Below are 72,089 nucleotides of genomic sequence, written 5' to 3'. Positions count from 1 at the left end.
CGTGTGCAAGGGATGTAACTTCACGAAATTCGCGTTTACTACATCAACCCTTGTCGTTCTCTCATATCTTACGCAGGTCCCATATTACTTAATATTGCTACGGACCAGTAGTTACGATGATGAAGAGGCCAGTGTTGTAAAGATGACGACGTCGATTAGAGGCTAGCGCGGGCTGTTGCTTTTTAGCCAAGCGCAGCGCATTCACTTGTAAATATACTTGTATATAGCTTGTCGTCTGCGTCTTCCCACGTAACTATATCTATAGTTAATAAGCATTTGATAAACGTTTATTCACATGCATTGTGCCGGAAAATGCTTCGCATTAACATAACCTCCCGCATTGCGTGGGATTTTCAAACTTTTTTTTTCCTCACAATATTATTCCTATCTAAGATAGCAAACCTCAAGTGGATGGGGTTGACCTCCCTGTCCTTTTTTTTTCTATCTCCAGATAGTTATATAAAATTTGAACGCCCAACTATTTTCTGAAACTTGAAGGTTCTGTCAGCGGCATAAGGCGTTATGCCGTTCACAGTAATACGGGCCTTAAGCAGGCCCGTATTATTGAGAACTTGTACATACTATATGCATTTTTTTAGATTTTGGCGAATGGCGCTTTATAAGAAATCTGATGGCGAAACTCTTATTTTCACCATTGAAGCTGCGGTTTATGGCTTGGTTTTCCACAGACGTCTGGTATCAGGATGAAATGGAAGCAACGACTTTGGCTTCATGCCAAAGCATAGCAATTTCTGACCCGTGGGCCCCTTTCGCGAAAGCTGAATGCTTTTGAAGACTTGCGCTTCACTTCTTTCCATCTCGTCAGCTAGGCTCGGGCTTATTTGGTTGTCTTAGTAAGATTGCTTCTCGATATCGAAGGATGAAAGCATATTTATGGTAACCCACAAGCGGCTCGCCACGTCAGTGGCTTGGACTGGTGTGGCTTCAGGCAGCATACGCTCTCTTACTCATGGCAGTTCGCACTTTTAAACCACTGAATCATTCATTGGCGCACACAAACGCACAAACGCGTGAGAACACTTAAATATGCTGGCATGGAACGCATACGCTATTATCCCCTTTTCGGTTCACCTTCGCTCGTTGGAGCCTTGAGACGATTTAAACGCACATTGTCTGTGTTGACATGAACACGAAAAAGTAAGATAAGTCGGCATATCCGGCCGAAATCGGGTCTTTAGGTTCATGAAAACGCCAACCAGTCGCGTAGAGGGATCGTCGGGATGGGTTGGGTCATCCGTAAACTGCGGGCGGTGGGTTGATTTGCTCGCCGTCTTGCCGAAATGCATGTAAACCTGGTCCAGTTGCTCTGTGTCACTCGACATCTGAGTCGACTTGCTCCCGTCGGGTTTATAAAAACGCGGCTACTGACTCTCACAAACAGTTGAATTCGTCTAAACTCTTCTATATATATTTTGCTAGACTCAGCGGGCAGAGTTAGGTCGCACCGGCAGTGGAAGCGCCAGGTGGACAGCTTCCTAGGGCGTTCGAAACGAACAAGGAATGATGTGACCATGCTAGTCGCGTAGACCGAAGCCATCGCCGACTACGTGTTAGTTAACAAAATATTTCACTGTCGCCGTGATGTTCCGTATAAGGTCAAAGGGTGATAAAATCGTCGCCGCGCGCCGTATGCTTTATGTGCGAGTGAAAGCGTGCTAGGGTGAGTCCGCGATCGCGGCTTAATCTCGCGCACGCAAGGGAGGAAAGCGGGAAGGAAGCGCGCCGTCTTCCGCCGCGCGCAACACTCCGGGGGCAGTGTGTGTGTGTGTGTGTGTGTGTGTGCGGGGGGGGAGGGGATCGTTCTACTCCAGGCCACTGTATCTTGAAAGTCATCTGTGACGGGGACACAGGCCGCCGTGCGCTGTGCTTTCGCGGCTTAGTTCGCGTTGTTGCGAGACGCAGCGCGAAGGTCAATTCGCTCGCTGCCGTTTCCGCGCTTCCTCACTAAATCGTTTTGGCAGCGAGTTTCCGCAGTCATCGAGTGAGATGTGTTCATGTCTGCCTGTGCGCGCGTGACACCATGCTTGTTTCTTTAGTTTGTATGCCTACGTTTACAGGTTTATACGGCCAATAAAACTACTATCCTTACTTCGTATTGCTGTCCACTAATTTGCTATCGCAATCGATGCTTCGCATTTCGGGCTAAACTGCTACTTTTCTTTTTGCCTACTTTCGCAGTTAGAGCAGCCCTCAGCAGCCTCAGATTCTGCGGTCCCCTTCTTCGGTTCAAAAATCAGATAGCCCTGAAATTTACTTGCGTTGCTGTGTTGAATAGTCCTGTTTGTATTTTATTTGTTCACAACTGAACGTAGCTCTAGGGGAAATCTGTAACACTTACTAAGCACAAGCTGAAAAGGCAAGGAAGGCGAAAATTTGCAAAATGTTACCACTTTTATGAAAATCACAAATCGCGCGAAATCTTTCCTCTTCCCACTACCTTTATTGCCTAATAAAATAAACGAAAAAAAAAAAAACGTGACAGACAGTTGCTAAATGCTGCAAGTTACTGGAAATCTTTCTATTTGACCGTGCACGTTCCATGCATCTGAGGTGCGGTCCTCTCTATTCCCCCTTTCCTGTCCCCCAGTGTAGGGTAGCCAACCAGACGCATTTCTCGTTAACGTGACTGCCTTCTCTCTTTCTTTCCTCCTCCTCCTCATTCGTATGAAACTGACCTCGTATTGTACATAACAAAAAAAAAAGAAGAAAAGAGTCTGACGGCGCGTTCACATACGCATCGCGCGTGCAAAATAGCACAGAAAGCCACTTTATATTTTTACCTCTTGCCTGGGGCGATGCGCTGCATCGCAGTCGCTACCGAAAATAGTCATATGAGCTTTGAAATTGCCTTCCCTGGCCCAGAGAGAAGCAAGAGACGAAACAAAGTTGGTGCCTCAATGCAGCAGTGCTTTTGCAGTCAGCATGCGCACGGCCGCTGGATCAAAAAAAAAAAAAAGGTCTTTTTTTTATCCAGCGGCCGTGGCATGCGCGCCTGCCCATTGAAGGCATAAGGCAAAGTACTGAATGACCGCAATATGTGAGTGGTATAGGTTTATCTTTTGTTCTGTGCGCACTTTCTGGCGGCTTCAATTTAAGATATAACGGCAGGTGGCACATTACGACACGGGGCTTTTGTATTATTATTATTTTTTATTTTATTGCAAACCTTAGTCTATTAGAACCATTCCGCATCCTGAAGTTTGCTTGAGAGTTTGTCATGCCCTCTCCTTCTCTATATTCGGTCTTTGAATGCTATTTTCAAAAAAAGGTGCTAGAGCTGATCTTTTGTTTGCTGAATAGTATTTCGATGCGCGTGACCTGGATACCGAAATTATTGGTTTGTGAGTCTACTTTCCAGCTGGCAGAAGGCAAGTGAGTGCGTTAGATAATGTTTCCCTTTTTTTTGTACATCCTTGTTTTCTGAGTTAGTGCGCAAGCGAAAGCCAAGTTGATCCAACGAAAAAGAAATTGAGTGGTTTCTTCGAAAGGACCGAAGCAGTGACAGTGGGGAATTTGCGCTTGAAATTCTCGATTTCATATCTTCAGCCTCACTACGTGATTCGAACGGCAGTATTTCTTATTTTTTTTATCCTGCTTGATGTGGCAGGAGGGAGATTGAAACATGCCGTTGTTTTGTTCATTTCCTCTAAGATTTCCACCGCTGCAGTCCTCTTTTCCTTCGCCTTTCTTTTTTAAAAAGATCTTTCGACATATTCGGATAAAAATTCAATAGATAACTTTTTATTACATTATATATACCACTTTTTTTCTGAAGGAGCTCGCAAGCTGACAGTCATTGTTGATCTGAGAGGGCGCAGCAACCCCTTTCGTTACATGTCTTACGACTTTATATAACCTTCCTTATATGACAGAAACCTAGAATTTTATGCCCGAGTTATCTCGTTGGCGCGGTCTAGCGGTTTAGAAACTGTCATTTTGATACGGACCATCTTAGTTCGAATCGAAAGGTCTGTGTTATTGCTTGTCGCTTTCTTGAGCGCGGCGCGATGCTAGGGAACGCAGCTGCAACGTGCCGTTCGATTTCGGAGCGGTTTGCGCAGCTGGCGTTGCTCAGCGGTGAGTGCACGTTATTGCATGCACCGGACCCACAATCGCTTACGTAAAAGCAAGATGGCATCTTTCAAGGCGGGAAACACATCTCGTAGAGAAGTTTATATACATATATACGTGAGAAGGAAAACTGAGGGGTCCGAGTTTAGTTTTTTATTTTGTTTTTTTAGTTTAGTTCAGTTATGATCATATACAGACAACAGACAATGAAGCCAAGGAAAGCATCGGGAAAATTACTTTTGTTGTTGAAATGGAAATGTAGAAAATCATAAAGAAAAGGGAAATGAAAGTGGACGAAAAGATAACTTGTCGCCGGCGGGAGCCGAACCCGCAACCTCCGCATTACGCGTGCGTTGCATTACCAATTGAGCTACGGCGACGGCCATCTTCACTAACTTGGGTATTCAAGTTTCCTTGAGCTAGCCCTGGGAGTGTTAGCCAGCGCCACTCAGAGCCGTGGCGGGCGGATGTGGAACATCCATTTTTGACCGGTGGCGTCACGTAACGCGTGAACTTAGGAGAGCAGGCACGTGGCTAAAGAGCGCTCGTATGCTACCTAATCACATCAAGGCTGCCAGATTCGAGACCCTCGCCACGAATGAACGCGAGGAGAAGGAAAACTGATCGGGCTTGATTTTTGTTAATGATCCTAAACAGCCAACAGACAATGAAGCCAAGGAAGGCATCGGGGAAGTTAGCTGTGGTTGAAATAGAAATGTAGAAAATAATTAATAAAAGGGAAATCAAAGTGCACGAAAAGATAACTTTTTGCCGGTGGGAGCCGAACCCATATCCTCCGCATAACGCGTGCGCAACGCACGCGTAATGCGGAGGTTGTGGGTTCGACCACTTGTTCGAGAGAGCTTTGCTTACCCCGATTCCCACAGTGCGTGAGATCTGCATAACTTTTTAAAGCTTGCATACCGTTGTATTTCATTCATGCAGCCTTCGCGTCACCGGTAAAAAAAGAGAAAAACAAGGAAAGAAAGAAATGAAATGTAATTTTACGAGGCCAAAGCGACGATCCGATTATGAGGCACCCCGTAGAGGGGGCTTACGGGCTAATTTTGACCACCTTAGGTTCTTTATTGTGCACCTAAATCCAAGTACAGGAGCGTTCTTGCATTTCCCCACCATCAAAATGCCGCCACCGCTGCCGGCGCCGAACCCGGGACATCGATCTTGCCAGCGCAACGTCACAGCCACTAAGCTACCGCGGTGGGTGCGTCGCTGTCACAGCCGCTGTGTATGTTTTAATTGAAGATAATAGGACGGCTGTCACCGTTCCAGCAAGCAAGGCATCCAGCGAGATAAATTTCATGTGTTTCGGGGACATGGTCGTATGGACGCCGAAATCGCGTCAGTGGATCGATGGAGCAAGGAAAAAGGATAGAGAGAGAGAGAGAGAGAAGAGAGAGAGAGAAAGGCACTGTCTTAACCAACGACGTTACGATATGACTGCACAGGATGGAAGGAATAATAAAGATGATGGGGAACCTAATGCGAATATACGCGAGAGGAAATGCACGAATCAATCATGAGTTAGCGTAGCAAACCACATCACCTTAAAAGCACATCAGTGTCTTGCAAGCCTTCACCCTTGACGTCAGCTGGTACAAGGGCCCAACGACCCCGTGCTCCCGTACATAGCGCTTGGTTGTCAAGTCTCTGAGGCGTGATGGGGAACTGTCTTCGCGTCCATATAAGAAAAAGCGGAGGCCATTGCATAGTAGATGCGCGTACCGTAGCGGCGTATGGCTCCACGAATATATATTCTCGCAATTTATGACCATTATACGACCTAGGCTGAAGGCTACGATTGCGCATTACTCTCAGAAGAGGCGAAGTCATCGCATTCATTACGCAAATTACATAGCCGCATACATTTTACGAGGCGACCAACAGTCAGTAGGCCGCCACGGGACGTTCCTTATTACGATTATTTTTCTGCGCACGGCGCTCTCATGGCTGAAGGGAAGTTCCTAGCCATTCTCCTCACCTAGCAAGAAGAGCAGGAACAATAACTTGTCATGGTTTAAGCTGCATAGTTATGTGTCAGAATGATAGATGTAAAGCGCCACACAAAATTAACAATAAAAGAACTGCACCTAATATGCTAATTCGCAGACCACGCTTTCTGCTGTGCTACGGTTTAGACTGAGCTGGGCACATTAGGTTTGGCGCCTTTTAAAATGCATGGGCACTGTAAAATGGGCTGGCATTTATGATCTTTTACGTCGAGAAGGCAGTAACCTATGGCTTCCCTGCATTACATCACAATTTACAACGCAATTTCTGTCCCGCTGTGTATTCTCTATAGTTACTGCGTGGTAGAAAAGCGCCTCGTGTATTCAGCGAGTTGTACGGCATAAATGCCCTTCTTTTTTTTTAAAGACGTACCATTAAAACCGTCCGACTGAACGACTTTCCTCACAACTTTGCCAAGCTTTGTCGTTCCGGTTTACGGCGCTATGAGCGATTGCAACGGCCTGCGTGTTAGGCTTGTGGAGTGGTATAAATTCAGGACGTGCTGACACAATAATCAAGCACTGTATGCCAGGGCTGCGTTCGTTGCTTAGAGACTACGTCTATTGCTGTCGTGTCGGATGTGGCAAATTCGACAGGCATTTCATTTTCACTAAGTACAAGTACACGTTTCAGGCGTGTGTCTGGTCTGCTCCGGGATTTTTCCGACCAGAATGCGCACTGGAAACATTGCTTTTATCGCCCAGATTGCGACAACACCGGCCCACCGGTCTTGACACTTGGGCCGGCAAAATGTAACTATTCTAGTCCATTGTTATTACTTTTCGCGCTTCGTCAGCGGAGTAAGAGATGCTCTGCCCGTGTTATCACCGATATCGGTGGACGACAAGGATTATGAATGGTAGATGATAAGAAATAATAATGGAATCGAGCGAAAGGAAGGCTTACATTGTACCAGCCCCGGGTTCGTAAGGGAAGTAGTGGTGTAGGAGTAGCGACCATACAGTAACAAGCTGCACTCTTATTTTCATTTGCAGGTGATGCATTTGAATGGGCGCCACAGCTGTTTTGATCTCAGGTACGCCAAAGCGTAAGCAGAAGAAAGAAGACATTGGGGCAATTATAATATAAATGGGATGCGATCGAACCAACTGTTGTCAGTTTAAAGCAGAGTATTCTAAGCAATACAACATGGCCAAATTGTCCAAGCGAGCAGGTAATACTGCGGTTGTTAAATCGACCTTTCACATTGAAAAATGTGCAGAAAGAAATAGTTTCCGGAACATGCATTCGCGCCGCCTCGGTGACTCAGGCTCGTTGTTGGTTGATGCTGTGGTCGCCCTTACAAAGACCATATAGTCTCCAAGCCTTGTAACCACGTCATTTGTAACAACGCCCCTCGTAACAACCGAAGTAATTTGTGATTTAATGGATGCAGAATTGAGAAATCCAGAATAAGTCTGCGATGTCGATGCAGAATGAAACGAAGTACGTGAGTCCGCTGAGGGGTAGCGATCTTTTGAGGGAATTTATTTATTCTGTTTACTTCACTTGTGGGTAAATGGAAATAACATGTAGAAATAAAAATCCATTGATGTCCCATTGAACGTCGCCGAGCGGTCTTTCGAGTTATGAACTGCTCGCGGGCCAGCGATCACATTGAGACGCTTGGCGCGCTTTACTTGGCCTTACCGAGGCGCATTGAGAACGCAGGCGAGAGCTTGCGCGGACAAGGAACGCGCGGATAACACAGGCTTCCGAGATCCAGGTTGACGTGGCGTCGAGGCGATGCCCTCTCCCGTTACGCAACACCTGGCGCGCTATCGCGCCAGGAGATGTTCCCTTTCATCCGCTCTGCTCCGTCGAGGCGCGCTCGTGACGTGGCGTCGCAGCCAATGACAATGGGAGCTTAAGTGCCCTTCTGCTGCTAATGACGACAAACGCGAGGCTTTTTCACTCAATGGGCCACTTGATGCTTTCGCATAAAAAAGCAATGTGCTTTTGTTGCGGAGACTTGGATGCACTGGCGCTTCGTCTCATTAGGTAAAAAAAAATTCCCAGTTTCGCCCGAAAGGCGAAGCATCAATTGCAATAGCAAATTAGTAGAGAGTTATTCGGAGTAGAGATAGTAGTTTTATCGGCTGCATGAACTTGGACACATTCGCTTACTAACTGAATTAACAAGCGTGGTGTCAGCGCGCACAAGCAAACATGAATAGATCACACTGAATGACCGCAGACAACGACTGTCAAAACGCTGGCAGCAAGCGCAGCCGCCGCAGCGGGCGAAGGTTCGCGCGGTCTATCGCTTCAACGGAAAATGAGCGGCGAATGCACAGCGCATACAAAGGGCGACCGCCACCGCCGGGAAAAGTGCAGAGGAGTTGGCAGAGGAGAAGTTGTTGGGAGAGGAGAAGCTGCCCCCCCCCCTCCTCCCGCGATGACTTCCCGCTTTCTTGCTTTCGCGTGGGAGATTGAGTGGCCAGTGCCCCTTGCGCCTGGTTGCAAGATAAGCATTTGGTGAAGGAGAACAGCGTCGCCCCGCCGCCCTCCCTCCCTCCAATACCCCCATGGCCTTTCGCGCGACGGTCACATTTGCTTCCCGCCATGCGTTCGCTCTCCGTGACAGTGCGCGTTCCCCGCGCGCTTTCACTCGCGCATACGGCGCGCGGCGACGATTTTATCACCCTTGGACTTTATACGAAACCTCACGGCGACGGCGACGCCGACGGCAGAAATCCGGTTGAAGTGTCCATATAATTGCTATCGCAATAAAAATAAGCTCGACGCATACTTTAATCTCTGCCAACTTATGTATCATAAGACAAATTTGTTTTCAGGCTGTCAGAAAAGTTCAAAAATGTCAAATGGTATCCAAGGACAGCCGACACTTTCCCCCACGCATGCCTTACAAGCACTCCTGAAATTTAGGGAATGAACTGTTATGAGTAGGGGCGTACTCCCTGGAAATAATAAATTACAGTTGCGTTACTTGGGGAAGCGTTGCAGCTTTTGCAGAAATCGGCGTACATGCCGGAGATTTCAATGTTCTTCACTAATTTTCTGCGACAGCATTTACTCACCAGACTGCCTACGATATCCGTAATTCTACGCGAATTACACTCCCAACTGTGTGCAACGACGACGATCACACGACAACAACACAACGACAACACCACCGAGACAACGAGAACACTTTGAAGAATAGGAACTTATTGTTCTTATTATTTTTGTGCTGTTTTGTCCCCTATTGATGAACTTGCTCTTTAGCCAGGTATGTTGAACACTGCATGTTATATACATATGCAGTATAGTATACCGGGTGTTTCAGCGAACACTTTCAAAAATGTCTAAAGGTTGTCTGTGGCAGATAGCACAATTGTAGTTAATGAGCTGGTCTACTCGAAGAGGCGGACATGACTTGCACAAAACATTGAAATTCAATATTGATTAATTAAAATAACTAATTAAGTTTTGTGTAAATAACCTCTTCTGTCCGTGCCTTTCCACACGTAACATTATAATTAGTCTTCATTAACTTTTAGAATATTATAATTAGATGAAAGGTGTCAATGAGAAAATTGTAGAGCAACATGAAAAAAATACAGAATCAGTTTCCTCTTGCTCAATACGTGATACATAAAAGTGTTCTTCCGAGAGTGAAAGAAACCCGCGAACACACGCAAAGTGCTTCAAGCGGCCAGTCGCGCGGCAATTTTGCGAGTATTTGTGGGCTTCCTTCACGTTCGGAAAAACAGTTGTAATAACGCAAAAAAAAGAACAAGGAAAAAAAAAACAACGCAAGAACGACTTGTACTACCTTTGATCTATATCTCTTATTTAGCTTTATTACGACGACTTCTACACTCTCATTAATGCTGTTAAATTAATCAACGTTGCTCGCTATGTCCTTATGAATTAGAAATCCTACGTATAGCCGAGGACTTGGCCGTTAGTGAGCACTATATAAGACTGACCAGTTCTTCTAAACTCGCTAAGACCAATAATACCCCAGGGAATGTCTGATAATTCCTCAAAGAGCCCTGCTAAGCTAGCCTCACTCGAGAGGGTTTACGTGATAAACGTTGCCAAGTTCAGTTTCCAGTGACGCCCTGACCGGATCCTTGCAGAGATTCTTAGCACCCTCTGCCGCGTCGCAGGTCTGACCACCGCCTTGGTCAGGTGCTCCGTAGCCGCTGGGGACTGAGGGCCATGGGTTAATTGCAAGAGTCATGGGGGAAGCAGTCACCGAATACTGCACAAGGGAGGCCATTTCATTCTCTGGTGAGGGATTGTCTTCGTTCAGGCTTAGTGGGTCTTCCCAATTTTATTGCACCTGGTCATGTATAGCTCCACTGGCTCTCGGTAGAGCGCTGCATGGGCTCGGGCTTACACGAAAGCCCGGGCCCGGCCTGGCCCGTGGGCCGGGCCGTGCCGGGTAGGTCAGTTTTTTCATGGGTTCGGGCCGGGCTCGGGCACGGCATGTGCTTTTTGACCCGCGCACGGACCGGGCTCGGGTATTTTGACGCGGGCCCGGGCCAGGCTCGGACTTTCTGGTGGTGTGCATGTAACGTGCTGCGAGTTATCCTCGCGCGTCTCGACTCTGAAAAACCTGTTGCCCCGGCGCAGCTGGAAGCTAGTAGTGCTACTACTGTGTAATTCCCTGTTCTTCTTCCGTCGTATTTTGCGCGGTTTGAACAGAATTTAGAAGTCGAGAAAGACCGAAGTCGCCTGAAACCAAAGGACGAAACCAAACGAAACCGTCGGTTGTGATTGGAAGTGAATCATGGCTAGATGGTGAGGTCATGGATAGCGAAGTTTTTCCCAGTAACTACATCAGCTATCGAAATGATCGCAACATTCACGGGGGAGGTGTCTTTATTCTTATAGGCCACATGGTTAGCTCTTGTAAGATCGAAATTGATGTAGGGATAAGTGAGGCTATACGGGCTCAAATTAGACTTCTAAAGGTAAATTCTTATCTGTGTGCTCGTTTTACAGGCCACCTGGAAGCCGGCTTCATGTTCTGAGCGACCTAACTGACATGATTGAAACTGTTAAAACTGACTGTTTAGTTATAGGGGGTGATTTTAACATTCCTGAAATAAACTGGTGCTCAGAGAGTGTTTCATCTCGAGCCACTACTGCATTAGGCAAAGAAATGCTAACTCTCTGCAATTCGTTTAGTTTATCCCAGTTAGTGCTGCAGCTAACGCGTGGCAATAATATTTTGGATTTATTATTGACTAATCAACAACCATCGGTAGTTCAGTCCACCCTTATATTGCCTGGTATCAGTGATCACAATTGTGTTCTGGCGGAAATGAATTTTCAGTATGTTAAACTTGAGCACTGTGGCAATCGGCGCATTTACAGTTATCGAAAGGCACGGCACGTACCCTTGAGATAACACGTGCATTAGAATCTTATATTGATGTGTTCGAAACTTTGTCTGAATTGCTCAGCGTAGATGAACTGTGGAACACGCTGAAAGACAAACTTTTCGATCTACGTGAACGATATGTACCGTCGTGGGTTATGACGAAACGTCGCAGCAAAAGCAAGCCATGGCGTACAAAAGAGGTGCGTAGAGTCGTTGAAAAGAGACACCAGTTATACGCACGTTTCAAAAGAAACCCATCGCACGAAAATAAGAATCAGTTACGAAAGATTACAAATGATATTAGTGCTTCGGTTAAAATAGCCAAATTTGCCTATTTTCAGTCCTTCGACTTGCGCATCCAAGATCGCCCTAAAGAATTTTGGCAGTATATAAAAAGAAATAGAAAGGATGACTTGTCCTTCCCACCACTCGATCATGACGGAATTATCGTGCACGATAATCTGGAGAAAGCCAAGTGCTTTAACAACACCGAAGTCGGACCCTCGGACCCTTTTAGTTAATTTACCTTCCAATAAAGTTACAAGTAGATCGAAACACAAGTAAACGAATCCTTTTCTACCCTTCCACTCTAAAAGGATACGAAAGAGATGTCTGTGGCAAACGGATATATGAGACTCACCTGTAGAAATAGATAGAGAGAAAAAAAAAGAAAGAAAAAGAAGGGGTAGAGCAGGAGATACAGGTGCTGAATTGGCAAATTTTGCTCTTGTGCGAATTGCTTGCAGCACTGACAGCTTTCACTATCAATAATGCTCATTATGACGACTGCCTTGCGTCTCGTCTTACGAATCGCTGGAGCGCACTACCTGCTTTGTGATTACGGTTCCTGTTTTTTTTAAAGTTCTCGATAGAGGGAAATCCACAGTTTACTCACCTGCGTTCGCAAAGTGCTGGTCTCTAGGTTCTCCAGTACACGGGAAGCTCTGAGGTATCAGTCGGAGCACTCTCTCCAGTGACTCCTCCAAAAGCAAACGGAAGCAACGGATGAAATCCTTCTCGCGCACAACGACGCAACCAACTTGGCGAATAAGCGAACGGCCTCACTCCTCCACGCCGAACTGTTCCCGACCGCCGTTCATTCACATCCGAGGGAGCGAGTGGCACGACACGGCGGTGAGCGGCGGCGTCTGATGCGGAGCTCGGAGCAGCGCGTTTCGCGCGGCCTGGCCGGCAACTACGTCACTAAGTTCTCGCTTCTCTCCTCTCCCAGCTTTCCTTCTCCCTTAGCGGAGTGTGGGAACACCACGTGACGCAGGGATCGTTTGATGGTTGGGCGCGGGTCTCCGGGGAGCTCTGGCTCTGCCTCCGGCGGGACGCGGCGAATAGCTGTGCTCGGGTGTTGTGTGTTGCGAGGCCGCGCATTACGAATCAATTATTAATTAATAGATTATGAATTGAATCAAGAATTAGCTTAATAACTAACTGAAAGCTGGACATGTACGTGAGTTTCACGAAAACGCGCTCGCGCTTTGGCTGTGCGCTAAGGCGGTACGCGCTTAGCGGAGCGCAGCTGTGATCATAATGAGAGACGATTAATTCGTTGCTTGGCTAAATTATTGACCGTATAAGTTTCGAAATATTTCAAAGGGAAAAAAGGTTTAGCCATGAATTCTTAAGGTTGAATGATTGCAGTTACAACAGTCCGTTTCCCTTCTTTTTTCTTTTTCTCAAAGGTGTTCTGCCTTCAAATTCATTCGATTAAGTAACGCTTGTTTTATTGCCTTGCTCTTGTCGCAATACATCCTTGAATGGGTTTTGGAATTGTGTACGTAATTTTCCTCTATTCTATTCGGAGGCTTTTGTTCTGCGTCAGTAAATTCACTGCACTGCATCCGCAGCAATATTAGTCGTTGTGCAGACTATTAAAATTAGGCTTCCAATTTGCACTGGGGTGGTGGCACTGGGGGGCTGGCAGCACAGGTCTTGCAATTTTATAGAATGTTTTTCTCAATAGAATGTTTTTCTCAACGGATCTCATGAAGTTACAACTGAATATCTTCAAAATATTTGCAAAAATAATTTCGAATAGAATCAGGGCAAGAATAAAGCATTCTGGGTTTAGAAAAATGATATTCAACGGTCGCTTATGTCAACGTCATCAATCAGGCAATTGATAAGTCTGTGGAATGTAGCCCGCCTCTCTTATAACGTTCATGGTCTGCAAAAAAAAAAAAAAAAAGGCGTTCACTTCAACATAGATGGCAGCAGTGATGCAAGAATTGCGTAGTCAAGATGTAGAAGATGCAGATAGGGTGATATTTGGAGAATATCTGGAGATTCAAGAGCTCAATTTTTCTCCCCAAGAAAAGCGTAAACCGATTAAGAATGGTGTCAGGCAAGGAGACACAATCATCCCAATGTTCTTCACTGCACGAGTGGAAAAATTATACAAAATGTTAGATTGGGAAAGATTAGGTGCGATGATCAATGGAGAGTATATTTGCAACACGTGATTCACAGATGGCCCTGAGTTCTTCAGGCACTGCGGAGAGCGGTAGCACGAAGCAAGATAACTGGACGACGATACAAACAAGGACGAATGCTACTTCCAACTGAGGTTTATTGTGGGAAAACACGAAAATCAGTAGTCTAAAAATAAAAAGGAAAGAAAGCAACAGTGGCCCTGCAATCATGACATCCCCAATAATCATGACAAACCAACTAGGTCAAACCACTAGCCTTATAAGTTATATTTTTTCAGACATGCTGAGGATGACTTTCAATGAGTGATTAAAGAACCTAACTTGGAAATTTTAAGGGTAAGGTTGAAAATTAGAATGCAAGTGACCAATTTAATTTTCAATAGCCTGGCAAGTGGAAAAAGAGTTCTTGGTTAGTAGTGCGCTTCTTGAAGCTGTGCAAGATTACGTTTATCCAGGCGAAGTAATCACATGAGGACCACGATCGCGAGAAACAAGTTTTCAAGCGAATACATATAGGTTGGAACGCACATGGCAGGCATCGCAAAATCGTGACCGTCAACTTACCGACATCCGTAAAAAAGAAAATACGGGATAATACAGAAACGTAAGGAGTTTAGGGCAGCGAAAGGAGCAATGTAACGAAAATAATGGGCGAAACGTAAAGAACAGACCACCCGGGGGTGGTAGGAATGCGGCGACGACCAGGCGAGAATACGAAGACATCAGACTACGCACAAGCAACGGAGCAACAATCCCAATAGTCCAGAGAATAAGGGTCCTGGGCATGATAATACAGGCCAACGGCGTCAATGGCGAAACAATAACTAAACTCAAGCACAAGACAACCAACGCCATGAGACTCCTCAAGAGGGTAACTAGCAGAGAAAACGGAATGAGGGAGGCGAGTCTCACACGGCTCATACACTCTTTCGTCATGTGCCACATTGCGTACGTCGCGGCATTCCACAACTGGTACAAGGGAGAAGAAGCCAAGATTAACGTCCTCATCCGCAGGGTGTACAAGATAGCACTAGGTCTACCCCAGTCCACCAGCACTCACCGCTTGCTCCAGCTCGGGCTTCACAACACGCTGAGCGAAATCGCCGAGGCGCCGCGCACTTCACAACTCGAAAGATTAGCGGGCACGAGAGCGGGACGCCAGATCATGGAAAGTCTCGGCATCCGTTACCACACACAACAGGGACAGAAAGTCGCCGTTCCGGACGCGATAAGACAAACGCTAAGAGCCGACCCGATTCCACGGAACGTCCACCCGGAACACAATCGGGGCAGAAGGGTGGCCAGAGCCAGAGCTCTCCTCCACACCCACGGAGACGAACCGGGGACACGATTCGTTGACGCCGCGGAATACGCAGAACGCTCGCGATTCGCGGTGACGGTCGTTGATTCGAAAGGCACAATGCGCATATCGGCAAGTGTAGCGTGCGCGCGCGCAGAAGAAGCGGAGGAAGCGGCGGTGGCACTCGCCCTCACGGATCAGACGTGCACGACGGTTCTCTGCGACTCACGACAAGCGGTCAGAAACTTCGCCAAAGGATGGATCTCACGGACAGCGGCCCGAGTCCTGAGCAATCGCCATATCCAGCGGGAGGTAGAATTTCAAACCAGAATCCAATGGTTCCCAGCGCACATGGGAGAAGTATCGGACACGCATCGCAACCGAAACGAGACGACACACGCCAAGGCGCGCGAGCTCACGAACCGCGCTGGCGACCGTCGTCCATGGGTTAGCACTAAAGACCGCTTGGCGAGCTACAACGAAATTACCAAGGCCCTCTGCCTGGCCCGCCGAACCTTCCCTCCGCCCAGCGACAAGCTGGGCAGGGCGCAGGCGGTGGCCTTCAGACAACTGCAGACACTCACGTACCCTAATCCGGCACAATACCACATACTCTACCCTGGTACATACCCGACAAATATATGTAAGGTCTGTCATACTGAGATAGCCACTTTAAGTCACATGCTCTGGGACTGCAACGAAAACCCACATGCTGCTAAGTCCGGAACCCTTCCGCCGCGGTTGGCCGCTGCCTTGCGCAGCCCCAGCCTCGGCGATCAACTCTGGGCCGTCCAGCAGGCCCGCGAGGCGGCGGCTGAGGCAACACCTCGACGTCCCCACGTGGGAGACTTAAGGCCCCGTCGGCGAAAGCTCTGCAGGACTATCAATAAAGTTGTTACCAACCAACCAAAACGTAAAGAAACGGCAAGACGATGATGCCGATCAGAGAGCAAACGAGTGTCTCAATACTACATAGACGAGATTACGTGAGCGGCACGGGATACTGTGCCATGGTAGCATGCGGTGATCGCAACCGACGCAGTGGACGTGTATCTGTGCTCTCTGCCTGTCTCTCTTTCTCTACCTTATTCTTACCTTCGTACCTGCCCTTCATATCAGCTGCGTTGGCGGCACTTGTTTTGATCGAGCGACCGCCGTTGCGAGCTGCGTATATGCCCTCGAAGTGCGCCTCATTATCCGAGGAAGTATCCACTAGTCGGTCGTAAATGAACGAGTTTCTGAAACAGTGCGTACACGTGGTGGGTGGCGTAAGCAGACTGGTGGTGGTGGTGGCTGCCGGAAGTACCGCATGCCCAACGAATCCCGTAGGCCGCCGAACCGAATACGGCGAAGGCGCTATGTATAGAGCGCTTCTTATGTAGAGGCACTCTGCATAAGGGACAGGCGAAAGACGAACGACCACCGGTGAGGCAATGCTCGAGCGAGATGCTAAAAGCGCCGGCTTACCTGTCGGCAGCACTCACTGGTTGCTTGATCGAGAGATGCACTTTCGAAGGGATGTGCTGCGGAGGCGAGCATCAAGCGCTCTTCTCCGAACTCGCAACAGGGTGGAGGTTGTGGGAAAACGACTCGTCCGGCGGTAAATGATTACGCACACCTGTAGGCGTCGTACCGAACCGCAAGAGGAGCTTCCACGGATAAAGGCAGTCGCTCTTCTAATTTGGTTTGGTAATGAACGCATATTTCTTTCTAAAACTTTTCATACAACTAGCGGGCAGCTTCGTTGGCGCTACTTGTTGTTAGTGTAGTGCAATGTTTCTATATTTGGAGCCCATGCCACCCGTACTTGCAAATAATGACCAGCCTTAAGCGAGCAATTTGTCTATGTGCGTTTAGCGCGGAGAAAGTGTACAAAAGCGCTATGTTCTTTTCATATATTCTTTTTGCAGCACGGGTTGCTGTACGGTATATCAAATTAACTAAATGTGGGCAGGCCTTCTTCCTGAAGAAGCTGCATAAGCGGCTTCTGAAACTTAATCTTCATAATGAATCGTTCGTAGTTTGTGGGCTTGTCTGTCCGTATTTTATAACCTGTAGGTTTTCGCATAAATTGTCTGTGACCTCATAGCGTTTGTTTTGCTCTCCGCCAACCGCCACTGGGATTCTAGCTCATGCCACGTACTGCACCGATGTAGACGGAGACCACGGGTGCGTTAGCCATTGCAGCTTTGGCGCTTGGTAATTTGTGTGAGATTCTGCCCATAACGCATATTCAGAGAGCGGTGGCAACTGTGCACGAGTACTGGAGGCCACAGCGGGCAGTGTGGTAGCGGACGCGGGCATCGAGTTGTTCCCGAGTTGTCGGTGGTATCCTCTGACAGAGTTTGCCACTGGTCGCGGTAAATCAGTTCACGGCCTCAGAAATCGTGGAGGTCAACATAAAAAAGCATGTCGGTTTTTCAACATGATTCCATAACTACTCCACTGGCTCTCTTTGCTGGTTATAGCCACTTGAAATGTAGCAGCTGGCAATAAAAAGTGTGTGGAAGCTGCACGCCTCTCACCGAAGGTCGTTTGCCGTCTGAGGAATAAAACGTGCATTCATTTATTTGCTCGATATACTCAACAACAAGGACTGAAAAGGAAATCGGTTGCAGGGAATAAACGAAACCATGCGAAACGTAAGCACGCAACTCATGAAAGTAAGGTACAGAACCAATCACGTAAAAAAAAAATGAAAGAAAAAATGTTTCTTCTTGCTAGTATTAAAGCTTGTTTTTCTTTTACTGTTTAACGCGTTACATAAAATTTGTTGCAGATATTTCTAGTCTCTTTTTGCTGTCGACTATGGGAATGGATAATTTTTCAACCCAGGCAAGGACATCGCATCACTGGATGCTGCTTTTTCGTGGCAAGAACCGAACGCTTCCAAGACGGAGCATTAGTGCTGGAGCGTAATAATTATCAGCCCGGTCTTCCTACACGAGCACCCCTCTCATATTGGTTTACAGTGTTCCAACGTAGCCGCTTGGGTAAGGAAATGAAATAAATAAATAAATAAATAAATAAATAAATAAATAAATAAATAAATAAATAAATAAATAAATAAATAAAAGAAAGAAAGAAAGAAAGAAAAAAAGAAAAAAAGAAAGAAAGAAAGAAAGAAAGAAAGAAATCATTCGCCGACTATGCCAAGAAGATATGAAACATTTCTGTCAGCGGGCCGTGCTGCAATGCTACACTACGGGCGGCTTCGGACACTACCCCGGACCTGTAGGAGAGGTTCTCCCGGTTATGACCACTACCACCACTTTTCGAAATTGGTTTCGTTACGGAGCCCATATTTCTTTCAACATATAGCGTCGAGCCACGGCGGTGTAGAAGCCATTTACATCACACTGACGAGCGCTTGCGTTATACTATACACCACCTGCAACTGAAGCGGCGAGTTTAGTTTAGCTTAACGCTTGTGCAGGTGGAGGGCAATGAAGTTCAGAATGCACGAACGGGGAGACATCTCTCAATTGGAATTATAAATTTACCGAATACGTAAGGAGGAAGACTACAACACGCACTTCAATTTCATGCTGCCTCACACATCCGGCTAAAGGAAGGATCTGACCTCACTACATATCTGTCTGTTCATTTCGAACAACCACAAGTTTGTGAAGAACCGCAGATGTATTAAATAATGGCGGATGTGCGGACTCAGTATATCTAATCGAACGACCATTGGTAGTCTACAGTTGCTACAGTGCCATGAAAGACTATATACGTGGCCTATTCCTCATATGGCCGTGCACATCGTAGTGAAATGAAGAGCTTAACTCATAGGCTTGCACTTTCAATATATGCAGTGAGCTACGAGGCATACGGTTATTTATGGCTGCGGGAACCGTATTTTGTATGAATCCTTTTTCTGCAATTTATTAATTTCTGATCATCCTTCAAGCTGAGTGACCAATCACGGTCATAGCGGGGTTGTGGCTTTCTGCGAGTTAATGACGAATGACAAACGGAAACAAAAAGAAAATTAGTTTTGAGAAAATGCGACACCAGATTAAATGTCCATTCATTTCCATTCCATTCTAAATTTTCTATTCAGCTCCCATCAGACTGCGGCTTCTGGAGCAGGGTATCGAAACCCCGGTTTGTAGTTCAGCAGAATGATGCCTTAGTCGCAGAGCCACCACAGCGCTTGTAACCAAGACATCGTCCACGACACAGTAAAATGCAGGATTAAAAAGTCTGCTGGAACGTAATTAGTTAAGAGAATTCTTTACTGACACTGGTGGCTTGGCTGTCACGTCAATGCCTATCTTGACGGGTAAGCGCACGAACCATGTACGCTTATTAAAGATCTATTGAGGTGGCACATTTTATAAACTACTTTCTGTCCCATACGATATCACATTTGTTCACTCATAGCTTATACAGGGTGTCCCAACTATCATGCACCAAGATTTAAAAATATGCACATGCCACGTAGCTGGACAGAACCAAGGCAATGTTGTTTGCCGTCGCTTGGAGATATAAACTCAGATTATTTTTGGCATTCCGGCTAATTACATAATTAGTCTTAATTAAGTAATCAAATTCTCAAATATTATAATTAAATGAAAAATGTCAGCGAGCAAATTGCAGAGCAGCATGAAAAACTCCCGTAAAGCTTTCTGTTGCTCAATACGTGCTGCATGAAGTGTTTTTTCTGAGCATGAAAACCCGCGTATACGCGGAAAATTGCCGCGCGACTGGCTGTTGAGCCGCGCGCGCGGCCGCTCGCAGCGCAGAAGCCCCCCCCCCCCTCCCCCTTCCTTCCTCGATGCCTACCGGCCAGGCGGGCGCACGCGGCTTACGTGCGGCCGCAGTATAGCCCGACCCTCCAGCTGCCCACCCTCCCCCGGGGGCCTTCCGGCCCGGCGGGAGCGCGCGGCTTACATGCGGCCGCAGTAAAGCGTGGCCCCTCTACCTGCCCGCTCTCCCCCGGAGCCTTCCGGCCCGGTGGCAGCGCGCGGCTTAAGGGCGGCTGCAGTAAAGCGCGGCCCCTCCACTTGCCCCCTTCCCCCGGAGCCTTCCGGCCCGGCAGCAGCGCGCGGCTTACGTGCGGCCGCAGTAAAGCGCGGCCCCTCTACCTGTCCCCCTCCCTCCGGAGCCTTCCGACCCGGTGGGAGCAGGCGGCTTACGTGCGGCCGCAGTAAAGCGCGGCCCCTCCACCTGCCCCCTTCCCCCCGGAGTCTTCCGGCCCGGTGGCTTACGTGCGGCCGCAGTAAAGCGCGGCCCCTCTACCTGCCCCCCTCCCTCCGGAGCCTTCCGACCTGGTGGGAGCAGGCGGCTTACGTGCGGCCGCAGTATAGCGCGGACCCTCCACCTGCCCCTTCCCCCTGGAGTCTTCCGGCCCGGCGGCTTACGTGCGGTCGCAGTAAAGCACGGCCCCTCTACCTGCCCCCTCCCTCCGGAGCCTTCCGACCCGGTGGGAGCAGGCGTCTTACGTGCGGCCGCAGTAAAGCGCGGACCCTCCACCTGCCCCCTTCCCCCCGGAGTCTTCCGGTCCGGCGGCTTACGTGCGGCCGCAGTAAAGCGCGGCCCCTCTACCTGCCCCCTCCCTCCGGAGCCTTCCGACCCGGTGGGAGCAGGCGGCTTACGTGCGGCTGCAGTAAAGCGCGGACCCTCCATCTGCCCCCTTCCCCCCGGAGTCTTCCGGCCCGGCGGCTTACGTGCAGCGAAGCAAAGCGCGGCCCCTCTACCTGCCCCCCTCCCTCCGGAGCCTTCAGACCCGGTGGGAGCAGGCGGCTTACGTGCGGCCGCAGTAAAGCGCGGACCCTCAACCTGCCCCCTTCCCGCCAGAGTCTTCCGGCCCGGCGGCTTACGTGCGGCCGCAGTAAAGCGCGGACCCTCCACCTGTCCCATTCCCCCTGGAGTCTTCCGGCCCGGCGGCTTACGTGCGGCCGCAGTAAAGCGCGGACCCTCCACCTGCCCCATTCCCCCCGGAGTCTTCCGGCCCGGCGGCTTACGTGCGGCCGCAGTAAAGCGCGGACCCTCCACCTGCCCCCTTCCCCCCAGAGTCTTCCGGCCCGGCGGCTTACATGCGGCCGCAGTAAAGCGCGGACCCTCCACCTGCCCCATTCCCCCCGGAGTCTTCCGGCCCGGCGGCTTACGTGCGGCCGCAGTAAAGCGCGGCCCCTCTACCTACCCCCCTCCCTCCGGAGCCTTCCGACCCGGTGGGAGCAGGCGTCTTACGTGCGGCCGCAGTAAAGCGCGGACCCTCCACCTGCCCCATTCCCCCCGGAGTCTTCCGGCCCGGCGGCTTACGTGCGGCCGCAGTAAAGCGCGGCCCCTCTACCTGCCCCCCTCCCTCCGGAGCCTTCCGACCCGGTGGGAGCAGGCGGCTTACGTGCGGCCGCAGTAAAGCGTGGACCCTCCACCTGCCCCCTTCCCCCGGAGTCTTCCGGCCCAGCGGCTTACGTGCGGCCGCAGTAAAGCGCGGCCCCTCTACCTGCCCCCTTCCCCCCGGAGTGTTCCGGCCCGGCGACTTACGTGCGGCCGCAGTAAAGCGCGGCCCCTCTACCTGCCCCCCTCCCTCCGGAGCCTTCCGACCCGGTGGGAGCAGGCGTCTTACGTGCGGCCGCAGTAAAGTGCGGACCCTCCACCTGCCCCCTTCCCCCGGAGTGTTCCGGCCCGGCGACTTACGTGCGGCCGCAGTAAAGCGCGGCCCCTCTACCTGCCCCCTCCCTCCGGAGCCTTCCGACCCGGTGGGAGCAGGCGTCTTACGTGCGGCCGCAGTAAAGCGCGGACCCTCCACCTGCCCCCTTCCCCCCGGAGCCTTCCAGCCCGGCGGGAGCGCGCGGCTTACATGCGGCCGCAGTAAAGCGCGGCCCCTCTACCTGCCCGCCCTCCCCCCGGAGCCTTCCGGCCCGGTGGCAGCGCGCTTCTTACGTGCGGCCGCAGTAAAGCGCGGCCCCTCCACCTGCCCCCTTCCCAATCGCGCGAGCCGCGATTGCCGGCTCACCGTCGCATGCTTTCACTCGCACATACAGCGTACAGCGCGCGGCGGCGATCTTAACGCCCGTTGACGTTAACAGAACCTCACGGTGACGCCGACGACAGAAATGCGCCTGGAGTGTCCATATAATTGCTATCGAAATATTATTTTACCACACTCTAGTGAATCTTAGGTCTGGCTTTGGCAAAATAGGCTGTCTTTTGGCGGAATGGTAACAATAATTTTCACTACCTTTCATTGATAACGTCGGCGCTGCCATGAAATGATCATTCGCACAGCCTTTCTGGCTCACTTAGTGTATTAAAACATATTACATGCGTCGAAGGCCAGAAACTGAGTTGCCTACCCCTGACGCATTGGGTATAATGCGGTGACGCCTCGCGTCACCTCCAGTCCGCTTTACTTTTGCTAATGGAGGTGTCTGCCGCCTGTGAATGCAAACATCACAAGCTGAACTACTGTAGTTGCCCATTTTCTTCAATGCCCTTTTATGAATGGGATGCGCCCTTTGAAAAAAAAAAAAAAAACGTGACATACACATAAAAGTATAAAAGTATCTCAATGCTAGTGCCAACATCGCAAGCTGTACTACGGTTGTCGCGTTGATTGCGTCCTTTCTTCAAAGTCATTTTATGAATGGGATGAATCTCGAAAGAAAACGAAAACACATAAAAGTCGCTCAATGCTACACACTTACGAGCTTCCACCTCTCCCTAGATAAAAAACAACAACAACAGAAGAATCTGCAGAACTTGTGGGTTGGTGGTAAACACTGCTCCTTTCCGGACAGGCGCTGTACCGACTGGGCTAACCAGGAGGTTAGCAGAAGGCAGGGGTCAGCTGGTTAGCTTTATTCCCTTCTTTATCAGAATATTTTCTATCATTTTGACATCCCCCAGCACAGTGTGGCCAAGCTGAATTTATCCTAGTCACTCCCCATGTCTTTCATCTTCTATTTCTCCCTCTCGCTCCCCCCTCTCCGCCATTCAATATTAACATTTTTCTCTCTCCTAAGAAGAGACTCGCGATTAAATGACTCGTATAATCCCAAGTTTCACACTTGCGATTGTGGTCGAGTTTACCCGTACGTGAGTCGTACTCAAGTTTCATACTCGAGGTGCATTCTTGCCGGGCGACCCAGCTGTCGGTTACGGCGTTGCTCAAAGTTGAAACGAAGCCGCGAACGGGCCGCGCCACTTACCTGCATTAGCGCGAACGGGCTGTTAACCACAGCACTCGGAACGCTCGGAGGCCGCACCTGAGGTACTTCGCTGCTTCGAGGGACGAACTTTTGCAAGGGCGCACATGCGCTTAGCAACAACGTGACGCAGTTACTCTCTGCCTTTTCTGTTGTTTCTCTCTCTCTGGCGCAGTTTCCAGGCGTTTGTTAGAAGCAGACGAAAACGTGAAAAATGTAATTACTTCAAAAACAGGCAACGCGATGCGCTAAACATCATTCGCTAAGTCTTTGGCATCTTTCACGTTTACAAAGTTTCTTTTGATGATATTACAATCATTGTGATTATTCATAGTAGTAGAACTGAAGACTACAAAAGTGAGTGCAGTGTCAGAGTTAATTCTTTCAGGGCTTTAAAGTTTGGATACAATTCTGCACACCCACAAACAAAGGGGGTTTCAGGCCAATCTAAGGTTTTCATTGTTACTGAGGGACTATTCGTAAATAAATTTGCTTCTTAAATTTTCGTGAGCCGCGCAGACGAGGCTGCTTAATTATTGGTTTTACAAGCCACCTGTTTATTTACTATCGGACATTCTGCAACCCATGTATTAAACTGTTGACTTCTTGCCTCTATTTGAAAGTGTCGACTTTTATCATTTACCAATATAACAGCGTGGCTACTAAGATGCCCTCGCAGGTGCATCGAAGGAAAAGTTTGATTTAAAGGGCTTAATAAAAAAATTGCAGGACGCTTAAGCTTCGCCTTTAGGAGTGGAACGCGATAGCGTTATCGGGCTCCGTTCGCATCACATTTTTCTTAACGAGTAGGCTTCACTGCAACACACAACATGGGAAAACCAGGGCCCGAATTCACAGAAACTTCTTACGCAAGAATTTTTCGTACGAAAAAGTTTAAAGCCAATCCGGATGCCAGACATATAATTAGCGAAGACGGTCAACCAATGGCAAAGCGAACTTACAAAAGAAAAGCTTTGTGAATCTGGCCCCAGCTTACACAGACCAAGCTTACACTGATCCCCTTAAAGTCGGCTTCACTTTTGAACACAAATGCATTGCTGGGAAGACAATTTTACAGGAGCAATTTAAGCCGGCTTATACCAAAATGTGAATGCCCTAGGACCTTTTTTAATTACTTTATTAATTGTTTGGCTTTTGCCCCGAGGCACGCACGTGTCCGAAATTTAGAAAGGCTTGGTTTTCAACATTTCCCTAAATGTTGCCTAGAACCAAAGTACAGCCAAACACCATCAGAATTGGAGGACGCTTAAGGTACGCCTTTAAGAGTGGAACGCGATAGCATTCAAAGATCCCTGGCTGCTGATCAGGCCTTTTTCTCGTATATTCAAATTACAATCCGACGCTATCACGCCTGTAGGTTGTGGTTAAGTCGTACTTTACGATTTTTCTGACGGATTTTACTTTGAGAAATTCAATTTTTGTTCACTAACGCCTTGCGCCACGTGGAGGGCCTGTGTGGTCAGGGTGGTTCGGTATGACGTGGTTCGGTGTGATTATTTCCGCCAGACGCTGATGCTTAACGCCGAAGCCGACGCCGGATTTTTAAGACATGGGGCGCTTAACGCTATCGCGTTATAGGTCACCAAAATTTTGCCCGGGAGTTCAAACCGCTGACAGAAGATTTTGCCCCGAAATTCGACATTCAGTTCGCTTGTTAGGGCTAGGGTTTCGTGCATATTTTGTGTCCGTCAACAAACACTATCATCATCAGCAATGGCTGTAGCGTCGTCGTCTTCTTCAACAGCTGGCTGGTTGACGGCCTTCGGCACAACCGCGCGAACGCGCTCGTGCCACTGGTCGCTCGTTCGTCGTCTTCTTCCACAGCTACCTCCGTTGCCGCTAAGCATTCCAGCGTAGATTTCACTTCTCTTCTGTCGCGGTAATGATGAAGCGGCGTTAAACTTTCTTCAAGCGAAGCTTGTGTTGCCTCACAAGTGTCGGTGCCGTTGTTGGTGTGACCGCAACACACTCTAAATCTCACGCCGCGCAAAAATAAAAATTGCTCGTCGGGCTGCAGATTCGAACCACCGACCTCCGGGTTGCGAGTTGAGGGAGCGCGATGTTGAGGCCAAGCGTCAACGAAGAGCCGCCGACCCTGAGTTGCAGGAACGCGATGCTGAAGCCACATTCCAGCGTCGTCTAGCCTTCCAGGAACCCGACAAAGGTGTTGCACGCATCGGTAAGCTAGCGCCAACTTCTCCGGTGTGACGGCCAGGTTTCAACGCGAGGTTCTCAACCGCTTGTTGTTCGAGCACAACGTGGTACTCGTCAGTGCGATTCGTTGGGAGGAACACCGAAGAAACACACGACAAGCTCGCCTACTCCAATTTTCTCGACAGAGGAAGGGCTACAAATTTTTATTTATGGGGGTGTGAGCCATTGCTTAAGGCGGTATGAGCCATTCATTGTCTTACGTGACGGATGCACCCAATAACAGTGGTGATACGAGAATGTGTGTGCGTCACGATGACCACCTATCAGGACATTAAATGTGCGTACCTTTGTTCAAAATTCTGTGTCACCTCTGTATCGTGAGCTACAGATTCCACTTATTATGAGCTATTTCACTTTGTGAAGGTGGATGACGAGCGAAGCTCGTCATCCACCTTCACAAAGTGGAATAGCTCATATTTTTTGATATTTATTTATTTATTATATAACCAATGTGTTCTTTTATATAGCTTCTGAACGGCACTTGACAAAGGACCACTAAAACGGGCCAGTCTCAGATGAAACCGACCAAACGCGGACCCCTCGATCGTCAACGTCTTCTTTCACACGGGAAAGTGCTGACGCCGATATTCAGCACTACAATTTATTTATTTATTTATTTGCAAACACTATAGGCTTACAGCGAGTTGCTAGAAGAGCGCGATACTGTTGCAGCAAGCCTCCTTTACAAACAGCAAGCCCAGAGTCTGTCGACAGAGGCCACGGTGCCTGCGAAGTAGTGCCAACTTTAATCTCCTCAGCAGCACGGCACTCTTCGCCTCCCCAGCTAATGCGTGCCGAAAACGCAACGCGAGCTATACCTCATTCATTCTGCGGTTCTCTCGTGCTCCGAGACGAGTTCTACATTTCCGCGTCCCTTTCGAGAATTGTTCGCTCAGTTCGCAGGGCGCGTAATTTTGGCTTCTTGCTTTCTCGAAAACTTTTCAAACTCCGTAAAAGGCAAACGAAGAAAGAATAAAAATAAAGGGGAGGAGAGAGAGAGAGACAGTAAAGAATAAGAGCATGAGACCCCAGGGAAGCAAAGCAGCGAAGTAATGCAACGCTGAGAGCATACGTGCGCATATTCGAGAGCGCTTTTCTCGAGAAGATAAAAGAGGAACGAGAAACGAGTAGGCAGGAGCCCAAATACAATGCGACGCCCACGGATGCAAATAGGCCTGCGTCCCAAAAGAGCGCCGGGGAAAGACGCGGCGGCGCTAGATTTATGCCCACCATTTAGGAACACGCGCACGTTGGAAGCGCGGGATGCCGCGGGAAGATGGGATCATTCACAGCGGGCGCACGTGGTGAACAATACTCGCCGCGAACGCTCCCAGAGATGGGTTGCGCACGACTTCTACTACACTATGCTACACTATACCATTCTGCGCGCAGCCTGCGTCAAACTGGGATCTGGGTGGCGTTATTTACTATTGTTGCCACACGCACACGCTGTCGTATGGAGACCGCGTTTTGCGCAAGCCAGCCAGCTGTACGAGCCAGTCGATGGCCTGTCCTAGCGAGAAAAAAAACAACAACAAAGAAAGCAAGCGCACGAAGTCAGCAGTGGCTCATGATGCGCTTCCCATTACGCGCCTTGTGCGCGTGAAGCGCGAGCGCTGAATAATAAAAGGAGGCAACGAGCTAAGGCAGAGAGAGCCAATGCTCCCACTGCGACGTACTTACACACTCCGATGAATTCGACTGCAGCGTTAGGAGCTGTCACCGGCTGCTGGGGCAGAAGTGTGCGTATGTACCTTATTTGCTATTATTATTGTTATATTTTTTTTGGCTGATTAGAAACAATCGCTGTCTGTACTGCACTAGCAGAATCGCCAGTCTGCGCATTGCGAAACACGGGGGTTGCAGTCAACGGGAAAGTAACGCAAAGCGCTGCAGCAACCACACTGAGTAGAATGATCAAATGAGCGCGCCAGGGAGGCGCTCCCGAGGCGAGCACGTACGCAGCTGCATTCGATTGTCCCAAGCAATGCAGCAAACACGCAGCGTGGTAAACTTCGCAATGCACAGGGCACCTGTGAGACAGGAAGAGGAGCCGACTTCAACTTTTCTTTGTAACACACATAAGGCACGCACGCACGCGCGCGCGCACGCACGCACGCACGCACGCACGCACGCACGCACGCACGCACGCACGCACGCACACACACACACACACACACACACACACACACACACACACACACACACACCACACACACACACACACACACACACACACACACACACACACACACACACACACACACACACACACACACACACACACACACACACACACACACACACACACGCACACACGCACACACATGCCCGCACACGCAGACGCACACACACAAACAAAACACACGCAAACACACAAATACACACGCACGCGCACAAATAAACAAGAACACACGCAAACACACACAAACACGCACACGCATACACGCAGGAAAAATAAAAAAAGGTGGGACGTTGCAGCAGGTTGTGGTTGTTCTCCCGGTAGCTGCAGTCGGCGGTGCGGCGGAAACAGCTTTTTCCAATTCCTCGTGGACAACAAGAAACCTACAAGAGGTCCAAAGTGCGCATCGAATGGAGTCTGTGTTTGTTTATTTCGTGCTTTTTATAGACGCAGTTTCTGCGATAAAAGGGGTGCAAGGGTGGCGTACTTTGCCTGAAGCAGGATCCAAGATTGCGCCGTGGCAAGAAGGAATAAAAGCAAAACACAAAAGGCTTTATTTCTTTATTTTTATGCGGAAAAACTTGCCGCAAGGCATAAAGAATAACAGCAAGTCAAACAATCTTGCCCACGGGGGTTGACATTTCGCTGGGCATTTCGCAAAGTGTTCACATTTAGTGTTGTGCAAGAGGAGAGTGCGAAACGTGCAATGCAAATAGAAAAACGGAAATGAAGAATCAGGTAAATGCAAAATGGAACACGTGAGGCTTTTGTTCTGGCTATGCTCCGGCCTACGCTGCAGTTCCGAGTTGTTCTCACGTGGAGTTCAGAGCTTTGCAGAACTAGTGCGAATAAACTCGCGGACAGCGTTTTGCAGCAGTGTAGTCAATTCTTCGGATGCGAAGCGTCTGAGGGAGCCTCGGAGGCTCTAAGTGTGTTAGAGTTTGCGCATGTATTTCGATGGCCACAGCAGGCAACTCTGTTGCGAACGAACAAGGCGTGTGCGTCGCAACGAAGTTGTTCTTGAGAAATATTTTGTGCAAAAAGTACTTGGACCCGGTCGAGCCACAACAAACACAGGTTAGCTTTCAAGGCTCCACGGAATTTTTTCGTGGGCAGTGACTTGATAAATTCTTGGTGATCGGTAGTTTGCATGCATTTTATAGTTTATGTTCCCATGACCTGTTAAAGCTGATATGGTTCTTGTCTTATAACGTTTTCTATCTATATTTGCTCCGTGATCCACGTGCTTGCTTTATTAGTGTTCTGAGAATGATTTAGGGAGCTTGATGGCACAAATGCTACTATGACCATGGAGCACCGAAGCAGTTAATAATATTTTCTGATATCGTTATGGGCTTTTAACAGCCTTTTGTATTAAAGCGAATTGCTTTCTTTGACGCTTTCGACAGTTTTTTTTTCATGGTTGAACGGCGGTCGGTGAATGGTGGTTGGACTCGACATGAGAAACGTTCGCTCGTTCTTTCTTTCGATTGATTGATTTGATTTGATTTATGAGAATTCAACTCAGCAAGAAATACACAACCGTGGTTTGACCCATTGTCTTATCGGCTAGTCCGAGGTCCCCTCGCTCGTTCTTTCGTTCGTTCGTCCTATTCGCTTACATTGAAAAAACATCATCGATGGTTTCTGCTCAATTTCTCATTATCTTCTTTTTTGTATTTATTGATTCTCTTAGCTAAGATTTTGGGATAGCTGCGCCTTTCTGTGGCCAACCTTTCTAAATTTAGCATCTAACAAAGAAGAAATATGGTGGTGTCCATTGCCAAAACATTTTGCGGTCTTCCTCACTTACTAAGAATAAGCGAGTTCAGAGGAGGAACGATCGCTGACGTCTGTCGAGCTGTATTTTATTATTTTGGATTAAGTGCAACGCACCGCATTTCCGCAACCGAAGTTGGCGTCAAACGTAGACGAGACGCGAGCCGACTCTATAAGAAGAGAAAGGCTTTTTTTTTTCACGAACGAAACGCACGGGAATTTGCAAGAAGCAATTGGGGCAGAACGACGGGAGGAGCGCGAAAATACATCATCATGCCCGAAGCTGCTGGAGGACGACAGGCGAGACGTTCGATCGTAATTGAAGACCCATTATGTGACAAGCTTCCCGATACGGCAGATACGACGCTGCGATTTCGCCATCGGTGTTGCGCTGTCTGAAGACGGCAGCATCCGTGGTTGGCCCAATATTCCGGGCGTACTGCCGGGAACGCGGCTTGAGCTTTTCGTGGAGCGAAAAAAAAGAAGAAAAAAAAAACGAAAAAAAAAACCCCGAAGGCTTCTCTGTTGCTACGACAAGAACCGAAAGCGCGAATTCCGGCGCAGCGGGTTTCGGCCGGAAGCATTTCCTGGCACGGATAGTTGAAACACCACGTGGGAGCCAAGCAGAGCAGTTTATCGATTGCTTTTCTTATGGGTGATGTCGTGTTGGAGAACTCGAGCAAAATTATTGACGCTCTTGGTGCTTTACTGAGCGCTATATATCCTTGCGGCTATGCGGCTATTCTTCTTCTACATCTTACTCATCGAAACGCGGCTCTTGTGACAGCAGATCCTACTCTCGCTTTTATTGCCTGCCTATAGCAATTAAAGCAACAAAAACGCGGTCACTCGTATCCTCAGGCTAGTCTTCACATGAAGATCACAGTCCCTAGAAATCAATTGCGGTTAGGCGGCACGTGGGTGTTGTGGTAATATCAATGCGGAATAACGTTTGTCGACGTACGGCGTATTGGGAAACCTTCATCATAAGGTATGCACAAAGAATCCTGGCAATACATTTGCCCCTTGATTGATCCGCGACTGCCTTGTCCAAAAAGTGACACGAAATGTGCTAATCGTGTGTTCTACATTTTTATGCATGTACTAACAGGTGGTCCCCCTGACAGTGTTCACTTTGGGACCTCCTTCTGCATTACTATTGCTTTGTAATTGTATTAATGAACAATAATAATAATAATAATAATAATAATAATAATAATAATAATAATAATAATAATAATAATAATAATAATAATAATAATAATAATAATAATAATAATAATAATAATAATAATAATAAATGATTGATTGATTGAAAAGTGATATGCGAGAAATAAACGAGCTTACAGCGGCCTTTGTAACTTGATATTTTTCCATTTAAGGTTAAGTCACTTTAGAATTGCAAACCAACAAGAAATGCTTCTTAACGCCCTATACAGACCTCAGCTTAGGCAGGGAATCAAACTTGCAGAACTACTGTAGGCCAAGCTCGCACGAAGGTGGATCGCAAAGTGTGATTCTCGGAAACACCTGGCGAATGAATGCAGAACACAGGTATCTAAAGGATGGGTCTTCGATGCTTACGAATTGGGAAGTAATCGAGACGTTCAAAAGTGATCGCGAAATACTTTTCGAATTGAGTTGAAAGAATTTCTTATAAAGCAAAACACACGAGGCGTACTTTCGTTGCCAAATTTGGCGACGACGAGGCTGCTGCGCAAATGTTCGGATTGCATTCAATTCTGTCAAAGGCTCCGAGCAGACGGTTACAACGGAAAGCTGTTTTGGTGGCATAGACATGACTACCAAGAATGCAAACAACCAACTACCAAAAAACATCTCCTTGTTTCCTTAGCGTTTCTTGAGTTGCTCAGCCACTTTGCCACGTCGTTGCTGTACGAACGCAAACACAGCCGCTTCACCCTATCGTAGGCACTCACGTTGGCAAACGTGCTTCTATTCCTATTTGCCTGTGCCAACAAACAGTATACCTGCAACCACGAGTGTTGCAAACACAGAGAAACACACGAGCACTAAAACGAGTGCCTTCAACGTTTTTCCATTTGGTTTACCTGACTCAAAATAGCGAAAGCATGGTGCTTTCTTCTTATTTAGAACACGCACGCACGCGCAGACACACAAACGCGCAGCGCGCCGACGGTTTTACTCCGATTGCCGTGCTGCCGTTTTCGAGCCGGAACTGTGCAACTTTGTGCAATGGGCCTTTTCTAAAGCTTCGTGAAGCTTTTGATTCTTCTTGTGAGGTTTCGGAAGGCACGGCCTTGTTCTTTTTGCAAGAAAGAAAGAAATAATGAAAAAAAGAAAGGAAGAAAGGAAGTAAAATAAACATGGCGCGTCATCACAGAAAGAGACCCCAACCTTTCCAGACTCAGTAATGACATATCGAGAAGCGTGTCCTCGTCCGGAACAGGTGAGGCAATGCAGCTAAAAGCCTTGATGGAACTGTCGTATATCGCACTCGCAGAAGAAAGCCTATCGCCATCTTTGTCGTGGGTGCTTTGGGGGTCACGTCTGGGGCGGCCAGGAGGACACTTTGTATTGCTTAGGAATCTTGTAGGGAGCGCAGCAGCTTTTCGAAGCCATGGACATTGCTTCCGCGTGGACAACGCTCTAGAGGAGAAGGAGCTCCGGGCCGTGAAATCAACGATGCGAAAGGACCGATGACAACCTTCTTTTCGAACGGTTTCCACGCTGGTTCTGGTTAAGTAGCTGGTAGTTTTTGTTTTGTCCTTTGTTTTCTTCCCTAATTGATTTTGACCGTTTGTTCTAATACCTGTTAACTTGTTGGAATAATTTCTTACTTATAAGTAATGTAACTCTCATCACCAGGACAGGAGGCATACTCCTGGTCGGCTTCTATTCCTTCCCCTGATTTGCCGGTGGAGCGTTTCTTACGCAGTTGTACCAGCAGCGTACCTGTGGCTTTAGTGCTGAGGGATGGCGGTGTGATTTGTGTGCAAAATTCTAAGGCGATTCAAATCGAACTGCGAATGGCCTCGGCCAATTTTCAACATATCACCGAAGTTCGACACGTAGGCCGTGGAGGCATTCTTTGTTGTTCGCCAAACCAGGCTTGTGTACAAGTTACTGAAGCGCAATGTTTTTGCGACACATCCGGTGAGCAGTTTCATTCCTCACCAAAGGCCTAGTCCGCGGTGCCAATATAAGTCTAAGTCCCGCAGAAATTTTCGAAGTGTTTTCAGCGGCAGGCGTGATGGCTGTGTATCGTTTCGGCCGTCTCGTCGATAATAAGCGCATGTCCAAGATGCAGTCAGTGCTACGTTTGCTGGCATGAACCACCCATCAGAAATCAAGGCATGGCTACTGATATAGCGATTTGAACCTGTATCAGCCCCTGTCCTTTAATGTCTAAAATGCCAGCGGTTGGGTACACAATAAAAGGTTGCAGGTACAACACACGGGGCCGGATTTGTGGAGAAATCCCTAGTTCAAACGAATGTAATTCTCGTAATGAGTCCTAATGCCTCTCCAGCGGTACTCATACTGCAGATGAGCCTAACTGCCCTGCGAGGTCAAAAGAACTGCAAATCCTTGGAATAATTGATAGACATCGATGCTCTCGTCACGACGTCACTGAAGAAATTCAGAGCAGGACTCAAGGGTATGCTAGTATAACGGCTCGTCAAACACTGGGTATGGAAAACACAATCTCTTGGGCTGCTGCAGAAAAAAAAAACAATGGAACACGTTATGGTAAATCTGACCGACTCCCTTGTTCAGGCTATGTCCTCCCAAATAGCTCAGTGGTTTCAAATTACTAATAAAGCCAACATCTATGATCAGCTGCCTATTCGACCACGCCGTCAATCTAGTGAAGAGTAGACAGCACAGCCATCTACTCGCAAGGATTTATCAAAGCCATGAACTTGTGAGAAAGCCTCTTCGGCACAGATGGGATGGGAAATCTAGATGTAGAAATGGACCCCCGATCTTTATTACGCACAAGGTCACCGATAGACAAGAAGTCTAGCTCTCTCGCCAACTCCAAGGCTAAAAAATACGTGAGAGAGACGCCTACTAAGAAGTACTTCTTGAAAGAGAGTGGGATATTAAGGCCGTAAGCCTTTGTTCAATTCCAAAACAATCATCAAAAAAGTCTCAATTTGTCATACCAACTACTAAAGGTGGATTATATTGTACATTAAAAAATGATTTTCCAGAGAGACGTACACTATATATATTTATCACTGAACCGTCTGAGTTTTTTGACGTATCGTGGTCGCGATTACAGAGTCCTCAGATACGAGCATAATATTTGTGTGTTTATTTATTAATAATAATAACAATTGAATGTGTCCATACGTGAAGTTTGCCACTCGAATGATGCCCTAAACAATTAAATTCGAGGGTCTTACGCGCCAAAACCACCACTTGATTATGAGACATGCCGTAGCGGGGGACTCCGGATTAATTTGGCCGCGGGGGGGGGGGGGGGGGGGGGGTTCTTTAACGTGCCCCCAAGGCACGGGACACGGGCGTTTTTGAAATTTTACCCCTTCGAAATGCGGCCGCCGCGGCCGGGATTCGATCCCGCGACCTCGTGCTAAGCAGCGCAACACCATAGTCGCTAAGCCACCACGGCGGGCGATTGATGCCTTACAAGACTTCAAAATTGAGTTCGAGGACATATTTGCAAATCATGCTAATCTGTTGCCAAGCCGGCATTTCATTAATAAATTACGAGGCCACTTAAGCCAGCTAGCTACTGACAACATAATAGCTACTGACATTGCTATAATAGCTTCTCTGTGCATTGAGAAGGCAGGAGTGGGGATCTTCTCTGAATCTCTTTAACGGTCTTACTCTCTTCGCCTTCCCGACTTCACACCCACACCCATATTTCAGGCAGAATTATTAGAGATTGTGTTAGCATTACGGAAGCTTCCCCAAAATGACTCACTGGCTGTTATTGTGGCCAGCTAGTTTTCTGCACGCGCAGCACTTACTGCATCTTCACATTCACGAATTCCGCGAGCATTTTGTTCAATGGTTCCTCCGTACTTACGGCAAGTTTACTTGCTTGGGTATCGAGATAGCGTAGGTCGCACTTGAATGAAATTGCTGATTCCCTCGCACGAGCGTCCCTCAATATCCCTATCTAATCTATTTTCTCAACATCAGCTTATGTAACTGCGGCTAGGTACAGAGATTTCTCTATATCGCAAAATTCTGCAAAATACGTTCTAACATTCTCTTCTGAATTCCAACATCTTTGTTTCCCGTCGAATAATTTGAGTCCTTCGAGGCAATTTGAAGTTTCCTTTACAAAATTGAGATGCCGTATGCCGCCTCCATATTTTTAATTACACATGTCTCGTCTTGCTGTGTCCCTTCTATGTTCTTTTTACAATGCACATGAATCTACTCAGCATTTATTTTTCTGTCGTGCGGGCGATTTTAGGACAGAGAAAACTTTTAGAAATTTCATTCAGACAACTTGGACTATCGCCAGCTTCGCCAACCATTCTTTCGTTTGGGGCGACTTCATTGCGATTCAGCAACAGGGATGCTTTTCTCACAGTTCACGATTGTATTAGAGAAAATAAACGAGTACCTCGCTGAATTTCTAAAATTATCAATTATTCCAATTATTTCACTTTTTATGTTAACTTATTTTAATTCAGAATTCTTAAGAGTATTTTTTAATTTCTAAATTATATTTCTTTAACCCCACACTCTGATAAACAAATTTAGCTGTTGTTTTAATTCTCGTAAACATACTTGAAGCCGTCGTGCTTCCTGGCCGATCCCCGATAGTGAGTATGAGCCAGTATTTGGAGACAAGACAAGACTAGGTTGTGTCACAATTATAAAAATATCACAATTATGTAAATTGCACCTGATAGTACATCTAGAGCGGACAGAACTGATATATTATACATAGCTCTGAAATTGACCGCTAACTTCTGAGTAACTTTTGCAAAACCCTTGTATACAATGTAACAAGTTTACGTAAGATATAAATTGACATATCAAAATTGTCTGCTTTGGATGCTCTAATGAATGCAATTTACAGAACTGCGATATATGTTCTAGGTGCACAGTTACGGGTTTGTAAACTTCGTGCTTCTGTTTTTTTTTCAATCTTACCAATTTTTGAAAATTCCATTAAAAAAAACTCAGGCGCCAAATCGAGATTCTGCTTCCAACAGTCACTAGAATTTAACTTTATCTCTAAAATGCCATAAATTTAATTAAAATCGGCCCAGTGGTTATCTCAGAAAAGCGTTTCTGCGTTTTACACGTATTTGAATAGCCGGCATCGGAGTTGGGCCCGAGCTAAAGCTTCCTCTTAAGTTGTTCATTTATGACTCCTTGCTAGAGCACTGCACGGGCTCGGCTTACCCGAAAGCCCGGGCCGGGCCGGGTAGGGCAGTTTTGTCACGGGGCGCGGCATGTGCTTTTTGACCCGGGCCCGGGCCGGGCTCGGGTATTTTGACGCGGGCCCGGGCCGGGCTCGGACTTTCTGGTGGTGTGCATGTAACGTGCAGCGATTTATCCTCGCTCGTCTCGACTCTGAAAAACCTGTTGCCCCGGCGCAGCTGGAAGCTAGCAGTGCTACTCCTGTGTACTTCCCTTTTCTTCTTCCTTCGTATTTTGCGGTGTTGGATTAGAATGTAAAAATCCAGAAAGACCTAAGTCACCTCAAACCAAAGGATGCCATTGTATTCTTTACCTAAATCAGTGTAATTATTGCTTTCAGCGCGCTGCAAGCGCGTTCGCGACTTGCTGATTCTTCAAAGGCGAACTGGTAAACCGATTACTGGTAAGATAAGATAATTGGTCACACGGCTGAAATATAACACTGCGTCCATCTATGACTGCACGCATGTTCTCAACCGGCCGCCTAGCAGCAGCGCATTACGCTGCACCATCGAGGAACGAGAAGCTTTCTTTCTCCATTTACTCCATCCATGCACTGCGCTCACGACCGGTCGCGGCTGTGCTTCGGCTATAGTGTACTAGAATACGGTTGAGTGGGACCAGCGGCTAGGGCGGCGCATGCTTTGCAGTGAGGCGCCCGACGTGGAAAAATACTGTGGCGGCGCTGCGATAGAAGTGAATTGGGCCGCATCAAGGTCGCGCCTTTGGAAACTGCTGGCGATACTGCTCGGCAGGGCCATTCGTACTACTTCGCGCGCTGGTATTTGCGTTCAGACCGCTCAAATGGTGTTCATAATTGAATGTGACATGTATTTATGCCATAAGAATAAATTTATTTCATTCTTTTCTTTATTTCATTTCTTTTAAATGCCGCTCGGTGACCTCTTCCGGTCTCGGGCCGGGTTCGGGCCGGTTTCGAGCCGGGCTCGGGCCGGGCTCGGGCCTAAGGTAAAGGGGTGGCGGGCCGGGCCGGGCGGGTAACGTAGAATATTTCCGGGCCCTGGCCGGGCCCGGGTCTCGCCATAAAACTTTTGGTCGGGCTCGGGCGGGTAGCCCAACGTAAAAACGGGCCCGGACCAGGCTCGGGCTGAAAAAGTCGGCCCGTGCAGTTGTCTACTCCTTGCATTTTCAGTCGTTATGCATGACCTATGGCATGACCTATCTGCGCCGCGCAACGAAAGAAAGGGCCACCAGGTTAAGTACATGTCAGGCCGTGCTACAGAGCCGATAAATAACATTCCTACGGTGTGCGACGAAGCACGAAAATGCCTCGCCACCACTGAGTCAATTGGTCCGACGTTGGGAATGTTATCTGGGAGCAGCGGAATTTGATTATCGCTGTCCGTCAGTCAATGCGTTCATTAGTGAGCCTGCGTGAACACTGGGTTGCCGCTCCTCTGACACCTATTTCACTGTGTGTGTGCGTGTTCCGGTGGCGATGCTAAAGAAAGCTCGGCCAGGTTTCCGACGCGCAGAAAGCTCCTTTGAATGCCACCGGCACGCGAGAGCCAATAGTTCGCGAAATTATGTTTCACATTGTGCCTACCGTATAATAACGTTCTATCACCTCAAAACTTTCTTCGAGGTCGCACATACTGTGATAGATAGGTTAATGTGAAAATCTGCACGTTGTGCTTGTCGCCTCAGAAAGAACGAGAAGGTGAGGGGACCAAAAAAAGCGCTAGAGAGAGGGAAACTGAAATGGAGTGGCTGAAATATTAACGAAAATTTTTTTATTGTTTGCTACCCATGGCTGAAAAAAGAAAGAGAGGTTGCCAGAAAGATAAGCAGAAGGGGACAAGACAGGCAACGAATGCAGCTGGGTTCCAATATGACATGTGCGTGAATGACAAGCAACTATGACATGCATGCATTTTTTTTATCTGAAAGAACGAGTTATTCTTTCAACACGTGACGAAACGACAGACCACACATTCTGTACACCCACTACGAACGTCAGATCACCGGACGCATATTGCCAAGTAACGCAATAAACGGCTGCATGTAAAATGTAGCCGGTGCGCAATTTTTCTTGCTTGATTTTCTTCTATGCGGGAGCTCCCGCATATCATAGCTTTCTTTTTAGAGCGAGAGCCTTAAATGGCTCATGGGACGAGAAATGTACCGTTCGGCATTATGGTACCAAATTGATAGTGCCACCCACAACCATTGGTGTTAATTAGGGCAAAGTTAATCAAGGTGCCGGTAATTAAGATTGCCAGTAATTAATGTAATAGAACCCACGTACGAACTTTGGTTCGATTCGAACCCACGAACCTTCGTCTTAATTAAGGAGAAGTTAATTAAGGCACTCCAACTCGCGACCGTGGGTGGGAGTCGAACCCTCGACCTTTGGTGTTAATTAAGGCACTAGAACCCACGACCTTTGATGGGAGAAACGAAGTAATAGGAAGTAACAACGCATTCGAATGAAAATGTCAAGTAATTTAATGAACGTCTCATGAGCGCGCAGGCTTTCGACCTTCATCCTCTTTAGCGTATGCTAAAGCGACTGCCAACTTTTTCTTTTCTTTCTTTTCTTTTTCATTTCTTCAACATGAAAGCTCCCAACTGCACTACTCGCTTTTGATTATTCTCTTGTTTATGAAAGGTCATGCTCACCTTACTTCTTTTTTTTTTTTCTCGTTAAGCTAGGATGTATGTGTTGCTTCAAATGTACTGTGGTTTTTCTGTGTGCCACTGCATGGGCGGTTTCCTACATGTTGGAAACGGAGTACAGGTTCCCGCAAAGCCCTTGCGTGGGCTGTGCCCGAAACGCCGCCTCTTCCGATGAAAGAACGATGTTGAAAGGCATTTTACTTTCCCGTAAACTCCGTCAGTGTTTACGCATGCGTGAATATTTGGAATGAAACCACAGTCCAGTGATTTAAAGAAAACGCGTTATCGCACTTCTCGGCAAGAATGAAAGAAAATTTGCTTGCGAAAGGGAAAAGGAAGCGAGCGCGTGTAAGCGGCAGTGATGGTGACTACGTGGAACAGAAAAGAGGGACGAGAGAAACCGATAGTCTCGTCTACTATCGTCTCCATAGCGCCGAACACGCCCCCTGACGGCACTGTTACAATTAGGTTGATGCTCGCGTTTCAACGCATTTAACATTCATATCACGCGGTATCGTACTGTTCAGTCGGGGCATACGATTTTGCCTGAGAAAGAAGCACGTCGACCGTTGTTTGCGATGTCAGGCGGTAGCAGCGATGCAGCCCAAGGTACCAGCACTGCAGGCACTCGGCAAGACAGTACGAGGTGAGCTTCCATTGAACTCCTCCGATGAATAATATCACGCGGAGACACGCTGATACGTCGCGCAGATCACTTAGGCTTTTTGTTTTAACGTAAAAAGAAAAGGAGCACTTGTTCTTCGGCGCTCAATATGTCCGCGCGGGGCCAGTGCTACAGCAAGTTCAGGCTCATCGCCGATTAGTAAAACGGACTGCTGGGCCTAGTCGTTACTGTCGGTAGAAAAAGTTTCAGGCCCATGCCTAAAGTCCCTATACCTTCGGAAAAGTACCACCATCCTTTGAACACTGCTTTATATATATATATATATATAATTTCCCGCCTCAGAGCCATGTCGAAAGTTACTCAGCGCAGCCGCCGGCGACGGCGGCGGCAAAGCTTCAACGGGGACTTTCGCTCACCTCGTACAACCGTCGACTTGCTTTCGCAAGCAAACAATAAAGAAAAAAAACAGGCGTTTTAGGAGAGGAGACGGCGGAGGAAGAGAGAATATGGCGGTACTCTTTCTATATAGGGGGATTTAAGCATGCCAAACTTGGCGCGACCCCTGCCGCCTCGAGCAGCGCTAGGCCGGGAATGTGTCCTGGTTGTTCGACGGCGTGTCAATCTTGTTTTGTCGCGGAACGCTTTTCTACTTTCTCGTTATCACGCACAGCTCCGAACTGAGAGGCACGCGTTTATACCAGCCCAGCTGGCCCAGCGTTAAGCGGCTGAGATCTGCTGCAATGATACTGCTGTCTATGCGCCACTGTTGAGATAGAAGCGCGTCCGCACTTGCTTGACAAAGAAGCGAATACAGGCAGAACATAGACATACCGGTGAACAAGAAGACACATCTCCGGCTTAGCGTTGCTTTCGATGGCAGCTGACGCACCGTAAGTGTCGCCGAGAGGCTGTTTGGCACGCGCTCGCGTGATACGTAATCATTTAATGCGAATAGCATTCTTGGCACTGTCAGAACAGTTTTCTTTCCGGCTATCTAACTATCCAAGTAGACATATGGGGCGGTCCCGAAGAGAGTGATCTTCCGACTTCATTCCTGACGAACTTCCTGTCGGCACACCGTCACATCAGAATGTGAAGAAATACATAAAGGCGAGTGCTGTTGCCAAGTATGGGTGATTGGCGATACCACGTGCACCGTTTGCGAGCGTAGTTCCTGCAAATTTCTATCGAAGAGCTGCGCGTGAGTATAACGACAACCAACATGGTATCTGACGTGGAACATCGGCTTTTGTTACATTATGTGCCGTTCGCTCTCTAGGCGGCGACAAAGACAACGCGAGATGCGTGTTTCGCGACGCCATCATCAGCGGCGTCCATACAGGTCCACCACTAACAATAACCTTTACCTAATGTAGCGCGAACTTTGAACCATGGTGCAAAATTCATATAGCATGCAGCTGTTGTCGCAATAAAAGATTAGGCAGATCAATGCGGTCATTGCTGCAAAGTTTCGTGTTTCCCTCAATCGCATGCCTTCATTCAACATGGCTGCCATCGAAGTCATGTCAGCGATCGGATGATGGCCTATGTGAGCGGCTGATTAGAGCCCGGTGTACAGTCACAATCTTTATGACAGTGAACACGGGAGCGCGCGCCGCACGGTGCGTGCAGGATGCTCTGGCGAGCGGCTAGCGCACTATCCTAGTTAGTAGGTTCTGCGGATCCACTCCCTGACCTCACTCGCGCATCGTGTGTGAAAAGCTATTGCTAGGTCGTAAACAATGAACATGCGCATGGGACCACATGCTGCGTCATTTGTACAGATTCGGTGCGGTGGCGGCGAAGGGAGTGCGTACACTAAGTTCACAAACTACGAAAGTGCCGTAGCTGCTCGTTAAGGTGTTCTGCGTTTACTGCATGGCACGTGCTCCCGTGTTCACTATCATAAGGATTGGGACTGTACCTACACTTACATGTTTAGGGTCGATGAATAATACCATTACTTTACGTGGCAACTTGCGATTAGCATTTTCTCTTCTCACGTCAATCGCCACTCATGCAGATAAATGCCCTGGGATGTATAAGGTTCTTCCTAGAATCCTATGGGGGCGCTTCAACTGGACAGAAAAAGCGTGTAAATTCCGCCATATGACTTTAATAGTTAACACACGATTATTTCATGCTACAAGGGCGTATGCACTAATGAATAATTAGCCTTATTAACCTATAGTTTTGTAGCTGCTCTTACCCTTCGATAACGAAAAATGTTCACTGTACTCCTGTAGAGCCTGCCTCAAGTTATATATTGCACGTACGGATTGACTGTAATAATTCACAGTGCACGATTATTCAATCGTGCAAGAGCATATCGACTAATATATTCCTCTAACGTAGGTAGGTGGTAGGGGAGCACCAACGGAAGTGATACTTTGCCTCGCAAGGAAAACCTACGAAGCAGCAGCGCAACTGTGTGTTCTATAGTCACACTTGCGCGACAAATCTTGGCGCGACTAATCATAAATGCGTGTGTTAGCTCATAAAATCAAAATTGAAGTCCTTCAGTCCCCAAGCTCTGTTCATAGTAAGAAGCCCGAAATTACAATATACTAGCTGTCTATGTAGATTTCTGTGTTAGACCTGGATGCATTTTGTTTTACAGTGGCCGTCAGTATAGACACCCTAATGACTACCAAACCCTTTTGTTCGTGAAACCCAGTCGTTCATTTTAAACATGGCAATAAAATATTTTACGTACTTGCGCGCTCTATTCTTGCACAGGTTTTTCGAATGTCGGGTTGACGAGGTAGCGTAAACCACTGCAATCACAAATCTCGGAAACGTTACTGCCGTTCCAAGTGAAAAAAAGTCTTACTTCCGCTTAAGATTTGCTGAACGAGACACAGGAGTGGCTTTTATATAGCACCTAAATAAATTCACAGGGATAAATGTTAGCAAATATGCGTTCGTGTTCAAATAACATTTGTACATGTCGGCTGCAGTGGATACATTACCACGGGTAAACGCAGGCACGTGATATAGACAGAAAAGAAATGGGTTCTCTATGGTAGCACATCTTTACCTGCGTTTCCAAATCGTAGCCATAAAAGTCCAGATAGCTTAAGAGGCAGCTTTACCTCGAAGCCTCCTATCTAAATACATGAGAAAGGAGAAATCGTTTTTCTCTCGGCAACTACTTCACTAAATTTGATGAGGTTTGTTGCATTTAAATGAAAAAGTTGAAATCTAGTGACTGTTGGTTGCGAATTGTTTATTTAGGTTGTCAATTTCTTAATAAAAATTGACAAAAATAAAAAAAAACAATTTAGAACACGAAAATACAAAGTTTACAACTCTATAACTCGGCTATAAAAATATCACAATTATGTAAATTGCACCTGATAGTATATCTAAAGCGAACACAATTGATATATTATACATAGCTCTGAAATAGACCGCTAACTTCAGAGTAACTTTTGCAAAACCCTTGTATACAATGTAACAAGTTCACGTAAGATATAAATTGACATATCACAATTGTCTGTTTTGGATGCTCTAATGAATACAATTTACAGAACTGCGATATATGTTCTAGGTGCAGAGTTACGAGTTTGTAAACTTCGTGCTTCTGTTGTTTTTTTCGATCTTACCTATTTTTGAAAATTCCATTAAAAAATTCAGGCGCCAAATTGAAATTCTGCTTCCAACAGTCACTAGAATGTAACTTTATCTCTCAAATGCCATAACTTTAATTAAAATCGACCCAGTGGTTATCTCAGAAAAGCGTTTCTGCGTTTTACATCTATTTGAATAGGCGGCATCGAAGTTGGGCCCGAGCTAAAGCTTCCTCTTCAGTTGTTCATTCATGACGCCTTGCATTTTCAGTCGTTATGCATGACCTATGGCGAGCAGCTGCAGGAACTACAAGGTTCTCTCCTCTTTTTGCTATTTAGCATCGCGCACACTGGCTTCACGCCGCTTAGCAAGATGGCTATATTGCAACTTTGTGAACTTCAGTGAACAAGGCGAACGTTCGACGCCGATGACATCAATGCTATGCCATTGGACACATCTCTCGATGTTACCTGTTAACACAAAGTGTTTGTTGTAAAGATTGTGCCATTAAAGAGCAGCCGTTTCTGCAACCAACTACAAGATCTCGCATTCAGGCAATTTCGGGCAAACATTTCTTAATTATGCTCGTGATTTGTCTTCTCGCAGCGTTCCCGGAGAGAGCGGGGAAGCACCGAGGCAGGAGCAAGGCAGCCAGGCTCGCAACCCACCAGCCGTGTGTCGTTTGTGCGATGTGGATTTTACCTGCGAGGCAGACTTTCAGAAACACATCGCCGACCACATGAGAGGGAAAAATTACCTCTGTCGTGTGTGTGGCGCATTGTTGAAGGAAAGCGACAACCTGAAGAGTCATTACCACAGGCACACGGAAGAAAAGCCCGATCAGTGTGGCGTGTGCGGCCGTAACTTTTCTCGGAAGGGCCACCTCAAGACGCATATGCTATTGCATATGGCCGAAAAGCCGTTTAAGTGCCGCCATTGCGCGGCTGCATACACCCAGAAGCAAAAACTGGCCAGGCACATCTCCAAGCACATTCCATAAGGCCGTTATACGTCGCCACCAATGCGGCAAATAATTCTCCGGGGAAGAGAAAAAAAAGTTAGAATGTCTCAGTGACGATATGGTTTGTCGCTTTGCTATTGCGGAACTTGTGATCGGGGCCTGAACCCTTCTATTTACTTACTAACTTCGTGACTACACGACTGGGTCAATCTGATTGACCGTGACTGAAGTTGAATACTGGCTACGTACAAAATGTTTATCATGGTTATCTTGAAACATCTTTGGTAGAAACCAACTCACGATGACTGTCGACGTTGATGCAATTAACATTGAATTGAATTAGCATTGAAGCAATGTAGCGACGCACCGTATTGTCACCTCCGAAACGTGTGCTGTGTTGCAGCAGGGATTTTATCTCGCGCTTCCCTCCGGGCAGGGTGTCATCAAACGGCACCGCCATGAAGTCCACGCGTGGATCGCGTGTCCGAAGATGGCGTGAAAGAGGTTCGCTGAAGAGCGGCACATACCCAACGACCCAACGTCGCATACGCAGCGTCGCATAGTTATATCGCTCTTAGTGAAGTCCCGTATAACGTCCTGCACATATGTGGTATATTTTCGTTCCAGCGCAAAGTGCCGCATATAAACGGACTTCAAAGCGATATTATGCGTGACAATATCTGCGGAGGCAGGATAGGTCCGCTATATGCGGCCGGGAGCGGACGCAACGTTTATTGCTTGCAAATTTGGCGCCCAAAAAGCGCGCGCTGAAGCGTTGACAGTGTTACAAAGCGAAAGCTGAAAGGAGCGGTGAGGGAGATGCTGTGAGGGAGAAAGAAAAGCGAAAGGCAAAAGGAGAGAACGACGATAAAGAAGTCGCCTCTGTGCGTTGCTTTGATGACGAAGGAGGAGGAAAAACTGCGCCGGCCGGCCAGGAAGGAGAAAAAACATGGCGTAAGCCGGCGGACTAGGCGATTGTTTGCGGCGGCAATTGTCGTCATTTGTTTGTACCTTCGACGTTATGCAACTGTGTTCCTGTTGTGAAATGTGCCGCGTCGATGAACGCTCTCAGTGATGTCAGTGATGTTCAGTTCCACCGGTGTTACCGGAGATTGCGAGAAGCCAGTGCAACTTTGACAACTGGTGGGAGTGCGACGGCCACACGGACAATCAGCCGCGGCGAGCCGCCATGTGATCTGGATCGGCGGGCCCAGGAGTGCATGCTGTAGAGCTGCGAACCTGTGCTGATTCGGTAGGTCGATTTTTGCTTCCCAGATGCTAAGCTAACTAAATTAATTTTTACCATTGCAATATTATGAACCGTCATTTAATTTTCATTTTTCATTTCATCTATTTGTCATTCATGCATGAAATTGTACAAAAAAACTTGGGCCCGTAGCCAAAGGCTAGTGTGGGCCCATAGTCAATATACATGGATTAGCAACTACAACATTTAGTACATATCTACTTCCTAGTGATAAAACTTAAAACAATTAGGCAAACTCACACACACACACACACACACAAAATACACGTTTATGTGAAAGTGTTTTTACAAGTGTTGAAACAGATACTATTACAAATGCGAAGTATACCGAAAAAAATGGCTCACGTAATTTTAGAGAGGTACAGCTTTTTGATAGAAAATACAAAATTGTTTGCTGTTTTGACCTCATGAGGTACTGAATTGCAGATTTGGCACCATGAAACTCAATCAGTCGTTGACCATACGTGTTACGAGAAACTGGTAAGTTAAAATTCATGTTGCTTGCGTTCCCTGTAGTTCAATTAGGTATAATGAACAAGCCAGGTGACAATGAGTGATTTCCGTGTTTAATGTTGTTAATCAGAATCGCAACTTTCATTTCGTATGCCAGGAGAATGGTAATATGCCGAGACGGCTGAATAGCATGGTGTTATCATGTGGACTTGGGTATGTTACAATTCGCAAGGCCGTTTTTTGTAGCCGAATAACGGGTTCTATGCAGGTTTTATACGTACCAGCCCATGATTCACAATAGTATATGATGTGACATTATAAGAGAGGAAAGTAGATAATGTCAAATATGTTACGACTAAAACATGTTTTACATTGAATTAGTACATAGCAAGCAGAAGCGAATGTCGCGCATATACTGGATATGTGGTCTCCATTTTAGGTTGCAATATAATACTCCTAGGTATTTTATGGTGTCTAATTATTCAAAAGTTCCACCTTCAAGATGAGTTTTCGTACGCGTTGTGCCATGTTTAGAATATCAGGAGTGGAATATCAAGTATATCGTCTTATTTTACACGTTAACCAAGTTATGTTTGATAACTCGCGATTTATACTGCTCTGCAATTCATGAAGGATTAGTGCGGTATCGTCAGCGTAAATACCAGGGTTTGATGATATTAGTGCTGATGGAAAGTTATTAACATATAGCGAGAGGAGTATGGGCCCCAAAACTGATCCTTGCAGAACACTGGTAACAATAGCGTTAAATTGAGAAGAAAAGGGCCAACACTTGCATATTGATTGCGATCGCTTAAGTAGCTAGAAAAGAGGTTCATAGTAGTTTCTCTAAAGCCGTAGATCTGTAATTTTTTTAGAAGTATGCAGTGAATGACTGAGTCAAAAGCTTTCTTCAAATCTAAAAATATCCCTACCGCAATTTCATTTTTGTGCAGTGATGTGTTTATACTCTGAGTTCTAACAGTGCTCATGATGTTGAGCGATTAGTTCGGAATTCATGTTGGGAATCTGTTAGAAGCTTGTTTGTGTTTAGATAGTGTTTCAACTGAGGTGCAATGACCTTCTCAAATACAGTATTTGTAACACTGACTACAGAGATAGGCCGACAGCTTCCAGGGTCATTGATGTCACCACATTTATATATAGGAGAAACTCTTGCGATCTTTAAAATGTCAGAGTATATGCCTCGGCTCATGGATTCTCATCACCGAGATAACGAATCTCGGTAATTTAAACATCTGAACGTAATAGTACTAATGTGGACACGCGCTTTAAAGTTTCGGCGTGTGAACTAGATATAACTGCAGGTGTAGTTCCGTTTCGGTTTCCTCCAATTGCATTATTGCTGGCGATCTTTTCTTTCGTTGAAATTTCGTGCGCGAACTTTTCATTAGGGTTTGCGTTTTATAGCGCCGAATGTAATCGCGTGTAGTGTTCTGACCATGTAATCTTCCGTTTTTTTAAAAAATCTCGTTCGAGGACATTGCGATATGAATTCATTACACTTCGTAGTTTAAGTTTGTCGAACGATGGTTTTATTTTGAACAATTTTCTTGTGTTACACTCTTTCCTCTGTGTAGTGTGTGTATTTGTGTAGGTTTCTGACTTTCCTGTTAATGCGTCGAGTTCACTGGAAGTTAAGCCCAGTTTAGCTCGAAGCTTACTGGACACGAAAATAATCAGTTAACTCCAACGACGCAGCAGCTCTGAAGTGTCGGTTTGCGCTGGAATCAGCATTTGCCACAATATCTCTTGGAGGTGTGCAGTACACTTGTTACTTGAAGGGGCGAAGTTGTGTGCCACTGGCAAAATTTCAATGGCGCGATATCTCACGTCAAGCGTAGCAGTTGCGAGTTTTATTGCAGACTGAAAAGTCCATGGTTTTCAGCACTTACGTCGTTTCATAATGTCAGAAAGCAGCGCTGCATAGCTATATAAAAGCGATGAAAGAACAAAAAGAACATATCGACAAGTTGGACATTTTGCTTTTGTGTAGTGATTGCTATGTAGTGTTGATTTTCGGCTATGAAGGTACCCACTAGGGGGGGGGGGAATAGGCCTTAATAAGACCTTTCTTATAAGCTTACATTTCCCGAATTATCAAATTTGTACAATTTGTTTTTGTTCTCACCTAACTGATTTTTATGCAGAATTAAAGCGGAAGAGGTCGACACTAATAACGCCACCACAGAAAGCAAAACCCCCGACTTTCCATTGCAACTATAGAGTGGACCATAGCACCAGTAAGCGAAAATCAGGCCCAGAATGGCTGTTCATGCAGTGCGCAAAGATCATATGCTTATGTTGAAGAACACGAAGAAAAAGCTTAATTTGCCAGCACAAAAGTGGGGTGGGGCTCTGAAAGAGACAAGTGTTTACAATATTATTTGCATGCAGATGACATTGAAGCACTTACACGCACTGTAATTTCACTAAAGGTAGACATACATTGGAGAGCACTCTCGCTCATTTGTGCGGATTTCACAAGAGTGGGAAGTCACTGAATGAGTTTAGGCGAGTGTAAATGAACACAAGTTCAGCTGAATGCCAGTAAGTGTAAGGACCATAAATGAGTGTCCCTGAGTGCCAGCTCACAATGTGGGCCAAATAGTTAATACCTGCAAGTGTGAAGAGATATGACTGGGAAATAAACCCTAAGACCAAGCACATTGTGTTGCTTTCGAAGAGGCCAAGTATATGTGAAATGTGTTTGTGTTGCAGTCCGGCGGAGTACGTGAGCGCGGCATAACGCTCTTTCTTCGCTTGTGTAGGGACCGCCAGACCCAAGGGACCTGACTACTGCTTCCGTGGCTTCGGATGCTTCCATCATCGGCGCCCTTATCGACGTGATATACCGGAGAAGACTCGGTGCGAGCGTCCATGGCTACACAGTCCATGCTGCGAGTGCGTCATTGTGGGAGCAGACAATCCAGGCATGCGTCACCGGGAGACTACGCTTAAAAAGCCAACGCCAATTGTCAACGAGCGCAGTCCGGCGGAGTACGTGAGCGCGGCATAACGCTCTTTCTTCGCTTGTGTAGGTGAGAGCAGCGTTTCATAACTACTTCTGAGTTTGAATTTAAATTCTGCTCCGCCGGACTGCACGAAGTTTGACTGCACGAAGTTTGACTGCACGAAGTTTGACTGCACGAAGTTTGACTGCCACAAAGTTTGACTGCCACAAAGTTTGACTGCCACAAAGTTTGACTGACACAAAGTTTGACTGACACAAAGTTTGACTGACACAAAGAGTTTGACTGACACAAAGAGTTTGACTGACACAAAGAGTTTGACTGCACAAAGAGTTTGACTGCACAAAGAGTTTGACTGACACAAGAGTTGACTGACACAAAGAGTTTGACTGACACAAAGAGTTTGACTGACACAAAGAGTTTGACTGACACAAAGAGTTTGACTGACACAAGAGTTTGACTGACACAAAGAGTTTGACTGACACAAAGAGTTTGACTGACACAAAGAGTTTGACTGACACAAGAGTTTGACTGACACAAAGAGTTTGACTGACACAAAGAGTTTGACTGACACAAGAGTTTGACTGACACAAAGAGTTTGACTGACACAAGAGTTTGACTGACACAAAGAGTTTGACTGACACAAAGAGTTTGACTGACACAAAGAGTTTGACTGACACAAGAGTTTGACTGACACAAAGAGTTTGACTGACACAAAGAGTTTGACTGACACAAAGAGTTTGACTGACACAAAGAGTTTGACTGACACAAAGAGTTTGACTGACACAAAGAGTTTGACTGACACAAAGAGTTTGACTGACACAAAGAGTTTGACTGACACAAAGAGTTTGACTGACACAAAGAGTTTGACTGACACAAAGAGTTTGACTGACACAAGAGTTTGACTGACACAAAGAGTTTGACTGACACAAGAGTTTGACTGACACAAAGAGTTTGACTGACACAAAGAGTTTGACTGACACAAAGAGTTTGACTGACACAAAGAGTTTGACTGACACAAAGAGTTTGACTGACACAAAGAGTTTGACTGACACAAGAGTTTGACTGACACAAAGAGTTTGACTGACACAAAGAGTTTGACTGACACAAAGAGTTTGACTGACACAAGAGTTTGACTGACACAAAGAGTTTGACTGACACAAAGAGTTTGACTGACACAAAGAGTTTGACTGACACAAAGAGTTTGACTGACACAAAGAGTTTGACTGACACAAGAGTTTGACTGACACAAGAGTTTGACTGACACAAAGAGTTTGACTGACACAAAGAGTTTGACTGACACAAAGAGTTTGACTGACACAAAGAGTTTGACTGACACAAAGAGTTTGACTGACACAAAGAGTTTGACTGACACAAAGAGTTTGACTGACACAAAGAGTTTGACTGACACAAAGAGTTTGACTGACACAAAGAGTTTGACTGACACAAAGAGTTGACTGACACAAAGGAGTTTGACTGACACAAAGAGTTTGACTGACACAAAGAGTTGACTGACACAAAGAGTTTGACTGACACAAAGAGTTTGACTGACACAAAGAGTTTGACTGACACAAAGAGTTTGACTGACACAAAGAGTTTGACTGACACAAAGAGTTTGACTGACACAAAGAGTTTGACTGACACAAAGAGTTTGACTGACACAAAGAGTTTGACTGACACAAAGAGTTTGACTGACACAAAGAGTTTGACTGACACAAGAGTTTGACTGACACAAAGTTTGACTGACACAAAGTTTGACTGACACAAAGTTTGACTGACACAAAGTTTGACTGACACAAAGAGTTTGACTGACACAAAGAGTTTGACTGACACAAAGAGTTTGACTGACACAAAGAGTTTGACTGACACAAAGAGTTTGACTGACACAAAGAGTTTGACTGACACAAAGAGTTTGACTGACACAAAGAGTTTGACTGACACAAGGAGTTTGACTGCACAAGGAGTTTGACTGCACAAGGAGTTTGACTGCACAAGGAGTTTGACTGCACAAGGAGTTTGACTGCACAAGGAGTTTGACTGCACAAGGAGTTTGACTGCACAAGGAGTTTGACTGCACAAGGAGTTTGACTGCACAAGGAGTTTGACTGCACAAAGTTGTGTTCACAATGTCTAGCAATGATTGCCTCGCGTGCCTGAAAGCTATTGCACGTGATAATCAGTGCCTTCGTTGCAGCGATTGTGATAACCGTTATCATGCTGGCAAATGTTCTGGCGTCACAAAGACTAACCTAAAAGCATGTCAGTAGAAACGATCCGTACTTGGTTATGTCCAATGTGTGCAAATCACAAAACGCGATTGACGAACGCTGGAGACGGGGCTGGCTCTCAGCGTAAGAACTTAATGGCAGACTGTGATCAACCTTCCTTTGGTTCACGTCATGTCGAAGCTAGACACTATGCTACGTCGTTTTGATGAGCTCGAAAGAAAACAGGAGGAGCAGCTAGCTAAACATGATACCACCAATGGAAAACTTGATGCGCAAGCATTAACAATACAGAGCATTGAAGAATCGCTCGACTTGCTCTCTTCTAAATATGAAGTGCTTGAAACTCTTGAAACTCAGAATCAAGAAATAAAAGAGCTAAAGAAAAAAAACTACGGATATGGAAGCACAACTGCTTGCAAAAGACACTAGACTTTCTCAACTGGAAATGTAGGTGAATAGGATGGAATCCTATTCAAGACGTAAGAATTTGGAGATACATGGGGTTGACCCCATGTATCTCCAAATTCTTAAATCTTGAATAGGATTCCATCCTATGAGAGCGAAGACTTGAGAGCAGTTATAAATTCAATTGCAGGCAGACTCGAACTCTCCATTCCCAGCAATGAGGAAGTCGAAGCATTGCATAGGATTAAAGGTAAAGCTGATGCTGAGGCTCCCATACTAGTGCGTTTCACCCAAAAAGAAACAAGAGAAAAGTGGCTTGCAAAACGAAACACGCTGAAACATGAGAACATCTACATCAATGAAAATCTGACACCTGTAGCCAAGAAGCTTCGGTGGATGGCAAAGCGCATAGAAACTGAAAAACACTACAAATACGTTTGGGTGCGAAACGGTCGTATATTTGTTAAGAAAATTGAAGGTGCCCCTGTTATTCTTGTTGAGAATGAAGCGGACCTGCGCAAGATAACGTGATGACTGAGAGTGTACATTCATTTTCTGAATGGATGAAGCTACGCCGGGAATTCGTGTCAGTTGAATCATGTATAAGTTTTGATCTTATCCATGTGAATGTGAGAAGCCTTCACAAGAATTGGAATATGTTACAAATGTACTTGGAGAATGTCTTAACTTTGTTGGAGGTCCTAATATTTACTGAGATCAATGTCAGTGAGTCTGATTGTTCTCTTTATATTATACAGAACTATCAATCGTATGCCTTGTGCAGAGAAGGCAAACGTGGTGGAGGAGTATTAGTATTTGTGAAAAACTGCTGGTTTTGTGAACTTTTGAAAGTTGAATTTGATGAAGCGGAAGTTATAGCGCTTTATCTTTCAAACAATGAAGAGGAATTGTTAGTTTGTGCGATTTACAGACCTCCTAGCAAGAATATTGCAGTTTTTTTAGAGGAGCTCGCTAGATTCCTTAAAAGGTATGCAGTAAATAAACGTGTGGTTCTCGCAGGAGATTTAAATATTGACATTTCGGTAACTAATAAGGTAGGTGTAAATGAGTACTTAACGTTGTTGGCCAGTTGTGGCTTGGAGAATAAAATTCAGGGCTACACGCGAGAATTTCTTGGAAGTAAATTTACACACAGACATGCATTGACCATATCAGTACAACCATAACGGAAGAGGAAACGTTCGGCTGTATTATTAAAAAAAGTTGCTGATCATTATTTTGTCTCCCTTACGTTGTTAAAAGATAGTAAAATGGCGATACAGGAGAGATCTGCAGAAAGGCTTGTAATTAATAATGGAAAAGTAGATAAATTAATAAAGTTGTATGACTGGAATTCCCTGTTGCAGCAAAATCACCTATATGCTTACGACCTCCTTGTAGAGCAACTGCAATCAATTTACAATAACTCGAAAACTAAGGTGAGGCTGAAACGGCGAAATCAGGCGAGCCCTTGGATAAACAAGGAAATTACTGAGCTATCCTACATTAAGGGTAAACTTTTAAGAAGGTGCAATGAGCACCCTCATGACTTTGTACTAAGAAAAGAATTCAGGCAACTGCGAAATAAAATTACAGCAAAAATACGACTGGCAAAAAAAACATTACCAGCTGAATCAATTCTCGGCATGCAGTAGGGGTGTAAAAAACATGGAAATTAGTGCAAACCACCTTAGGAAAACCATCCAAGAAAAGCATTGATGATACTTTAGAACAGGCTTTTCCAGATAAAAACAAGGAAGAATTGGCCACTGAGTTCAATAAGCACTTTGTAGAATCTGTTGCCTTGTTGTGTGACAAGGAAGGAAAATGGCGAACTCTACTACAGTTGCTTCGAGCATTCATTCAGCTTACATGCCTACTGTCACTGAGTCGGAATTATGGGATGTGTTGAAAACAATGTCAATAACAAAATCGCTAGGCTATGATAGGGCTAGGATGAGGGATCTCATAGTACATTTAGACAACCTAAAAGTATATTACTTTTCATTATCAATGAAACTTTAAAACCTGGGCAAATTCACACGTACATGAAAATAAGCGTAGTAAGACCATTGCACAAAAAAGCTCCAAAAAGGATTATAATAAGTATAGACCCATTGCAATCCTGTCCTCCCTCGCTTGTATCATGGAGAAAATTTACATGTTAGCATGACATCATTTCTTGACAAGTACAATCTACTCAATGCAGCCCAGTATGGTTTCCGCAAAGGCAAAAGTACGGTAAACCTACTAGAGGACTTTCATGACTTAGTCTGTAAAGAAATAGATAACAATAACATTGTCCTTACACTTTTTATTGATTTGCAAAAAGCTTTTGATACTATTAATCACAATTTATTATTAGATAAACTCGACAACATTGGTTCAGAGGTCCGTACCTGTCGTTCTTCAAAAATTATTTTGCTGATCGAGCCCAATGTGTCCAAGTAGGCGGATTATACAGCCCAGTTTTGAACGTTTCGACAGGTGTTCCTCAGGGCTCAATTTTAGGACCCTTGTTCTATATTTACGTCAATGATATGACCTGTCTTCCATTGAATTCACAACTGCTTTTATATGCGGATGATACTGCCCTGGCGATACCAAGTGAAACGTCTGAAGAAGCGTCCGACAGGATGCAACAGGATGTGCATCTTTTGGTAGAATGGTTCAACGCTAATCAGATTTTTACTAATACTACAAAAACCTGCCTACTTTGTTTTCATAGCCCATATAAAGTGTTTTGAACATTCTAAAATATATACCTTCATGAGAGGAATTGTACGTGCTGTTCATGCCCACCTTTGGAACTCAAATCCAATTTCAAATATCTTGGTGTCACATTTGACGAAACACTGTCATGGAACTTGCATATCACATAGTTAGCCAAACACTTGCGCCTAGTGTGTGTTTATATATATGCTTCACGATCTATATGTGATGTATCCGTTAGAAAAATGGTATATAAGGGATTGGGAGAGTCCATATTACGATACGGAATAACAATTTACGGAACCGCATCTTTATATAAATTAAACACACTAAGCCGCATAGTGCACAGAATTGCAACCAATCTCGCCTATGGAACCAACTATCACGATAAGTCAGCCAGAGCCATTATGGAACATTTTGACATGTTATCTGTACACAAGCAATTTATCTTTGACATATTATACAAGCATTTCTTTCACAGCTCCTTCAAAATCTGCAACATTAAAGTACGGCCTCTCCGTCATTCGGAAAATTATGTCATACCCTGCATCTTCACCGCTTATGGCAAAAGAACCCGCATCTACTACGTTCCTTATTACTTCAATAAAATACGCACCCTCCCGAGCATTACCGGATTAAAAGATCGTAAGAAGTTCCTTCGACCTTGGTAGAACGATAATATAGACTGAGGTAATTTACTATTTGCCATGTTCTTAGTGTTTTCATTTCGTGTACGAAAGTGTGCACGGTGGAAAGTTTACTTTCATTTGTACTGTTGGTTTTTGTTTGTTTGTTTGTTTGTTCTTACGTCGCACAAGGAATTGCTGCGTATTTGGTTGATTTTATTTCTCTTCTTTCTACTATGATTTATTCGCTGTTGTTTCATGTGCTTAACTTGGCTGCCCAGCTCTGCACACAAGCGGCAACGCTTATGCAGGCTGGAAGTCGTTGTACGAATTGAAGTGAATAAAATATATTATTATTATTATTATTATTATTTATTATTATAACGTGAAGAACGCAACTGAACGTATTTTGTTCCCTTTAGTTGCTTGCTCAAGAGCATTACGTGTGTTAGTCTGTTGTCATGGCTTGATTACTTTCTTTACACTACGTATGTGTTCGGATTAAGTCGGGATGGACTTTGGTGCTAATAATGCCTTTCAAATACAATGCTGTAATTTCAAAGATCAGACACATTCGCATGTCGTTCGCGATCTCTTATGAGTTATGCACATCTGAAGTATGTGATATAGAATGTTATGTTTTCTGTAGTAAATTATCGACCCATAGTTCTATTATGCTGACACGTGCTCTTGCAGAAAGAAGGAAGAAAGGAAGACAGGTAGGTTAACCAGTGTAAATACAAGCGACCTACTCTATGCTTAGGAAAGGGTTTATATATATATATGGGAATGAAAGGAAACAGGAGAGCTGAGATTTGAAATAAAAATTGCTGGCTCTCCCGTAATCGAGAGTCGATGTAAGCATGAAATGGCTACCGGCAAAGAAGATTGGTTGGAGATGATACTAGCCACAATCTTAAAATGGTTATTGTGCATGCTCGCAAGGGCACACCCCACCAGACAACCACCCGCGGCGTGCCGGGCTCTACCGGCGGATCAACGCCAGCTGCAACAGACCGCTGGCGTTGAAAAGAGCAGACAACCCTGTCTCAGCGATAAAAGATTGCAATCAAGTGTACAGCGCCCTGTATCTTCCATTTTAAACGTCGCTATTGGAAATGACAAATAAAACTTCCGCGTACTAGAAGTTACAGCTTCAGTGATATTGTGAACAAACATAGGAAAGAACGCGGAAGCAATAGTTTTTGTAGCGTTAGCTACACTGGCCTAGCCAAGCCCGTTTCGCGCGGCACATCAAGAGCCGTGCTGCGCACGCGCAAGGATCAGCGATGTCACACGGCTTGCGCACCGAAGCCAGCGGAGCCGGCACCTCTCGCGCACTCCGCCGCCGCCGGTCTGCGCATGGAGTGACGTCGTAGCCGTGGTAGACGCACTGGCGCCGGCGCGCGCTCGCTGTGCAGTCGCCGTCTGACACTGCGCTGGAGCCGCTGCGCTTCTGACTGGCGTTTGCCAGTGTGGTATAGCCGAGAGCGCAAATGCTGCTCAACAGCGCAGAAGAACGGAGAAGCTTGACTCATCGGATCCCGAAGTAGTTGCCTCGCAATTAGCGGTTGAGCGTAGGAGGAATGAATACATGTGCCACATAATACGTATACCGCGTGTGTGTCATTGGAGCAGCAGTAAGCATGACAATCAAGCTAATCCTTGACAATCTAGACAACCAGGAAAGCTAAGAATAATCAGCTGAACCTTTGCTAACGCTACGTATATCCTGGCATAGCCGAGTTAAGCCACTGAAACTTTTTGTAACTTGTTTGGGCAGTACTAGCGCATGTAATGTGGTCCCGTACAAAGGGTTGGGGTTCAGAGACGGCATTTTGACTTTTTACTAGTTGCCCAAAGGATCTCGTTTTCTCGCTACGATGCGCGGATGTTCTCGTTCGAGTACCCGGATGTTCTCGTTTGAGTGCCCGGACAACGGCTCTGTCTTTTGGCTCAAGGTCACTTGAAGGTCGCCGACAACGGGAGCTAAAAGCATCTCACGCTTTAAAAGGAAAAGAATATGTGCACATCAATGCGATGCCGTGCACTACCGCAACAGCCCGCATGACAAGTAGCAGGACAACGCAAGAGTGTTGAGCACAGTCTGGACAATGGTTCTCTCCCCCAACAAGGTGTAATTAAGCGCAGTCGAGTTTGGTTTTCTAGCCACACCACAATGAGGTCAGTCAAATAAAATACCGCGGATCGTTATTTCGCAGCCTCGGAAGTTTACGGTTAACATTGAGATCTGTTTCGTGCGAGATCACTACTATATTGGCCTCGAACAACTATTGAACAAAACATAGCCCTAACAGGGTCAAATTTAGTTCTGGGAATTGTCTAACATTGAGTGGAATTTATTTTTCCTTCTAGGTACGACGGCCGCCTAGAGGTCCAGGAGTCATCAGGACAAATAATTATGAACATATACGAAGGATATCTGATGAGTTTGTGATGACGAAGCAATTATGTCAACGTGAAACACATTTCAAAAGGCTTTTTTCTCTTGCACATGTTGCCTTGACATGGGTCGTGAAGGAGAGGGAAGGAGAGCATTCACGCGGCGCGCGCTATGCTCGGGAGAGAGAAAGAGAAAATGAGGGCGAGAGAGAGAAAGACAGAGAGAGATAGAGAAATTGTAGCAGCACCAACGAGGCAACGCGCAGAGCTGCTGCCGACGTCGTTCGCGTTTTCCCGTTACCCGCGTTCGCGCCGAACGCGCGTGGTGTCCGTGACTGCAGCAGGCGCCTCTGGCGGCGGCTTGGCAGGTTTCGACCAGCCACGCCCCGGCATGTGTGGAGGCGTAGCTTGGCCTTGACGTCACCGGGGAGATAAAGCTCGGAGCCGCCGCGACGGCGGCAGAACTCTCGTTGATTCTGTGGCGAGTACATGTAGCCTTGACATGGGACGACCAAAGAAGGTCCGGACACCCGGATAATCCACTCATCTTGAAGCGCGGCCAAACGGGAATCTGCTCGTCGGCGGCGAGCCGATTCGGAATACTGTGCCTAGCAGAACTTAGCATTTCCTAGCAAAACTTATCCAAGCCTAGTAAAACCTGGAAGAAGCTAGGTCGATCTGTAGCTCCGCTGTTTTCCAGCCTTGCACCACTAGTGCAAGCTGCCTACGTTTTTTTTTATGTTGCTTGGATCCCAGAAGAGTTCTTCAATTCAAATACGTACATTTTATGCAGTACTTTCATTTTTTCTTTTTTTCATGCTAGTCATTGATAGCTATTTTTCATTAAAGCTGCGAGCACTTAGCTGTCTAAATGCCTCATTAGATAACCTATCCATAGAAAATGTGACCTTACAGTAAGCTTAGGACGTATGTGTGTTCTGCTCCTGATGTACTTATCTGCTATTTTACACAATTTTGGTTATAAACAAAAATTTTTAATGAACGAAAGAGAGAATGTCATCGACAACAGTTACACAAACCATATGTATTCCTCGTACGATCGCCGACGGTGAACGGTCGACATAAAATGACGGCCTTGGAAGCACAAATGTATCTACAAATAGCTATGCGAGTCCTCTGCGGCAGCGTAGTGATGTGGTGTAGCAACAAATAAAAAAAAGTGATGTGGTGTAGTGGTTAGAGTGTTCGGTTTTCACGCTATGTAGCCGGGTTCGATTCCCAGTGTTTGCATGTTTGTGTGATGTGCGTTTCTATGCTTGTGTGCTGTGTGTTATCAATTTTCTATAATCCAAAATCAAAAAAAAGAAAAAAAAGATGGCTGACTAATGGAGTAGCACACGAGGAATAAGGATTATAAACAGGGATAAGGTGCCAGGGAAACCGCGCCTAGCCAGTCAAGCGCCGGCGCTCATTTTCTTTTCAGTCTCTCCCTTTACAGACAGCCACAGCGGACATCGACGTGACGTCACTCCACTAACCCTTTAAAACTAACCCGCCGAGGATGACGAGGCCGCCTTTGACGAAGATAGGTCCTCCTATCGAAACGTTGGCCAGCCTTTCTGAGGCACCTTATCCCTGTTTATAATCCCAATTTTCTATAATGTGATTCTATGCTATATGTGCATGAAACCGTGCGCAAAACTACTCTTGGCGGAGCCTGTCTATAAATAAATAATTTTCTCATTGAAAGAATGCCCATTATGCCGCTTAATCTTGAGCCGCCTAGTAAGCCGGACAGATTTTATCTGAAATACCTCATAAAAATTTGGCGTTGTGCAGCCGTTTTCCAAGCAGCCCTACTCTACAACGGATGGGACCGTTTAAATGCCGGCCGCATAAAATAGGCCGCATACTTTCAGTGAGCCATTTATACGCGTAAAAATTTTGATGTGCTTTCCGCGTTATATGCGTTGTTTTAAGCTGGTATAGACTAAGAGTGATCCAAGTTGGTCCAGCGGGTTGGTTTCGAAACCGGTTGCCCTTCAAAACGAGTCCGATCTCTACCCATTTGATCATGGACTACCCAGTGGACCCAACTTGGCGTTAAAGTGGTTGGATACTGAGAAACAAATATGCAGACAAACATACCGCAAAATGGGCGAAGTTTCCAAAAGATTGCTAATTGCATAAAACATCATCAGCGTTAGTTGTGTTGTCAGTTTTTTTTTTGTAGAATACGCGTGTTCTTCTCCATCCTCTAGCCATGGTATAATGAACTTGATATGCTTCGCTGAGCAGACACAATTAATAGCCAGACATTTTTATAAATAATAGACAATAAGGTGATGAATTCTATTGAAATATGATTTTGGACGTTTCGTGAACAGCCGGCCAGCTATTGTCGGGGTCTACTGTGGTAGCCCAGTGGCTATAGCGTTGCACGGTTTAGCTCGAGGTGGCGGGTTCGATCCCTGCCGCGACGACTGCATTTTGATGGGGACCAAATGCAATTACGCTCGTGTACGATTTAGGTTACCCACCGTGGTGGCGTAGTGGCTTTGGCATTGCGCTGCTAAGCCCGAGGGCGCAAGGTTGAATCCCAGCCGCGGCGGCCACTTTTCGATGGAAGCGAATAGCAAAAACGCCTGTGTACTGTGCATTGAGCGCACGTTAAGGATGCGCCGCCTCATTAAGGAACCTCTGGTAGTTCAAATGAATCCCGAGTCCCCCACTAGGCATGCCGCATAATCGTATCGTGATTCTGGCACGTAAAACCTCAGAATATACTTTATTAACTTATGATTTATGTTCCTATAAAGAACCCCAGGTGGTCAAAATGAGTCTGGAGCCCCCAAATACGGCGTACCTAAAAATCAAGTCGCCGTTTTGGCACGTAAGACACCCGAATGCAATTAAATTGAGATATTCTCGAACCTTGCTTGCTATCGGGAGTAATGGCTTCAGAAGCAATTGCCCCATGTTGTACAATTGAAATTTGGTAAAGCTTTGTTAAAAATGAGTCAGTTCAATGTACTGTGACGCCTTACAGCCAGACAATTTATCGTTTTTAATGTGATATTCAAAGTACTACAGGAAATATACGGTGCTCAAAGCGGCAAAGGAGCTTCCCCTGGGGCCATGACTCGAACATGTCATTAACGGTTACTTGGTAGCGCGATATAAATCTGACTTTTACGCATATTTATGACTATAGCGTAGAGTGAACTTGAGTCGGTGCTCCTCCAGGTTTCACTTTTAGGTTTTCTGTAAAGCAGGATTGCTTTAAAAAAATGCGCTATAAAAACAAGATTCAGTGCGAGGCATGTTGTAACTCAACTGAAGATCTCTCTGGTTAGTTGGTAATCACATTAGCGGAATTATAAAAAAGCCGCAGTTTCGCCCGACAGGCGAATCATAGATTGCGATAGCAAATCAGTAGACAGCTATACGAAGTAAGGATCGTAGGTTTATCGGCCGTATAAACTCGTAAACATCAGCTTACTAAATAAATTAACAAGCATGGTGCCACGCGCGCACAGGCGAACATAACACATCCAACTCGATGAGCGCGGACACCGCTGTCAAAACGCGAGCGTGAGGACGAGCGGCGGCAGCAGCAGCGAGCGAATTGACCTTCGTGCTGCCTTTCGCTTTAACGCGAACTATAAGCGCCAAGAACACAGCGCACACTAATAGTGAATTCCACTGGCGGATCTGGAGCGGTGTGCCGAATCCACGACGGAGCAAGAAAATCCGCCGCGGAGCGACCCGATCCCGATCGACCAGTGAAAAATAAACACGCTCCGGTAGGGATTGCAGCGGAAGTTGTCGCACGCATCCGGTTACCCATGTTGCCAATCTCGCATCAGACCACGTTGGGGGTTCTAGGCACAGCGGCAACTGCACTTCGCGTCTTCTTCGACGTAGCCGACGATTTTGGGGCGTTTGTGCGGAGGCTCTGCAAACATTTCATTAAATAAAATTTCGTACAGTACGTACGACTCATCCTCATCGCTGCTGCTGCTGCTTTCTGAAGAGGAACTGTGCGAACTGTCGCTGTCGCTCAAAGCAACGAGCAATCCGGCAGGGTCGAACGACGCCATTTCAGAACTGTAAACAACGCCACAGGGTTACCAGACAGCGCTTGAAAAAGCGCTGCAAGCAACCGACGTACCCGATTGTTCCGGAAGTGACGGCGCCTAGTCGCTGGAGTTCCGGCGAAATCCGGCTCTATAAGACGGATCAACGCGGAGCGCTCCGTCGCGGAGCAAGTTGCCCCAAATCGCCCAGTGGAACATGCGATCTTGCTCTGGATCCGCCAGTGGAATTCAAATTCTCGGCCGCGGAGCAAAAAAACTTGCTCCAGATCCGCCAGTGGAATTTACTATAAGCTATGTGCCCCCGGCGCACCTAGACTGCAATCATCGCAGATCGCTTTCAAGATAAGGCCCGCGCGGCTGCCGCCGGAGTATAGAGCGCCCGGCTACGATGTTATCGCCCTTACACGGTGGCGCCGGCAGAAATGCGCCTTGGAGTTTTCATATAATTGCTATCGCAATAAAGCTTTTCCGCTGCAAGAGCTTTTTGTGAAATAATAAAAATTTGATTGATTGATTGAAAACAAATCTGCAGGCAGGCATGTGGACTGTGTGTGCGTCTGTGCGTATTGCAGCATTCTATGTGAACGGGTTTACTTACATTCTCCCTTGAAAAGCCGGCATCCATAACTTTACATCCCAATGCGCTACCAACCGGCTCAAGCACCACCGATTAGGCCACGTAGCTTATTAGAAGAAACATAAGTTCAATGGATTAGTAGAAAGTGGTAGGATGATGTGGTTGGTTTTAGAGAGAATTGAACTTTAAGATATTTTAGTCCACGTTGCTAGTGCTGGACGAATATCTAAATTCATTGAGTAATAATGAAATTGGCAATTTAGCCTGAACAGCGAATTATTGAGAAGGATAGCAAAGTTTTGCTTTGCGCTTGAACTCCTGGACGATGTTCTAACTGTATGTACATGGGTGCGACATGTTCGCGCGACGCAAGACTCAAGTCCACGTCGGTTGGGCCAATGTGCATTTTCACCAGCAGCTACCAGGCGTCTCACAACGCCTAAGTGAGAGCAACGCCGCCTGTGGCGTTGCAGGCGTCACACCTTGACGGTGATCGCGATGAGACCGGCGGGAAACCGTCAGCGTGAGTCAGCGCCCAGTGTAGTATTACAGAGCATTAAACTTGACATTTGCTCTCCGTTCCGCTGAGAAGTGCAATAAACACAGAAGCTAAAAAGAAAAGCTTACGTGCTTATATATAGTGCGTGCGCACAACAGTCGTGCTAATGGCGGAAGACAAAACTCTGCCCTGGCCCCGACACTGAGCTGACTCAGCGGAGCGTTGGGTTAACTACACTGTGTTGTGTTTGCAGCAAAACAGCCTCCGCATCCCTGGTGACCACTGGAGAACTGGTGACCTTCAATATACCGCGGGCCACGCATGCGCCGTCGATAGCGGCAGAGCGCGACGGCGTGAATGCGCACCGAGCGTACAGGCTCAAATGACCTATATCAATAAAACAACCTTCCGGGTGAAGTGAAGAACTTAGGCCACATGTTGACGATCGCGTTTGTTCTCCGTTTTCATGAGACATGCGTCTGCGAGGTGACTCGCACAACGTTTTAGCTCACACGCTCGAAGCGAGAATCAAACGCGAAACGGAGCAACCATGATATGGCTGTGTGCGCGGAGCTTCATCAGCTTTCACGAACAGCGCAATAAACCGCAGCTTCCATTTTCCCCACGAGACGCGTTTTCTTGCCGACGCTACGAATCTGGGGGTTTGTAATGCAAAGCCAGGTTGTTTTAGAGGCGCGAGTTAAACATTCGGAAGCGTATATGGGCAATTGTTTAGGGTATTTCGCTGAGGTTTGAAGCGTACCGTAGCAGTGATAAGAGCTTCGGCAAATGCACCGGTTTCAAAGCAGTGCACTTCTTGAAGAATGCCATGTGGACGGATATGCAAGGGTGCGAGAACAAGCGGGCGTGACTTCTTTGATCCATGGCGGCCCATTTAAGTTCGCTATTCAATAATCACTGGGAAATCCAGGCGACTGTTGCATTTTAGAGTATTGAATGACGACAATCGCCGAGCCGAACCATGGCGCAAAACGTACAGGCACTTCGCAACTGCGCCTCGGAGAAGATGGTGGACGCTGCCAGTGTTTCCAGATCGCGGCACATTTTGAATATACCCTATAAGAGAGCGCTGGAAAAACGAATACAAGTTTTGTTAAATAGGTCGTGCAACTGTTCACAAAAATCAGAATTTGCATTTGGGAGGCGGTAACATGCACAACGTAGTGTACCATGATAATTCTATCCGGATACTAAAGAAAGCAGCTCAAGCAGCGCATTGAGGATGTAGGACGACGTGACGGCGGCCCACGAGCGCCTCTGAAATGCTAGAGCCAACTTCCCCGGTGCGACGGCCAGGTTTCAACGCGAGTTTCTCAATCGGAACTTCGGAGCCAGCTGCAGTGCGTGTGACCGGTTGCGTTTCGAGCACAACCTGGTACTCATCAGTGCAATTCGTTCGGAGGAACACCTAAGAAATACGCGACCAGCTTCGCTTACCCCCATTTCCTCGACAGGGGAAGGGCTACTGACTTTTTCTCTTCCATGACAGCAGGGGCCAAGGCACCGGCCGAGAGCGCCGACCAAAGCGCCCCGCGTTGCCGCATCGGTGGGCGCTACAAGGACAACCATGCTGGAAAGACGACTGCCAGCCCGCCGCCGTGTCTGAAATCCCGATTATAGCGGTAAATGGCGTATTTTTTTCTCACAGTTAAACAGTTCATAATGCCCAATTCTTGCGGACAGCCAGGTTTTCGCGAGCACATCAACGTCAGCCAAGCATGTATGAACAACAGAAGACAACGCGCCTCGCTTGCTTGGCATAACCTTAATTTTAGTGAACAAAATCTCAAACCAGCACAAGCTGTATTGTGCTTAGGATACCATTCTGTCGCTATCGGCAGGCGAAGAGCTTGACGGCCCCGCGTCTATACTCGGGTCACTGCTCTTGAGAAGTTTGCAGATGCTGTCAGCATATGACGAGTAAAAATATAGCATTGCTCATTTGTCATATCGTCCAGAAAACCGTTGACCACTGGCTTTACCAGAATCACAAAGCTTATTGCGCATGGTTCTGATTGTCCCGCAGAAATCTTTTTTGACGAATATTTTGGAAGTTTCCAGCTTGCTCCGTGATGAGTGCATACGATCACTGAGTTTGAAAGATAGAAAATTTACCATAACTGGCCGAGATTCTCTAGTACAAGTTTTCCCAATCTATGTGCCCGAGATATGAGGGCGTCGGTACTTACATAAACACTTAGTTGGACGCTGGTAGGTGGCGCTCAATATATTTTTGTGAAGAAAAGCATCGTTTCCCCTAGAGCTCTTATCGTCGCACCAGTAGCCAGTAGTGCGCGTTTTCTGCGAATTCGTGCGTCCATGGCACGCAGTATTCGAGCACGGTTAAATATGAATATTTAGGCGGAGATAAAATGTTACGGTATCTGCAAGCACGTGCCGAACAACATTATTTCGCCTTCTGATAGTGCAAGAGCCCTGTAATGCGTATTGGGAGGCACGCCAGCAAGAAGGGATGCGCATGCGCAGTGTCATGTCTCGACACCAGGCGCCTGGCTTGGCAGAGGCCACAAGAACGCACTTCGGCAGGCCTCACTATTCGGGCTGCTGATAATCGACGCATGTGCTGTTCATTCACAGTATGTGACTATGGCCGAGGAAGGAACACTTCGATTCCGTTCTGCGATATCGGACGGCAGCTGCAACTTAGCCCAGGGTACAAGACGTGCAGGCATTCATCAAGACAATGCCAGGTGAGCGTTCATTGAACATTTACATTGAACAATCTCCCCCTGAGGCATGCCACAATATGCAGATTACCGATAATTAAGGTTTTCTTAAGCCAAAGCTTTCTAGTCGAACGCTCATGGACAAAAAGAACGTTCTCATCGAAGCCTATTTGCGTACGCGCGTCTTAGTGATGCATTCGATGGAAATTTGTCTGGACTATAATTATGGCCGTCAGCAACAGGTTATTTGACTACATTAAGCGGCAGGACGTTGCTCTAACACGGGATTACACGTTCTGTCAGTCTACGACAAAATTTGCGCTACGTGAGATAGAAAGCGCGAAGTATTTAAGGTAAAAAAGAAAGCCAAAGCGGGATGGGCGGAATTTCGCAACAGCGCATTTTGCGTGCACGTTGCGCTTTGCATAATTAGTTTTCACTGAAAGAGGGTTTCCTATTTACTTAGCGTGTGGCTGCAAATTAAAATCTCGTCAAAGGCCGTGAGTATCGGAGGACGGCGCTCGCTGCAATTCGGATCATGTTTATTTTTCGGAAATATGACCACGTGATCATTTTCGCCACAGGAATAGCTTTTTAGATTAGACGCTTTATTACTAAACAGTGGCAGGTGACCAGAAAGTTTAGCCTAAACACATAGAAGCGAATAATTGTGAGCAAAAAATACACACATTTGAGCTATGTGCCAGTGTTCAGGGCGACAAAGATTTGTTTAAGTTCGCTGTCTTCACTGGCACCAATAGCTTGCCAGGTGCTGCTGGGAGTGCGTGAAATGGTTCCCTCGAAATCATGTGGTTCGTTTTGAAGCTTTTGTACTGACTGTACTAGTAGTTCAGCGAATGAAAAGAAAATTGTCACACCGCACGTTCGAATCGCTAATACGCACATGGCAAGTCTTCGACTTTTGAGAACAGCAGATTGCGATCGTTGCACGTTTTACCGGTTTCCCTCGAATAAATGCAGCATAGCCCAGCCTGTTGAAGAATGCTGTCTGTGAAATGGATTTCCCGCTTGTATACAAATACGAACAACTTTGTCTTCTTAAATTAAATGTTTGCAAGTACAAGCTGTGCTTATCTCCTTTTAGCAGCGAGTTAAAATGCATAATCATTGACTATTATACGATTTGCTGCAGTTCGCTTCAAGCCTGTTTCACAATATGCGGTTTTCATTGCACCGGAAGTGCGACTTCGGTCGCATGCGAGTCGCAGGCATCGACCTCGCCCTCTCTACGACTGCGACCAACCGGTTGGTCGCACGTCGCACTGATCGCAACGATCGCTGCGATTTTTCATCGAAATAGCGTTGAGAGCTGCGATGACTATTTCGTTGTTTGTTTTGGGAAATGAAGTCTGTCGCTCGCTCAATAAGCCCTGTCCAGTGCAACTAATTCAGCGGAGCCGTGGATTGCGCACGTTCCGTGGTTCGTACCATCAGCACCGACATGCTAACATGGCACGTAAAACCTCGTAGGTGAAATTCGGTTTTGTAATTTCTGTGCGTTTGTTGACACGCTACGTTGCTAATCAAGCGACGTTTTCTTGACGTTGGCCTCGGGTTCGGATGGTGCGTACTTTTGCGTGCTTTTCCATTATTCACATGCGCTGCGAGCTGGTAAATACTTCGAGGTGTCCCTCACGGGAAGGCATGGCCTTCAGATGTCCCAATTTTCTGGTTTGTTGCGTACAAGCTACTTGCAATGAACGAAAATGCCACACTTGTAGCGTGGCGTGCTTTTACGGACGGGGAAATTTGAAGAATATGCAACTACGGTCAAATGCTGTGTAGAGGGGGTACAACCTATACAGCACAGTATCCTTCGTTTCAACGTCGTGCTATACGCGCGAACATTTATTTGCAGCCTATTTGTGTCGGCTTTCACGCACATATTTCCCGGTGAATAATCTCTTTTCAAGGTTCTGTTACTTCTACTGCGAGACGCGATTGCTAATGAAGCTCGTAAAGCGAGCGCACGAACTACGTATCGTAATAAATTTTCTACAGTAGTATATTTAACACTCTGGCTAGGATTAAACAGCATCGGCAAATTGTTTTTGAAGCGTTAATTCACGATAAGCATCATTAAAACAGTTCTATTTTTTATGTATAGTGTTTTTCCTGCGCGGAAACCAATAAACCTTCAATATGCTGCAGATTTTGCATCTTTACTGCAGCTGTATTAACCATCACTTTAAAAGGCGATTACATGTTGCACTTACATCAGTGCATTAAAACTTTTTATGTGACAATTAAATATCATAGTATTCTAAGAAACTACTTCGCTGTAAACACCCCTGCCTTTCCTTGCTTTTCTCTCTACCATTTGTAACACACATGCAACAGCGTGGAAATCAGGCGAACACCTTGTTTTTATAAACAGTAGATAACACATCGAACAAACCCAAACCGAAATTGTGCAGTGATGTCAGCCGGTTGCATTCCTTCCAGCGAATGATATCCTTTCAAGTGCGGACGGTTCTTGCACGTCCTCCGTTAATAAAGCATATAAACGTATCACGAGGCATAGGCCGTGTCCAACAAGACAGAAGCAAAGTTGCTAATGAGTTTGCAATTATACATGCATTACTATACATTACCAATATAAGAATTTTCTGTCATTACTTGCATCTGTAATTAAAGTATCATGCAGTCTCCAAGATATAGAAAGACAGCATGACATTTTTGTATCTGAATCTTCTTGTGAAATGTATGCCCTGCGGAGAAATGCCCCCTGTGCACTATGCAGTCAGCCTACGATAATGCCTTTCTTCCTTCCTCGGGTCATTTAGGATGCCTCAAGTGGACAACATGGGCGTTAAGAACACAGCTATTCAGATAGGCTGGGCCAGTTGATGAGCGACGCTTCTGCGCGAGTTTGTGAGAGGTCGTGTTCTATTTGACAATAGTGCACTTCTTTCGAGGCACGTTTGGTAAGTCGCATTCAATATTATTCATTTCTCTGAGGATACTTTGGAACTAATTCGAGCTTTAGGAACGTTCTGTTGGCAGAGGGCAGTGTTCTCTTCTGATCGTGGTAGAGGCAGATAAATTTTCAAGTTAATTTGATGTTTGCTTTCAGGAAAACGTGACAGCTGAACGCTCGAGAAAGGATAGCGTCAGTGGCGGTGACAAGAACTTTTATTGGTCCTGAAAAACTGGCCAGGGGGAGCCGAAGGCTCCCTCAGATCAAGTCGGTGGCTCCGCCCACAATGGCACCGGGAGGCGAAATCCCATTGCGATGTCGTGGGCCCTCTGGACTGGCTGGAGCTGGATGTGGTGGTGGTCGCTTCTTAGGAACTCTTCCCACTGTTCTTTTGTGGCAAGTATAGAGTTTTCTATGGCTGGGCACAGCCAGAGCATATGATCAAAAGAGCATGAATCGGCTCCGCATTTGGGGCACGACTGCGAGAAGTGTGGGTCTATCTTGCTAAGGAAGCACGGAGTGGGGTACGTGCGGGTTTGTAGCATTCTGAGCGTGCTAGCTTGTGGTTTATTTAGTTTTGGGTGAGAAGGACAGAACCACCTCCTTCAGTGTTTTTTTTTCGCAGATAAATGTAGATCATTCGCGTTAGTTTCCGTTAATCTAAGACTTTGTTTTCGGATTTCGTGAGTTCTGAAAATAACGCTGTATCAGGTTAGATACTGGTTATTCTGTAGTCTACTTCAGCTGATTTTAGAAATCGCCGGATGGTTGTTCCTGCGTGCACGCAGAGAGTACCGCGCCTTATAAACGGGCTGCGCGGATCGTTTTTAGTAATGGTATACTCTACAGATTTCATTTCTCTTCGACGTATTATGTAAGGGCATGTCTAAGGCTGTGCGTGTCTCGCACGTGTATTTAGAAGACGGCAGCATTTGAGAAGACGGCAGCATTTGAATACTTATAAATAAGCGCGAATCTTCTTGTAGTCTTGAACGCGTAATTTGCGCAATTTTTTGCTTTTTTTAATGCGCGAGTCGCACGAACGAGTTTTGACCTTAAAGTGAGAGCGAGTCTGATAGTACATCCGTGAAGTCAACGAGGCTCTTAGTGGCACTATTACGTGCCTTAATAACGGATGTAGAGTACGAACATGGGATATTTCAATTATCCATTACTTATCGTCATTCTGCAGTTAAGTTGGAGGATTTTCGTGTTGTATGCATAGACGTGTTCTGTTCGATTCATTTTTTTATAATAATCTGAGGGTCGTAAGTCCGAATCCTCCTCCAGTCCACTACATATTCAGGTATGGAGTGGCGCCTGAAACCGGCAAAAAAAAAAATCGCCGAGAGCTAGTGGCGCTATACTAGTCAAGGTGCAACCAAATTAGGAATTAGCTTCAACAAAGTCGCTCACTCCCCAGAACAGGAATTGACCTCCCTGGTGCAGTATTCGGCCGCTACCTCCCAAATGACTCCTACAATTTACCCATGGCCCTCAGTCTCCAGCGGCTGCGGAGCACCTGACCAACGTGGCGGTCAGACCTGTCTATCGCGGCAGCGGGTGCTAAGAATCTCTGGGTCCGGACAGGCCACCACTGGAAACTGAACCTGGCAACGTTCAACACACGCAACCTATCGAGTGAGGCTAACTTAGCAGGACTATTTGAAGAATTATCAGGTATTGCATGGGATATTATTGGCCTTAGTGAGGTGAGAACTGGTTAGGCTTAAACAGTGCTGACTAACGGCCATGTCCTCTGCTATAGAGGTCTTACAGATAGTAGAGAATTCGGAGTAGGATTTCTAGTCCATAAGGACATAGCTGGCAACATTGATGAATTCTAGAGCATTATTGAGAGGGTAGCAGTCGTCGTAATAAAGCTGAATAGGAGGTATAAAATGAAGGTAGTACAAGCCTATGCCCCAACCTCTAGTCACGATGATGAAGAAATAGAACAGTTTTATGAAGATGTTGAATTAGCAATGCGGAAGGTGCAAACTCAGTATACTGTAGTCATGGGCGACTTCAATGCAAAAGTGGGGGAAAAAGCAGGTTGGTGAGCAAGCAATTGGCAACTACGGCATTGATTCTAGAAACACTAGAAGAGAGATGTTGGTAGAATTTGCGGAAAGGAATAGGCTCCGAATAATGAATACCTTCTTCAGGAAACGCAGCAACAGGCTGTGGACCTGGAAAAGCCCTAATGGAAAAACAAGGAATGAAATAGATTTCATACTCTCTGCCGATCCCAGCGTAGTGCAGGATGTCGAAGTGTTAGGTGGGGCAAAGTGCAGTGACCGTAAGTTAGCGAGGTCTAGGATTTCTCTCAATTTGAAGAGAAAGAATAAAGTTGGTCATGAATAAACAGGCCAACCTAGACGCAGTAAAGGTAAAAGCAGACCAATTCATGCTGGTGCTCACAAACAAATATGCAGCTTTAGAACAGGAAGATAAAGACAACATAGAGGTAATGAATGAAACCGTAACTAAGATGATCTCAGAAGCAGCAAATTGAAGTGATAGGTAATGCACCAAGGCAGCCAGTTGGTAAGCTCTCCCAAGTAACAAAGGACCTAATACAGAAACGGCAAAACATGAAAATGTCAAGCTCCAGAGGTCAGATAGAATTCGCTGAACTGTCGAAACTGATCAACAAGAAGGAAGTAAGGGATATCCGAAATTATAAAGTGGAAAGGATTGAGGGAGGCAGTAAAATCTGGACGCAGCATGAAATCAGTAAGAAAACTAGGCATAGGACAAGGCAAAATGTATGCGCTGAAAGATAAGCAGCGTAGTATCATCAGCAATTTCGATGATATAGTAAAAGCAGCGGAAGAATTCTATACTGACCTATACAGTATACGCAGAGCAGCCAAGCTACTTTCATTCGAAGTAGTGATGAACAGGATGCAGAAGCCCCTTCTACAACTAGCGATGAAGTTAGAAGGGCCTTGAAAGACATGACCAGGGGAAAAGCTGCTGGAGAAGATGGAATAACAGTCAATATAATCAAGGATGAAGGAGATATCATACTTGAAAAGCTTGCGGCCCTTTATATGCAATGCCTCACGACTTCAAGTGTACCAGAAAGCTGGAAGAACGCCAACATTATACGCATCCATAAGAAGGGAGACGTTAAAGAATTGAAAAATTATAGGCCCATTAGCTTGCTTTCAGTTTTGTATGAAATATTCACCAAGGTAATTTGAAATATAAACAGGGCAACACTTTACTTCAGCCAACCAAGAGAATAGGCTGGCTTCAGGAAGGGATATTCTACGATGGATCATATCCATGTTATCAACCAGGTAATAGAGAAATCTGCGGAATACAATCAAGCTTTATATGGCTTTCATAGATTAGGAAAAAGCACTTGATTCAGTAGAGATACCAGCAGTCATGGAGGCATTACACAACCAAGGAGTACAGGATGCATTCGTGAATATATTGGCTAATATCTTCAAGGATTGCACAGCAACCTTGGTTCTCCACAAGAAAAGTAGGGAGTTACCTATCAAGAAAGGGGTCAAGCAAGGAGACACAATCTCTCCAATGCTCTTTACTGCATGCTTAGAAGTATTCAAGCTCTTAGACTGGGAAGGCTCAAGAGTGAGAATCAACGGCGAATATCTCGGCAACCTCTGGTTTGCAGATGACATTATCCTATTCAGCAAAAATGGGGACGAATTACAACAAATGATTGAGGACTTCAACCGAGAAAGTGTAAGAGTGGGATTGAAGATTAATATGCAGAAGACAAAGATAATGTTCAATAGCCTTTCAAGGGAACAAGAAATCAGGATCGCCAGTCAGGTTCTAGAGTCTGTAAAGGAGTACGTTTATCTAGGTCAATTACTCGCAGGGGACCCTGATCATGGGAAATAAATTTATCGAATAAAATTGGGCTAGAGTGCATACGGCAGGCATTGCCAAATCCTGACTGGGAGATTACCACTGTCGTTGAAAAGAAAAGTGTACAATCATTGCATTCTACCGGTGCTAACATATGAGGCAGAAACTTGGAGGTTAATAAATAAGCTCGAGAACAAGTTCAGGACTGCACGAAGAGCGATGAAACGAAAAATGTTAGGCCTAATGTTAAGATACAGGAAGAGAGCGGTGTGGATCAGAGAACAAACGGGGATAGCCGATATTCTAGTTGACATTAAGCGGGAAAAGTGGAGCTGGGCAGGCTATGTAATGTGTAGGATGGATAACCGGTGGACTATTAGGGTTACTGAATGGCTACCAAGAGAAGGGAAGCGCAGTTGAGGACGGCAGAAAACTAGGTGGAGTGATCAAGTTAGAAAATTCGCAGGTGCAATTTGGAATCAGCTAGCGCAAGACAGGGGTAATTGGAGATCGCAGAGAGGGGCCTTCGTCCTGCAGTGGACATGGATATAGGCTGTTGATGATGAAGAGCGACATCATGCGCCACCCTGCTTACGTGCA

General features: G+C 46.3%; 1 protein-coding gene across 1 annotated transcript; it reads left to right on the top strand.

The window, feature by feature from the left end:
* Positions 1–38,979: 38,979 nt before the first annotated feature.
* On the top strand, positions 38,980–43,917 carry LOC125943678 (protein sister of odd and bowel-like). Its single transcript, XM_049663131.1, has 2 exons — positions 38,980–39,251; positions 43,410–43,917. Exons 1-2 carry the CDS (start codon positions 39,184–39,186, stop codon positions 43,801–43,803), a joined length of 462 nt encoding a protein of 153 aa, XP_049519088.1. The 5' UTR covers positions 38,980–39,183; the 3' UTR covers positions 43,804–43,917.
* Positions 43,918–72,089: the final 28,172 nt, after the last annotated feature.

Source organism: Dermacentor silvarum, chromosome 2, assembly GCF_013339745.2.
Source record: "Dermacentor silvarum isolate Dsil-2018 chromosome 2, BIME_Dsil_1.4, whole genome shotgun sequence".
NCBI classification, from domain to species: Eukaryota; Metazoa; Arthropoda; class Arachnida; order Ixodida; family Ixodidae; genus Dermacentor; species Dermacentor silvarum.
The sequence above is the reverse complement of the archived record's forward strand: the minus strand, read 5'-3'. Positions and strand labels throughout refer to the sequence as shown.

What these genes read in the sequence shown, in the direction of transcription:
- LOC125943678 (XM_049663131.1), top strand. Translation starts at nt 39,184, where the DNA reads ATGTCAGGCGGTAGCAGCGATGCAGCCCAAGGTACCAGCACTGCAGGC. An exon ending in ACTCGGCAAGACAGTACGAG is followed by an intron (nt 39,252 to 43,409) that starts GTGAGCTTCCAT and finishes GTCTTCTCGCAG; the next exon opens with CGTTCCCGGAGAGAGCGGGG.